General features: G+C 41.4%; 1 protein-coding gene across 2 annotated transcripts; it reads left to right on the top strand.

Moving 5' to 3' along the window:
• Window positions 1-28,135: 28,135 nt before the first annotated feature.
• CRMP1 (collapsin response mediator protein 1) lies at window positions 28,136-69,753 on the top strand (the record flags this gene model as incomplete). 2 transcript variants are annotated; one of them, XM_079534451.1, is made up of 14 exons in its annotated part: window positions 28,136-28,507; window positions 40,464-40,552; window positions 45,178-45,362; window positions 46,792-46,956; window positions 51,346-51,407; window positions 53,058-53,138; window positions 55,476-55,544; window positions 57,376-57,496; window positions 59,000-59,156; window positions 62,739-62,880; window positions 64,324-64,494; window positions 65,720-65,899; window positions 67,822-67,987; window positions 69,662-69,753. In XM_079534451.1, 14 exons carry the CDS (start codon window positions 28,136-28,138, stop codon window positions 69,751-69,753), a joined length of 2,052 nt encoding a protein of 683 aa, XP_079390577.1. The 2 variants fall into 2 exon arrangements, with proteins under 2 accessions (XP_079390577.1, XP_079390578.1); XM_079534452.1 differs by lacking the exon at window positions 28,136-28,507 and adding an exon at window positions 30,113-30,151.
• Between the last annotated feature and the right edge of the window lie 2,336 nt (window positions 69,754-72,089).

Here is a 72,089-nt window from a genome sequence, read left to right as displayed (position 1 = left end):
CCCTCTTTAATAAAACCTTTTCTGAAGTCAATTAAAATAACAGGCTTAGAACACAGGAGGGTGCAAAGAGGTGGAAAGAGCTGATGTACAATCATATTAGCTGGAGAGATTAAACGTTCACTTTCAAAGGGAATTCAATGGTGATGGACTTCCCAGAAAAACCCTTCTAATTTCTCTTATGCTAGGAGCATAGAAAAAATTTTTCCTTGAAGGTTTGTCTGGGTGTTGGAAAACGTAGGGTCTAAGACTTTCTGATGATTAACTCATCACATGTGAAACCACCATCAAGAAAAACTACACAACATTTAGACCTCTGTGACGGTGTGACATACTCAGCATTTTTATAAAGCAGGTCATTTAAATATAGCTGTTGGGCTAAGGAAGGCAAGTTTTAAAAATCTTAGCTAAAAGCTTTAGTATATCAAAGAGAAATAAGTCAGAGTGTTACAAGTGTGAAGTTACACATATGGCGTGATGGTTTTTGGGTTGTTGTCAATTATGCAAGCTGACTGAAATTAAGCAGAACTCTTTTAATACTGGGAAAGCAGGTGGATGAAGCCAATATAACTAGTTTTGTTTTCCCTATTACTCCCTGCCCCCAGTCTTACACAGGTATCCTTGAAATTGATTGCTGGAAAATGGCTGAGGACTAACAAAGATACATTTTTCACTGGACCTATGAAGATCTATCCTTTTTATCCTGTCTAGAGATATCAACAGAAGCAATTTTCTTTTTTTTTTTTTTAAAGCCAAATACGTAAGGTGCATTAATTGTTAGTTAAATCACCAGTCGTGATAAATCAAACAAAGCAAAAAAGCAACTAACTAACCAAAAACCTGAAAAATCCCAGCTGTCCTCTGGATGACAGTGTTATTCAGTTCAGGAATCTCTTAAGCTACTGCCTTCTTTATGAGCTACAAGGGCAAAAATGCTTCTCCATTTTGTGTCAAGACTACCGTGATGGAAGATCCTTACAGTGGATTTAGTTCATCCCTGTCAATTCCTCCACTGATATTGGTAGGTTTTTTTTATGGTGTATGGCTTTGTGGCAATGCATTTTGAAGTTCAATTTCCTCCTTCCTGAAAATAGAAAAATAATCCTGTTGCCTCTGGGAGAAAGAACTGGCCCAGAGAAGAATTATATTAGCATGACATATATAAAAATAAAAAATAAAAAAGGAACTTGCTCGAGAGAGAACAAGGAACATTTATTTACTGTCTCACAGAGACAGATTTACATGTCTATATGGAAGGTTGCTGTGTGACTTATATGCTACTTAAGTCTCCCTTGAAGCTCTGATCTGAATGAGAATTTCTTGCCTCCCCTGGATGTGAGGCAGTTAAAACCAGACAGAGTTGCCCACGCCTTTCTGATCTAAAACCATGTGTGCGTGCTCCAGCAGTTTGTGCAGTAGTAATGAAGGAAATGCAGGCTAAAACTAAGCACGTGCTTATCATTCTGAATGATGTTGTAATGACGCTCCAGCAAAGGAAAAAATATTACTGCTGTTCCTCACTATTTCCATCTACAGTATATTACTATCATGTGACGGTGATCCTAGTTGTGTAGCATTCACCAGGCCTGCATCCGGAGCTATGCCTCCTCTTGTCTTATGAGAAACTGTCAAGAAGCATTTAAAATTTTATTTTGACATGTTATGAACTTGCAGTAGACTTCTGCCAAGCTTGTCTCAGTTGAATGAAAATTAGCAACCTCCTAAGGAAAAAAAAAAGAATACAGGAAAAGAAAAATGTTAATTCTGTCCATGATATTCCGTAAGTTGGCTTGCTAATCCTGAATTTGCTTTTTGAAATTGTATATAACTGAAAATTGAACTCTAATAAGATGGTATTAATTTAACCAACCATACTGTAAAATATACAATAGTCTTTGGACTTTACCAAGTAGTTTAATTCTTTGCTAAACATAAAATAGAGAAGAAACAAGTTTAAATGATGTTGTCTTAATCTGTTGTATCACACGCAGTAGTTTAGAATTTAAAGATAAATGTAGTTTGAAAAGATGATAAAAAGGAATAAATACAGCATGATGAGTAATTATGGCACATATGAATGTCATAGACCATTCATCTTTAAAGTCTGCTATTCAAGGCCATAAATACAGTAACTCAGCTATCAGCTCTTCTCTGCAATCAGGACTATGCAGGTCATAGAGAGGTTGCTATAGTAACCTTTCATTAACAGTGCCAAGATGCTGAAGGATCTGGCTAACTATTTAAATAAAACAATTGAGGGGAGTTTGCAACCAGCACCCTTATTAATACGGTGCTTAATTCCATCAGGAGAGCACTTAGTCTCATGTGGATTAGTCCTGAGCTTGAGGAGTAAGAGAAAGGCTGACACTTAAAGATAAATTTGGGTGAAATGGGTCAGTGATGGCACATGTGCTTCATCATCTGCGATTCTACCTTCAATAGACAGTCCCAGAACTGAACCCAGGTGTGAACGTACTTCCTGGGAGCATGTTTGGATATTTTGAACACAAAGAAAACTCTGTGAAGCTGAGTGAAGTCCATACAGTTAAATACAGTTGTGGAAGTACATGGTTTTGTGTTAGTGTGGACAGGGCAGCTAATCTTTCAAAAGAAAAGGATAGATCAGGGCATGGTTAGAGAACAGGTGAGATTTAATGCTGGTATGTCGTGGGGACCTTTATTGTTGACAAATGAGAATTAGTGTGCGGGAAGAAGCAGCAGATTCCTGAATTGGATTTGCCTGTGTGGTGAAGATTGGCTTGAGCCCAGATGAAGCTTTGCAGTGTTTGGGTACACAGAGGACCTATGTGCACTCTCTACAAGCAATAATCCTAATATGTAGCTTTTCCAATAGTGAGGAAGCTTACTGCAGGAGTTGCTTTCTTCTACAGACCTCCTAATTCATGGGAGCTTGTGAGAACTTTGATGCTTTTCCCCTATATTGTTTCATTTTAAATATGGCCTCCTGGTTCAAAAGTGAAAGAGAGGCAGGAATGGAGAGGCACAATAGTTGTGAATGCTCCGTTTCCATTGGAAACCAATCTAAAAATACTTTGTAGCTGCAGCTCAGCTGTGCTATCACTTCAAGCTCCTGGCTAAGACTGTGAAAGCACTCGTGTCTACGCCAGAGAAATAAAAGAAAGAGTTAAAGTTGTAGTCTATCATGAGCCCGCAGTCCTACAAAGGAAAACCTTCATTGCTTGAGAAGGGTACCAGAGCTTTTCTTTTTTGTCTGGCCCTAGAAAGCCAGATCAGTTTTGTGACTTGCATTGTTGAGACTGAGAGCCTGAGCAGGGCAAGTTCCCATCCTTACAGCCTTCTGCAAAGGAAAGAGGGGAAGGAAGATTTTTGCTGCAGCAGTTCCATTTGCATTGCTTTCCTTCCCGTCTTCCCAGCATAAAGGTGGTTTTGTTCAAACTCAAGAGCCAGCTAAAGAGTTTGGCTGTGAAATGAGTTCTCCTCAGGAAAAGTGACAATGGGTAGAAGACACAGCTTGCAGCTGCAGAAACAAAGCTCTGCATGCCCCCTCCTCCAGGTCAGCCACTGAAGATGACTTTTGCATTAGCCAGCTGCAGACCAGATAATGAGGCAGTAGTTGCTGGATATGTACTCTTGACAGAAGTAGTTTTGTATTGCAGTTAGGTGAGAACTTAAATGGTGGGAAATTAGTGGGAAACAGGATATGGTTGATATTTGTTTTGATCACATTGTTATTTTTGTTCAAAATCTTTGGTGCTCTCAGGAAGGTGGGAGAGAAGGCAAAGCAGTTACTCCTTGCAGCCAGCACCAAGCCAGACGTTTCAAGATGTTCCTTATGTGAACAGACTGAATAACATTAGACCTACAGAAATAAAACCAGAAGTTCCTCCTGCACTTCCCCTTGTTGTGAAATATCAGTTGATAAAACAGTGTGCCACTGAAAATGTAGGTAACCAAGGATTTACAAGATCAGAGAAAAATCCACATTATTCTTCTTCGTGTCAGAGATGAGGTAGATACATTGAATACAGGGGAGTCTCTTGTGTCTATTATTCTTACAAAAATATAAGTCAGAAGCAGAGCACTGCTGAGCACATTTCAAGGGTTGATATATAGCAATAAGAAAGTTCTTATAACAAGGGTAGTTAGGTGCTAAAACCAGCTGGGTAACTAAACACCCAGATCTGTACTTGAGGCCCTTGGGCAATGATGGAGGAAATTGGGAAGGAATGTGTATATCCATCACCTCTGCTTCTACATAAGATAGAGGTTTACATGTTTTGAAGCAGAGAAAGAAAACCTGGTGTCTTCATAAGAAACATGAATGACTAAAACATAGCTGTGAAGTGGTCTGATGTCATTCTTTAAGAGCTGGGTGCCCTTTCTCAGGCTCAAGACTGTGCAGTTTATGTGATTATTGTCCATGTAATCCTCAGCAACTTCATGTGTTCCAGCAAAGGTACAGGATGCAATGTTTGGTTAATTAGAGCCTTCACATCCCTTTGCCTCAAATACTTCAGGGAACAAACTCTGATGTCTGACACTGCAAGTTAAAACGTTGGCTCGGGGTCTGAATGGACAGGAAGCGAGGTTATTCTCTTCCTTGTTGCTGCCTAGGCTCAGACATGAGGTGTGGAAGAGGCTTTGACGAGCTGAGCTGATCTCCATTGGAGCACACCAATTGACCTGGCTGTGTCCCAGTGATGCTTGTGAAGATATCACATGGAGATCTGCTTATACAGGGGTAAGGAAGGGTGGAAGAAAATTGGGTTTAAACAACTACTTTATTTAAAAATTAGCTCGTACTTTCCATGAAGGTTTACTTTTCCCTGTGATCTTGCCCAAATCCCTTAATTCATATCACTTAGAATAAAATGACTGCTGAGTGTAAAGAAGATTTGAATTGTCGTTTCTGTATTGCTAAATAATGATTACCTGGGGAGATACAAAATTTAAATTGGAAATGTATGACCTAGAGCTGATGATATATTAGATGTATTATCTCCAACCTGAGGCCTTCAGTCAAGAGAGAAGGTCATCTGTTAAAGATGTTACAGAGCTCTGCACCAGGTATTATATATTTTTTCTTTTCTGAGTTTAATTTTCTCCACAGAAACAGTGCGTAATTTTTCCAAGATATACATTGTGTTTTCTTGTTAGGCTTCCTCAATTATTTTATTTTGTGTTATGTTTCATGAATTAGAGAAAGGAAGGGATCTGTATTGTTCTGAAGAACTGACAATCACATGTTTTCTGGAAACCTGTGATTTTTCCTTTTAATTTATTTTTTATCTATTTCTGCTTTGTGTAATTACTTAATTGATATGTAACAACTCTGAACATAGATACATGAAGCCTCATTTCCCCTAATCCATGTTCCTGTGGTGAAAATGAAACATTTTTTCTTCCAGGTACACAATTACAATATGCCTTACATTGTGCTGAGTCAGATAACAGTGTAAAAGAAGTACTAATTAGTCCCAAGAAGTATTCCTGTGTGACAAAGGGCATTTTTCTTCAACTAGACCTGAAATTTTTCTCATTTAGAAAATGGAGGTGCAACAATTATTATTATTATTTGCAACAATAGTCTGTGATGTACTGAACCTGTACTGGACAAATGCTCTGGAGAAGGGAAAGGAGTGTGAATTACCTCAAATTCTTCTCCAAGTATTCCCAATGCAAACAAGATAATTGGAAGTAGTAGGAGACTCCCCTCTTGTCTCCTGAATGCTGAAGTGAAACCAGATTTCTAAGGAGGAAATGTACTTGAGAATCTCTGAGGTTTGGTGTTTCCTGGGGCTGGGTTCTGTAGAAGGTTGGGGTTAACAGCATGAGCCATCCGTCAATGAAATGCATAAAAAATAGCAGTATTGCTATTTAACTTAACTCTGTTTTTCTAGCTATTAATTATTCTTCTTTTATGTCTTCTCATGTTTAAGCTGTATAATTGTGCATAACAAAATGTTTCTTGTTACCTGCTGTGATCTTGAATAGTTCGTGGTATAAATATGCAATTTGGGACCATCGTATTCTCTTTGGAGCAAAATGAAGGTTCATTTACTGTTTTTGTGTCTTTGAAGGTGTGTGGTATGCAGGGTTTGGCTTGCATGGTCTTTTCTCAGGAAAACAACTTTGAATCCACTGAACAAATTAGAGAAGGCATAATGAAGACACAATAGATGTGTGACATATTATTATGAAATAGCTTGCTGAGGTACACGGTAACCTGAGCAAAGCAGCCCAGGGCCTCTGCAAACAGTAGTGACTTGTGCTTCCAGTTAATTGCTCCTGCAGATGTAGTCAGTGACATCAGTGTGTTTATTCTACGTCAGTGTTACTGCTACTACAAATTTCATTTGATAGTGTTCTTTTCTTAATGGATGGGTTAACCATATCTAAAAAGAAAAATCTGTTTTTACCATTATAATAGGGACTTTTTTACATGAGTTTTGTGAGTTTCCCTGGAAACAAGAAAACACTGAGATAAGGTCAGAAAAATGGTGGCATGCCAGCTATTGTTTTCAGTTTTTTGGTCCCAGCTTAGTACCGGATAAATGATATTGCTGGGGCTCCAGGTGTTAGCTGATACTGGCAGTAACTTCTGAACAAAGACAGGTGTGGTGTGTTTGTTTGGATTAGCAGAAAGTCAATGGAAATACTTGGCAGTGAACAGTTGCCATGTCAGAAAAACACAAAAAAAATTTTGTTTTTCTCCCCCACTCTGTCCTGTTTTCTGGAGCAGTTTTGTTGTGCCATTGTGTGTTTGTGCTTCACTGCTGTCTCAGGATTCCATCTCTTGTACAATCTGTACCAGCCAACAGAGTATGAGGCTGAAAACTTCTGGCTATATTCGCAGATAGCTTTGGAATATTTTCTCATTTTCCAAATGATGAAAATACTGCCCTTCTGAACATGAAGCAGACTGGTTTAACGTTAATACAAAGGTCAGTCCTAAAGGTTAACTGCTTTATAAATAACCACATTATTCCCTCCACTCACTGCAAGTTTGCAAGCTGCTTAGTATATGCACAGTCAGGGAAAGGCTGTAAATATAATGGTAAAGGCAGACAATGGAACTATTTCTCTTGCTTTTCTTAAGCTTACGCAACTGTTTGCAGTAGCTGGTTTGCAACAGAACTGTTGTGTCCTAGCACTTTAGGCTTAATCATCTGTCTCCTGACTACATCCCATTCCAACTTTCTTGAACAGATCTGTGGGAGGAGGGTTTGCAAGACCAAGACCAAGACCATTCACTGAACATCACAAATTCTTTAGCAGCTGCTAAAGCCACCACCTTAGGTCTGAACTTGCTAATCCAGTAATGCCAGTTGAAGTCTTGTCTGAAAGCAGGTAGTAACCATACGTTTTGGCCATAAGACGCCCACCCCTCAAATCTCATTCGGGTTGTTCCACCTGTTTCTCCCCTTGCAAATGCCTGAACTTCCCACTTCTAGGGGTCTTCCAGTGAATCTTTCTGATCCTTCTGTGCATTGGCACAGAAAAGTGTCCTTTCTGCCAGCTCCTATCTGCTTAAAAAAGCCGAGGTTATCTGCATCCACAGCCTCCTCTCTGTGGACGGATCCAGAGGTTCTCTGATTATGAATAACATTCTTGCTCCATGAGCTTTGCAGATCTGTTGAAGGTGACAAGATGATCCAGGAAATTATTGCCAATAGTTATCTACAGGAGCTCCTTGTAAAATTAGTCTAATGCATTAACAAGCTGTATGAGAGGAGGGTGTACTTTATGTAAATGGAATTGGAAAGTCTTTGAAAGTGATAGTTTGAAGTGGGTGGAGAAAGGTGATGGAGTGTGATAGACATACAGATTTTTTTCCTATTTGCAGAATAAATAGTGTTCATTAACTGGACTTGGTATAGCACTGCATATATTAAATGAGCATAGGATTGTTCCTATTACTTGGAAAATGCCTACTATGTGATTAAACCTAACAGGTCATGCTCCGGATGTTATTACAGATGCAAATTTAGAAAGTTTTAGAGGTGTACTCTTGCAGATAAATGCACTGTTTTTGGTGAGCTTGGTATCATATTTTTGTCCTGTTTTAGTGTCAGTATTTTATTTTGTGGTAAAAATGGAAGTAAATATAAAAAGAAATGTGGAAACTTTACCTATAGAATAGCTTGTGTATTCTGAAAAGTGTTGTACTCAGTAGTAGTGCTGGGGAAATTCTATTTCACATATGCCACTCAGATTAGGTGCCCCTGAGAGATGTGGTAGAATTGCCTGTCTGTCAGCTGCTCATTTACATCCCAAATCCAATTTGACCTTTCAGCTTTGTGCTTGATGGTCATGCTAACTTGTTGGCCAGAAAAGTTTCTGCTTGTTTCTTTGATGCTATTGTTGACATGATCTTTAATGCTGCAGGCATGAGCTGTACACTTAGCTCCTAGTGCATCATCTCAAATTTAACCATATTAGAATATTTATAGAAGTCAATGGTCTCATTTACATGCCAGCTGGAGATCGGAATTGCATATTGGAGTTGCCTTCTTGGTCTAGAATTGGGATTTGCATAGATATCCACATGTATTTGATAGCTGAATAAAGCACTATAATGATTACAATAGTAAATCAATTTTGTTGTCCTCAAGTATGAGTGCCTGTGATATTAGCCTGAGCACTGGGCACCTGCTGTTGATTTGAGTCCTCTCCCCTTCCTTATACCTTGTCCTAGATTTAATACAGAGATTTTCTTAACATCCCAGTCTGGATAGAGTCCTGTGTGCTGTGTCCTGTGAAGATGTATAAAGTCCCCGAGCTATGGCTGTTTCAGAGGTATGGCTTGTGGGTGAATGACAAAATGGAAGAGGTTAAAGGAAAAGGAGAAACAAGAAACAGCAGTAAGAAAAGATGGAGTGGACATTCAAATTAACAATGGTACTTGAAAGAATATGTTGAAATATAACTAATGTGAGTTAACTCAAAATCTTTTCTTACTAGAAGCAAAACTGCAGTTGAATTAATTGGTACTAGTGAATCTGGGAAAAAGAGAGAGAGAGAAAAGCCTAAGGAAAATGATTCAGTCTGTGATTCCAAGAACCAGGCTAAGAACATGTAGCAATTACAGGTCTTTGGAAAATTGAAAGCTGAGATTTCAGTGGGTCTCCTTTAATAGAAAATAGATGCATGTGAGCCTTTGATGAACAAGCACACAAGGTTATGTAGCAGTCACAGCATATTCTATCTAATTTGGGACACAGAGCCTGATGCATCACTGTTATGTAAGCCTGCTGACCTGATATAGGGCTTTGTGATTATAGGAGTTTGAGAAAAATAAATCTTTTTCAACTTACCTTACATGCTCACATGAAATTAGTGATAAATAAATATATATCTTATACAATATATGCATATATATATGTGTGTGTATATATATATATGTATATATATATATATTAGTTCTTTGGCTACACAGATATGGTATTTTCCCTACATAAAACAGCATTCTCAGAACAGCTTGTTTTTGGAAATAAAATGGGGAGGGAATGAATACCTGGGATAGAAAGGAAGAATGAAGAGGCTGTGAAGATGATGAAAGCGCAGGCTGCTGGGCAATAGGACAATCTGTGTACTTAAGCATCTGGACCCTGGGATGTCCTGTAGGCCAGTCATGTGGCCTGTTATTTAAGTGGATTGGAATGGAAAAAGATCATTCCATTTTGCAGAGGATTTTGATAGATTTGTTTAATTTGGCTTTATTCTGATTTGAAACAAACAAACAAAAAAGTGTTTATTTTTAAAATTCTTTTGTTAATGACACCTAGAACTGAAGGCGTCGGAAACTTTGGGGTCCCCAGCTAAAGGCTCTCTGGATCCTCTGGCTGATGAGGATGCCAAGGAGTTGCACATTTCCAGAGCTTCCACACTTGTCTTTCTTGTCTTTCTGCCTGGTGGGCTAACAGAGAGGTGGCAGCTTCAGAATTTGTGAGCAGGGATACTCCACTCTGAGTTTCTTGGCAACCTGCCTAATGAGATCTGTAGAGGAGCCAGCAGCTTAGGAGTTCTGCAATCTCTGAGGCGATCCTGGAGCAATAACTTCTTTCAAACTCCCACTCTCTGTCAACCTGCCAGAAATGCCGTTGAAGACCAGGGAAGGGGACCTGGCAGGAAATCAGGCGTGAATCCTGCAGCCTCATCAAAATCAAATGCTCTGTGAACATTTTTTCTGACCACTTTTAGTAATCCCATGTGGAAACCCTAACATGTCAGCACCTGGCTGTTGAGATCCTATGTCTACTTGCTTTAGATATAGTGCATCTAAAGTTCAGGGAGGAGAAAGAGGATGAAGAGATACATACATCATCCTAGTGGCTCTGCTAGTTGCGGACCATCTCTGCATTGGTCTGTGATTTACTGGTTAAGTCCATGCGTGTCCTGTTTGTGGGTCAGGCAGCAGCTCACTGCTGTGCTTACCCTCACGTAGCTCTGTAGCTGTGATGCAGCTCTTCACGTAGCATCAGGCTATCCATAATCAAATGGCCTACAAATTCCTATTGCTCTCATGGTTTTTGAGGACATGTTTATTCTAGAAAGCCTAGAGGCTGATAAGATGGCACTGCAAAGGCAGATGAAACACATATTGATGCTCTGCTTTTTTATGTGCTTGCTTTATCACTGACATTGAGGTCCGTATCTGTGTAAAGGTACTGGAATAATAGAATCATTAAGGTTGGAAAAGACCTCTAAGAACATCTAGTCCAACCATCTGCCCATCACCACCATACCCAGTAAACCATCTCATCCAAACTGTGTGGATGGGAGAACTGTCTGGGCATCTATGTGTCCTGAGCATACCCTTAAATTTCAGTAGGCATCCCCCATGTAATATATAGAACCCTAAAATTTGCTGTAATTTGAACTTAACATCTACAGCTTCAAAATGGAGTTTCAGCAGTCAGAGGCCCTGGAAGGTGGACATGTTTTTTCTAGCCACAAAGAAGGAGGATGGTAGACAACAAGCTTGATGGTCCCTTTAGGGTGATTTAGGACTAATGATGCAATGCAGAACTGCCCAAATGACAGAGAAAATCTGGGGCACTGTGTTCATCTTGTCTGATTTCCAAATTTTTCAGTGCTCAAGGGGATGAAATTGCAATGAAACATGACTTCCTACTATGTAGGTCATAAGTTGAATTCTCCACCACAGGAGTAAAGTTTGACCAGAGAAACTTGTTTTGCCTCTGTGAATATTGACAGGAAAAACAAATGCTTTTCTTCCATTAATAATTTTCAAGCAGTTAGATTTGGGATAGAATTACTTTGGTTTTTACTATTGGTATTGTGTTAAAATATGCTGCAGTGACAATAGGTTGCAGTTACTGAACTCTGCCCAGAGCAAAATTCTCTGTTGGTCCTCAGGCTTTTCCAGTAATGAGGGGACTGTCCAGCTGTGCTGTGGGGTGTCTGTGGGTGCTGTCCCTGCAGTGCTGCCTCATCATGGCTGTCACCCACTGTCCCTGTCAGACAGGATTGGGCAGGCTGACACTCAAATCTCCTGTAGGTTGGTTGGGCATCAGGGTGAGGACGCAGCCACAGAAAGTCGATGATTTGCTATTGACTAGCACATGGATTTGTAGTAACATTGTTCTGATTTTTACTTAAAAAAATAAAATCCTCAGCCTCAAGTGCTACATAATTGGTTCTGGATGAGAATACATAATTCTCCCTCATGTGGCTGGAGGGATAGTGGAATAATAAAATACCTTGATGAAATGCGAATTTGCTTGCCCATTTTTCTTATGCTGGCAACAGCAAGAAAAATCTGCTGATGAGTTACTTGTATGACTGTGCATTTAAGGGGGAGATATTTCTTTGTTACTGCTACAGCACTGCTGCAGCAATTAAAAAAGTGTTTAAGGAGACTGCAATAACTCTGAAAGTGTCTTTGGTGACTAAACATAGTTTTCTAAATAAGCAGTTCCGCTGATGATTTTTCCCAGTCTCCTGTGAGTCATAAAACCTTGTCTCATACCGAGTAATCCATTCTTAATGACCTTGAATTTTAAAGAAAATGTGTGTCTTCTCCTAATTCAAATAATTTAAATTAATGATTTTCTGCAGAACATTTGTGGTGCTTCCCAGATCATCAAACTTCCTGAAGGACAGTGGGCAGCCCCATATTTGTAGGCACATGTGTAGACACATTGACAATGTGCACAAAGGTTGCTGTGGCTTAGATGAATGTGACCCTTCTGAATTGCCTTTATCCATGCAAATGGGTAATCTTCTCCAACCCTGGAGACATCCAAGGTCAGGCTAGACGAGGCACTGAGCGATGTAATCTGGCTGTAGGGGATCCTGTTCATTGCAGGGGAGTTGGACTAGATGACCTTTAAATGTCCCTTCCAACTCAAATGGTTCTATGATTCTATGAAATGTGAATTTCCAGGTCTGCCTGGAAAGATCATCTGGTAAAATGACAGCAATTTCAAAACCGAAAAGCACCAGTGGCCTTTAATCCAAGGAATCTTGTATTTTCCTGCTCACAATAGGCATTCTCTTCACCCAGCAGGTCTTTCAGATTTTCATGGTTGCACTTGCCTCCTTGTTTTCACTAGCATTCCCTACTGACATGCACAGAGTTTACTGCTGCCCTGGCAGGTGGTGGAGTCACAGTTCCCTGGAGACGTTCACAAAACGTGGAGAGGTGGCAGTGAGGGACTTGGTTTCATGGACAATGGTGGTGATGGGTTGATGGTTGGATTAGATGATTTTAGTGTTCTTTTCCAACCTTGATGATTTTACAATTCTCTCATTGTCTGTTGATTCAGTTTGCAATGCCTTGCTGCAATGAATCAAAGCCAGCAAATGAGACATGTTTTCAGAGGCCTCATAACTGTTATTTACTGCAAGTACATCATTTCCATTTTGCAAAACTTGCACTGCACATTACCAGCAGAACCTAATGATTAGGATTGTGATGTTAAAGATACTCTCTGAGAAACAATAAGGAAAAGATTGTCCCTTCAGCCTCAGTGTTTGGAAATAATGGAGCTGAATGTTCTTTTGCATATTGACTTTAGGGCTGCAGGAAAGTGATGTTGTATGTTCACTACTGGAAAAAACACATATGTTCTGTTTGTAACTAGACGTATGATGGTGCTAATACACTCCCGTACGTGGTGCCATGCTGTGTATTTGGAGGTGCCATGCTCTTCTTGTCTCTACAATGAGAGGTTAACTCATTTGTACTAGCCTTCAACTCCATTATAACTGTCTTAATAAAAGATCAAAAGAGATGTAAATAGCACTAAGTTCTTCTTCTTAGCAGAAAAAGACCCGATACTTAACAAGAACCAGTAGATTTTCAGGGCTAGCAAAAGCTCTGGTGGGAGTGATGCTTTTGTACAGCAAAATCGAACGGGGTCTTCTGGAAGATGCTTTGAATACACAGGTGTTTTCATTGTTTCTTATTTTAAATTGGAATAGGGACATTCTTTAACCAGGACTGGTACTGGGCAAACTCTTTATCATAAAAAAAAAAAATCCACCTGGATTTTTTTTTCATGAACACACACACACATGTTTCTCAGCAAACCGTGATCAGACTTCAAGGTTTCTTAGCTTGTCATTTACAATTTTTGGACTGCTTCATATCAGCATGTTTCACTGTAAGTTTTTTGGCAAGCTAGCTTGCTTTGGCTGCTTTTTCAAGACTATGGGTTAGATACTGATCTCATAATTTCCGTTCATAATGTCTGTTACTGCTGCCTGCCTGCCTGCAAATTTCTGCAATATTTGACAAGCAGGAGGTTACACATCAGGATTCTTCTGTATGCATTTGCATATCAGAATTGAGTGCCTTGCACCAGAACAAGAAGTATTTACAAAAATGTTATTTTAGAAGATATTTTGAAAGCAAAGACATTCTTTCAATATATTAAATATTATACCACTAGTAGAAGAAAGAAACTTCCAGGATGGCGCTCAGCACAGCAGTGAATTCAACTGTCCGTGCACAACTGGAACTTCTGTTCCCTCAAACCCAACTAAGACTCCTAAATTGTTCTTCTCCAAATTGTGAAAATGAATGTGTTACATTTTCCATTAAATAGCACTACTCATGTGTTATATATTAAGCATAATGTAGATTCAACTGTTAATGAAATTAATTTATCTTGTGTACGGTTTAGTTAAAACGAAATTTGTTCATCACTGCATGAATTCATTTTCCCAGAGTTACTACATTAGTTTGGAAAGAAAGAGTGGCATAAAGTCAGAGCAACAATACTGAATCAAATCTATAAATGCAAAACTTCTTAGTATGTCATACATTTATTAAGCAAAAAATTTAGATTACCATGATTTCATTTTCTAACAGAAAATAATATAATTTATTCATAATTTTTAATAGTCATGGCTGGTTAGTTGGTTGTTTTTTCCTCTGGGATGCAGTTGGCAAAGCTTTTCCTTTGCTCTGATATACAGCCAAGCTCTGTTGACCTTAGCCTGTAATTGGGATCAATACATCTTCACTCCAGGTTTAATGAGATACACACCTCCTGAACTCCATCAATTAGAAACTACCTTTATAAACAGCAAGTCATAAATAAGAAGATGCCACTGAGTTCTATTTGATTTTTTTTTTTCCAAATATAAAATCTAATGTTTTTACAGAGATCAGAATGTGTTTGTTGAAACAATATTTACCATAAAGCTGAGGGATCCCATGTGTATTGTGGCAAAAGGCAGTTTTACAACACTTCCTTTCCTGTAATCACTCTTTTTCAGCAATTTTTCTATAGGCAGGCAATCAAACTTTTTCTAAATAAAAGAAGTTTACACAATAAAATTAGATTGTAATTTAAGATGTGCATAGAATATTTCATGGTAGATTGTTTCCTAATAACATGTGTATACCACAGACCTTTAATTTTCTTTAATAGAAAATATAAAAATGACTGCCCCTTGTATTTGATAGACCAAATATCTTTAAATACATTAACAAATATTGAAGAACAACACAAGCCTTCTTGCTGACATTTTCTTTCCTTTGTTCTGCTGTAGCTCTGGAATGGAGGTAAAAGCCAATAGTGCCTCAGTGATGTCAAAGTGGAGAAAACAGGTGATGTTTGATAATGGTCAAAACAGAGCAGAGTAATTCTTTAATATTTTGCAGCATAAATTCTTTCCAGTTCTTAAACTGTACTCAGTTCTTTGATACTAGGTGTTAGTTATTATTAGGAATTGTTTCCAGTAGGCATTGTCTGAGATTAGTCAGAAGGCAGAGTGAAGCAGTTGGAATTCAGTGGTGGTCCACTGCCTAAGCCCACCCCACATAACATGGAAAGTTTTTACAGAGGCGTCAGCAGTTTTCACACTCTCTGTCAGAGAACACGAGGAAAAGAATGTCCTCCTTTTTCCAACTTTAGCTTCCTAGTGGAAAGAAGTGTTTAGCTGGAAATTTTGTGTGTGCGTATTCACTAACTGAAAAAAGAACAGGCATTCCCTGAAGATGGTGTAGAGATTTTAAGAATGTGCCTTTGGTATTGTAGTTTCTTTCTTTCTTTTTTTTTTCTTAACTTCCATCCCTGCTGTTGTTTGTCTTAATAGTATCTGTATTAGTTTGTCTCTGACCACAGACTAGAGTGGATGCAGAGCTCTGCTCTCTGGGGTAGAGGCGTCAGATAGGACAACTCTTTTTAGAAGTAGTTGAAACTGGGGAGCACTGGTTGTGTTCCGCTGCTGTGAGCAGAGATAGATCACTAGTCTGTGCAGAGCAGTCAGCGCTGTTTCTATCATTGCATTCATTAAATCATTGCTCTTTGAACAAGATGAGTTGTTGAGGGCACATCAATGGCTTTAGGTAGCATTACTAGTGCTCTCACACTCAGCTTCCTTAAAAATGTTAGTTTAGGCACTGTGGGGTAAGGGCCCTTGCCCTCTGAGAAGAGCACAAAGGACCTAGGCTTGTTCACCCCTGAGAAGAGCTGGCATTGGAGAGACTTCACAACAACTTGCAAGGAATTGCTGGGCTCAGTTGGCATGAGGTGAATCAAGGGAGATTCAGACTGAATATAGGAAAAGCCTTTCCTCCCTGGGGACAATTCATCTGTGGGACAGGTTGCCCAGAGAAGAGAGGTCTGTGAATTCTCCATTCTTAGAGGTTTTAAAGATTTGAATAAATATAGGTCTGAGGAACCTGGTCTGGCTTCATAATGGTTGATATTAATGACCTTCTGAAATCCTTACTATGGTCCTGTAGTTTTGGGAATCTCAGCACATGATGAACAAGGATAGATGAGGATGGTCAGGAAAAGCCAGAACAAATGAATGCAGACAGCACACAGGTTGTGAAAGACTGAAGAACATAACTGAGCATATGAAAATGCCCTAATCTTTGTTATGTTGGATATGATTCAAACCTGGATTAGAGAGTATGGTACAGTCTTGTCATTTAATTTTGTAAGATTCCCTTTAAGGCTCCAAGGTCATGAAGAAATCAGTTTACATTGGCAGTTCTTTGTGCTGGTGACGGAAATTGATTTTGCTCCTCTTGTGAAGGAGCATGAGCCGAGCCTTTGCATTGCTGCTCATGCATGTGCTTTAGCCCTAACAAAGAACAGGATGCCAGCAGGTTTCTGAGCATGAGAGATACCCTTGCTGAAATTCTAAGTCTCGCTGTTAATAAAGACTTGGCTGGTTGTTAATTGCTGTGGTACCCTGTTGGTGACTGTACCTCCGTGCTTAAGCACTGTAAATGCTTAGTTGGTATTTTTCTTTGGCAAAGTGACATAACGAAGACCTTTGTTTGCCTCAAGCACTTCACAAAGCAGACATCTTTCCTAACAAGAGTAATTACAACAGATCTGTATTCATTTATGTTGCCATGCTACTTAGGTAAGTGGTACGAACAAAAAGAATGGGAGATGGATGAGTATTGTGTCAGGAAAATAAGACTGCAAGAAGCACAAGGGTCATAAAAGACATAGAGTAAAGAATAAAAGGAGGGATAAATAACACCACATGGGAAGGAACAAGGACAAAGATGAGGGAAAGAAGGTGAAAAAGCAAATGAAGACTATGAGAAAAATTAGAAATTTAATTGATAGCTAAATTTTTCAAGAAAAAAAGCGTGTAAAAATGGGTTCAAGTATTATGCCAATAACTGTTTTAAGACTGTAAATGCTTCTAAGAGTTACAGTGCCTGTTTTAGTGAGAACTATTGGTGATAGGTGGATGGTTGGACTGGATGATCTTGTAGGTCTTTTCCAACCTTGATGTTTCTGTGATTCTGTGACAAATATCCTCTATCTATGACTACAGAAAATTGGAGAACTTATTTCAAAGTTCAATGACAAAAGATGTGGCCACTAAAATGCAAAAAAAAAAAAAAAAATTCCCTTTGAAATAGTTGGTAAACAGTGGAAATGATCAGTGTTTCACGTGCAAGCAAATGAAAGGCTAAAAGTACAAATTCTCTATCTTCTAAATTAAGATGAAGTTTTAGAAGGTCATGGGATCTCATCACATTGATCCTGTCCAGAACTTACGCATGCTGATGGGATCACATAGAAGAGCCTTTGTGTGAGTGGAAGGGGAGAGACAGGAATATCTTTCAGACTGTCCCAGAATACAAGACCGTATTTCTCTTTTTAATATTCTTTCTGTAATATTCATTATAAAAAGGGATGTGGCTGACATCCTGTGAAATTATTAATATCTGTGGATAGCAAGAACTATAAATATGTTCTGCTGCACACTGTCCTGATTGCAGTTCATACTAAAATATGGTGATCCCCAGAGACAGTATTTTCACAGGACATGAAATGGCTTTAGGATGTGAGGAAACAGCCTCAGGTTGTGCTGGGGGAGGTTTAGATTAGATGAGAGGAAGAATTTCTTCACAGAAAATGGTTAGGCATTGAGACAGGCTGCCAGAGAGGTGGTAGAGTCACCATCGTGAAGGTATGAGACGTGTGGGCGTGGTGCTTAGGGACATAGTTTAGTGGTGGGCTTGGTAGAGTGAAGTGATTGTTGAACTTGATCTCATGGGTCTTTTCCAAATTAAATAATTCTGTGATTCTGTAGCCTGGTACCAGCACTCTATGAGCCTTCCCTTTTTGAAGAAAAGAATGACCTGCAAAGGACTCTGTTTGTTGGCAATACAGAATAGGGCTCTATTTCATCATGAATAGAAAAGAAACTCCCCAGACTCTTTTGTTTGGATCCACCTACAGGAAAAAAAAAAAAGAAAAAAAAAGAGAAGATAACATTATAGCAAGATAGCATCATAAAAAGGCTGCAGAAAGCTTCTTGTGTTGTATTAAATAAGAGAAAAGACTGAATATTTGTCACCTTTTTATTCAAGATGGAAATCTGAACCAGTGAGTATGGAAGGACACTAAATGCCTCTTATCAATAGCAATCACTGTTGTGCTCTTGCACAGCTGGCACTCTCCTGACTCAGTTATTGTCTCTTGCACACCTCACTGGTTTTGTTTCCCACAATATCCCATATAGCTGCTTCTCCAAAAATGATGGCCTCCCCATTCTGCCTCACTGCATGATTTTTTGTTCTGTTTTTCTTGCTGGTTAAAACTTTCCTATCCTAAAGTATAAACCAGGAGGGCTCTTTTCTTTCCCTCTTTCTGATTTTTCTCTTCCGGGGAGAATGTCAGTGAATAGGATATGTTTCAGTGATGACAGTTAATTTCCATTGCTAGCCAGTTTTATAATAATTACTTCAATGTATCAGTGTTTTAGAATCTTGTATGTAGGTTTCATTTCCCATGCTCTTAATATACTAAGATGAGTGTTTCTCCAATAGACACTAATTTTTAGATAACAAATACAGGCAATGCATCATTCACAATATTTAACAGTAATAATGGTAGCCTCGTTAGAAAATGCAAATCCAGGCTTTTTATATCAGAGAGATGATCCAAATGATGAACTTGAAATTGCTCTGAAAAAGAGGCATATAGATAGGGCTTACTTGGAAGGTTGGACTTGATGGCTGTCATCCCTGGAATGCACTTTATTTGAGAGTCTACCTCCAAGAGGATTATGAAATGGTTTTGGGAAGAGGGTAGGAAGTGTTCGTTCTCATATTGATAAATGGATGAGTGGAACTTGTTTACAAGAAGGAGCAGCAAAAAGGAGAAGTACAAGATGTGACTTTCATCATAAAAGTTAATCATGGGAAAACATCTCAATTCAATTCTCACAGTGTGTTCCGTTAATGCTGCAATTGTGTTATGTATGCATGGAAGCACACAAAGCACTCTACTTTCCAAATGCTTTATTTTTTCCTTGAACAAGTGATGAACAATGCTTTAAATTGTGGAAATCCAGATTCTAATCTTATGCTTTTCTCTCTGTGTTTTCTCCTTTCACTTATCCAGGGAGTAAACTTTTGGTTACAAAGACACAATTACTGCTCTGAAGGAATGATGAAAGGTGTTTTGACGTGGAGGTTACCACAACTGCTTCATTATGGGAAAAAACTGAGAAGCTGCATTGACTTACCATCTACTGTGTTTTAGCCACATCCTGTAGTGGAACTTGACCATGAGAGCCAGTCTGATACGTGGTTTGTTTTTTTGTTGTTTTGTTTTCTTAAGATCTCGGAAGTCCCATTTTAAGAAATTATCATATTAAGCACATACCTCGGTCTTCATGGGTCTGCTGATGTGGGCATGTAATGCCTGCAGCCTCTTATGGCTTTGAGCATTCCAGAAAAAGGCTTTGGTTTAAGTTAGGATGTTCAGTATTTCTGAGGACATGTTAGATGAAGCTACAAATTGTCCAGGAAATGAGATAGAACTACATTTTTACAATGTATGAATTGAGGATGCACTTCACGGACACAAGAGAAGCATTTGGAACTTCAAAGCACTGTGTCCTAATGCTCTAGATTGATTGGTATTCAACCACATGAATAGGCCACATTGAACTTAACTTTCAGATAAGGTATTCACATACATGCATTCTTTTTCTGAAGTAGGTGTTTCTGCACCCATTGGTTGATAATATTACATGTTATGCAAAAATATTTTGCAACTACAGTATATTTTATGCACTCATATCTCCTGCTATTCATAACTAAGTACCTATTTGTGAAGGCAGGCAGACATGAACACTGGCACAGGACTTGTGCTTAAGTGGTCATAAGTGGTCATATAGATATGTACATTCCTTCTTTAACTACAAGCTTGCACAGCGCTGCTGAAGTCTGTGGCAACTCATGTTGTCCGAGTGGAAACAGCCATAGATACTGATCTCCCAAACCATCCCTGTCACCGTAATGGACTTTCAGTGTTGACAGCTGTTTTTTGTGTTTCTTTTTTTTTTTCTTCTTGAGTTTGCTGCTAGAATGTGCTGATCTTTACAAAGCTCAGTCTCCCAGTAATAACAGATATTCTCTGAAAGGAGGCAGAAGGATAAAAAAAACAGTGGAATCCAAAATCACATTAATGTAATGTGTATTTCCATCTTATGACTAGTAACAAGATGGCACGTTGGCATGTTAACACTTGAAGTTTAACTGCAAGTTTTTAAAATGAAGCAATGACGTATGCGTAGGTTTCTCTCCCTTTGCATACTATCCACGTAGTAGATTTTAGTAGATAGATAGTAGATAGTAGATAGTAGATAACCAAGTAGTAGGTTTTAATTGCCTGAGTGCATCATTTTCACAGCACTCAGGCAATTAAAACCTACTACTTGCTATTGAATTAATTGTTGAACTAAAACATCATGCTTCTTTCCTAGCATTTATGCATAATCTCCCACCATGAATTATAAATGTTGATAATGAACCTGTCCATTTTGTATCATCTTAGGCTTTCTATTATTAGATTTCATTTCAAAATGATTTGTATAAGATATATAAAGCACGCTTCATTCTTTGTGGTTTGTACCATGATTTTCTTTCAATTCTGCCACAGCCTAGTATGAAAACCATCAGACCAATATTGGAAGACCCTGTTTATTAATTGAATTGATAGACCATGTGGCTGAGGATCAGGAACTAAAATTCCAGTCTTACCTTAAATTGCTAACAGAAAATTTTTAAATGTGAGATTATCAACTGAAACAGAGATCCTGGCTATTATTTTTTGGATACCTTATGGTGAAAAGTGTTGTCTGACTGCTACAGAGTCTGTTCAGTTTTCTTTTGCTAAGCAGAAGTTAACTTGTTAGATGTGCTGTCTATGGCAAACAGGCTGGGCACTGCTTTACGTACGTCATTGTTTTGTGTTAAACTTCCTCAGAATGCAAAATGAGGTACTTTGTTCTGATTGCTTTATATGCACAATATCGCTTTGACCAAATTCCTCAGTCAGAATTGAGGTGCTGCTAAATTCTAAGTAAAAATAACCTTCTTTTGTCGCCCTAAATAGACAAAGTGGGCTGCGTTACATGATGATTTCTTTGACGGTTCACTTATTTCCATATACTATAATGTATAGAGCATCACAAGATACTGAAAATATAGCTTAATGTATTTCCAAAGCTCCTTGTGCAATCTTTAAAGCCTGAATTCTATTCTTCGTACTACTATGGATGGCATATGCTTGGAAGTACCATGATTGACTCCTGCACAATAATCACATTACATTCAGAATAATGCAATTGCTGGGAAATATTTCACATACACTGGAGGGTTCTCAAGTTAAACCTCCATACTAAGGTATGGATGATGTTTAACCTTGTGGGCTTTTAAAAAGTGTAAACCTTGACCTGTATTTCTAACTTGCAGAGGAAGGATTTTAGTATTTCGATTTTCTATGGTTGTGGGTGGAGGGAGGGAGATGTACATGCTGGGTTTTGCTACTAATCCTTTGGAAATCCTTTAGTGCCTTAAGGAGGCAGAGGGGAAACAGACCTTAGGATTACGGAAATTTGTTCAAACCTCTTTCCTGCTTCAGCAGAGTTCCTTTAAAATGTATTGTGCCTTTGGCTCCAAACATATTTGCATTAGAAATCAGTAGCAATAGGATTATGGAAAGGAATTTTTGTCCCCACAAAACTGTTAGAAAAGAAAGTATACTGTTTATTATGTAGGGTGTCAATTAAAAATATAGCTGACTTAAGTTTTATCACTGTCTTCCATGCCTAAACCATTATTTGCTAATGAGGATAATTGCAAGTTGGAGATAGAATTAGAAAAGAAGAGTAAGTTTAAATGTACTGGATGAGATACTTGTACCACAAATCTCCATTGGTCTCCCTGGGACCAAGATTTCATGCAATCTACTTGGCTTAAGAAATGCTCAAATCTGATAGGTATACAGCAATATAATACAGCTCTGTTTAACATTTTCTAAATACGTTGGGGGGGGGGGGGGGAAGAGAGATGAGTAGTTGTGAAGACCTTCTTTGATTTGAAGTCGTTGGGATCAGTGGTATAAATCTCTGTTCGATGTTATTTTTGTCTGTAAGAGACTCTTGTTATTGGAATATGAATATGCAAATATAAATTCCAATGTGAGAGGGTACTGTGCAGTGTGAACTAATGGATGCTGAATATCTGCATTTCTCTGCTCTCAGAATAGTGGTTGTGTCTTTTTTTAAATGAGGGAAAAAGTAGTTCGCTGGTTAAAACCACTCCTGTGCAAAAAGTCTTTGAGAGGTCGTTCATTTTCTCACTGGTGTTCCTAAGCAGATCTTAGGAGAAGTTGATCAGCATTTGGCTTGGAGATGGGGAGGGAATTTTATCTTCTAGGAATTAAAAAATAGTTTGTTGGCACAGAGCTACCAAAAGAAAAAAAGTAAAAAAGAAAAAAAAAAGCGGATATGAAACTCAGAGGAGTGGTTGTCTATTTCTCTCCCTGTGATGACAAACAAGTTTTAAAAAATATGTGAATAGTTAGAAAATATTATTACACAGCTCACAGTATATAAGGCAAGATGCAGCATGGAACAGATTTTTATGGCTTGTTTACAGATTAGGTTTCTGTCTTTTGTTTGGAATTTGGAGAGAGAAAACATGTAAATTTAATAAGGAGTAAAAACTCTCTACTCACACTGACTGAAACAAAGATATTTCCCCACCTCCTGGGCATTAATGAGAAATCTGGGATAAATAATGTATGCAGATGTATTTTGAGCTCTACAGCTTTGCAGCTATTCAGCTCTTCTGCACAGCCACTAGTGTTGTAGTTAACATGAATCATTGGGGATGCAAGTTGGGGTCCATTTCAAGAGGTGCCAAAGAATTCACAAAAAGGCTGGGGTTTATGGTTTGATACTTATTAAACAGATGTACCAGCTAGATGTTTTTGGAGGGAAAGGGTTGTAAATAAATGCAAAAATTTTAAACTCTTACCCATGATTACCCTGTAATTGGGTGTCAAAGTGGAGAAGCTAACCAAGAAGTTTCAGTAACAAGACAGAGACCACTCTTGATTTTGATTTGTTCATGGATAACTTTTCAATAAAGATTTCCACTTTAAGGCATTTATCATGGATGTGAATTGTACATATGTATTAATTTTCAATGTAACTAGGGTGAATACAGAATTGTAATGAAGTCACAAAGTCTACTTGATGATTATCACAGATTTGTAACTCTCACAAATTATGTAAGATATGTTGACATTTTATCTTGTTAACAAGATGTATTTTTCTATGTTAGTTAAATGTATAATTTGTACAATTTTGTATATTAAATGTATTCATATTTTAAATTAAAAACTTTATAATTTTAATTATTTTTAACTCCAAAATGGTGGTGGAGCTTTTAAATATAGTTGTAAACACAACTGTATCCCTTCATAGCAACCAAGAAAGTCTCCATTTTGAGGAAGGGTCATCAACTATTGGCTATTTGATCGGCTACCAGGATAAGGATACTGCTCAGTCTTTAGTTCTTGCTCCTCTTCGTAGAAAAGCTGCCATTCAGCTTCTGATGACTTTGCAGAATTAGCATGAGTTAATCGAACAGTACTGGCTGTCTTTTTATTGTAGTTTCTCAGGAAGTAGGAAACATGAGCCTTTACTGGCTTGTGGAATTTCGGGTCCAGTTCTGACATATCAAGGGGCTGTGCAAATTTCCAATGTATAGGACAGGAACTGGGAACAGGAGAAGGATACAACAGCCAGAAATCCAGTAGTTGTGTAGAGCACAGAAGGAATCTCAGTGATTCAGCTTTATCCTCTGGAAGAAAGAAATCTCAGATCTCTTTCACTCTCACTACTCATGCTTTTTTTTTTTTTTTTTTTTTTTTTTTTTTGTCTGATGATTGTGCTGTAAAATATGCAAAGCAAAAAAGCAAAAGCAGGTGGAAAATGTACATTGTGTGTTCTCTGAGCTCCTGTATTTGAGAAGCCATTTTCCAGCTCTTGGCATTCATACTGTTGAAAGAAGAGTTCCAGCTACCATTGGCAAGTTGGTAAAATCACATATTTTTCATTGGAATTTTGTTGAAAGTTTTTGTTGAGGGAAGCAAGCACGTCTCTAGGTTTTCTCTCATCTAGCCTGTTTGGAATATAATTAATTTGTCACTGGTGTTATGTCAGTATAAAGCTTAAAGGTCCTATAGGAAGAGGGTGCAATTTCAATTAAGCTCTGTCCTGTTTTCACCAAGTTATGCCAAGATGAGTGTCTGCAGAATATTCCAAAACTACGTAGTTCTCCAAAGCTGCGTATGTATTTTTAGGTAAATTCGTGAGGTGACGGCATCAGGCTGTAACTGGGTCTTCTGGAGCAGCTGAAACAACAATTTTCATCTCTTAGTGAACAGAACAGCATGCATCTGTTCACTTAGAGCACGGGTAGTAAGCAAAGGCCTGTACTATGAAAGAAAATGCAAAAACGAACAAAGACATATGATTTTATGTTTGTTCTTAACTTGAAAGTTTTACAGTTTTCTGAAATGTTCATTTGATGTGTTCTTTGAGTCTTTCAGTCTCCTTACGCATTAAGATGAATGTTCTAGCTTAATACTAAACAAAAAAAAAAAAGCATTTTTCTTTGTTGTTTCAAAAAACTGGGCAGTACTAGGAACCTGAACAATGTTACCACCTAGAAACCATGTAAACAGAGAGTCTGTCTTGACTTTGTGAGCATGAAACAAAAGATGCTCTTTGACTCTGAATCGTTAAGCAAACCAATGCATCACGTACAACATACTGGACCTACTGTGGGACCATCAGGAATATATTTTACTGAGGTTCAAAATTCATCTTTTGATTGGAAAGAAAAGTCTTACGAAATGAGTATTTTTTCCAGTATTTAGGGTGATGTGTGACCTTCATGTCTTCCTGAATGTACCACCTACATTAATGTGGTAGCCCGTTTTACTGAGTTAGCTATGAAATCCTGCACAGGAATATGTGTTTAGGAATGCCAGTGGTGATGCAGCAATTACTTAAATCAGTGTGTTAATAACCAGGGATCAGTGAACCTTTGACTAATTCTCTAATTCCACTCATGCAGACAGCACAGTTTTCCATGGCATTTGAGACGGGAGTTACTACTGTTATAGGAAATGCAGAAAAGGAAGATGTTTCTCTTTGACTTGTTAGAGCAGTGCTCAGGTATGTTACATACAGCTTTTTACATGGCTTTGGTCCACTGGTAGTTGTTGATGAGAAAGCTGGTATACTTTGATGATGCATGTTGGGATGACAGCAGCCATTTGGATGGTGCAGTATTTAATGCATCTTCAGCCTGAGACCAGCAGTAGTTCATAAACTGGTTCCTTGGTTACATTTATGACGTGGTTGAGTTTAGGGAGCTGTTTAAAATATATTAGCTGGATTATGACATGAATAATAATAAAGCATTAATATTTAGCCTGTTAGCTAGCAATTGAGCTCAAGTGTTGTGCAGTAAAACTAGGAATTGGAAAAGTCAGGGAGTCTGACTAAAAAATCCAATTTTAACCCCTTTCAAAAAGATTAAGTTTACTTTTCACCTCATGGCTTTTCAAGTGGCTGCTAACATTGGAAAAACAATTTGATTCTGACTGTTGTTTTTATTTTTATATTTCCCCAAATTCACACTTTTCTTAAGGAATGGCTTGGAATAAAGTTTGTGACACTGTCACTATTCAGTATTTGCACGTTTCCAGTTATCCACTGGGGAAAGCTATTAAACGTAACAGATGCTGCTTCTGAATGAAGATGTTCTGGGTCAAATGCTGCTCTCAGCTATGTCAGTGGAAATACGAGTATTATAAAGCCCGTGTAATGAATGATTTTACAGTGGTATAACTGAGTAAGACTTTGTCCTGTTGATGTGCTTACACTATGGAAAGCATTAAGTTTTTTTTATCTGCCTGTAGCTGTCTATGTCAGTCTACATCTGCTATATAGAGCATCCAAAGGAGGGCTACAAAGATGGTAAAGGCTATGAAGAACAGCTGAGGCCCCTGGTTTATTCATCCCAGAGCAGAGGAGCTGAAAGGAGGCTTCATGGCAGCTGCAGCTCCTCACAGGGAGTGGTGGGGCAGCGCTGAGCTCTGCTTTCTGTGACAAGCAACAGGGCCCAAGGGAACAGCATGGAGCTGTGTCAGGGGAGGGGCAGCTGGGGTTAGGGAAAGGGTCTGCACCAGACAGCAGTGAGCATGGAACGGGCTGCCCAGGGCAGTGAGCATGGCCCATGCTGCCGATGTGTTTAGACAATGCTTTCAGTCATAGGGTTTGGGTGATGCTGTTGGATGATCCTTGTGTGTCCTTTCCAACTCAGGATATCCTGTGATATCCTGTGATCCTGTGAATTCCAAGGGACTTCTGCCTTTAATCTCCTGCTTCTTCTAATCAATCTACAACTTGCAATTCTTCTTCTGCTGGGACAATCAGGTGTGCCTGTGGCTCAGAGATAGCATTGTGTGGCTGGGCTTTGTGTTCAGATGGCATAACCACACTGTACATGAGCTGTAAGCAGGTCTTGTGATTGATCCAGTACTTTGAATTTGCTTAGTCATTTAATCAGTGTCAGAGCAATTTGTTCTAATATTTCAGAGCAATAGAGTGCGATCCTTATGTAACTGCTGGTGCACTCAAGGCACGACAGGATTGTCTGAGGTCGGCTATGTGGGTGGGAGATGAGTATCCAAGGTTTTGTGCTCTTAGTGGACGACCCCCGTTTTGTAAGACAGGTAGAGGTGTAGAGCCGCACTTTCTGAAGTGGGCAGAGAAGAAAGCATTCTCAAATCCTCCCGCTTTAAATAGTAATAATAATAGAGAATCGGGGTTTGTTAGCTGGCACCGCGCCGACAGAACGAAGCGCTGCAGTCGGGTCCCGTCGGTCGCCTCCCGCAGCGCAGCCTTCAGCCGGCGCGGGCTGCGCGGTGCTGAAGGGACAGCTCCGCGGGGCGCGCCGAGCTGCGGGGGCTGCGCGGGGCGGATCCGCGGGCAGCTCCCACCGCGATCACTTCCGTGTCAGCGCTGCCGCCTCCGCGCCGCGGGATCGCGCAGCGGTCGGGGGCTGCGGGGCGGAGCGGGGCCGCCCTCCCCCTCCCCCCACACCCCCAGCACCAGCTGCTGCGGCACGGAGACGGCAGCGGCACCCCCTGCCCCGCCCCGGGAGGAAGGAAGGAAGGGAGGGAAGGAGGCGGGGAGTGCGAGTGTGCGAAGTGGGAGAAACTCCCCCCGGCTCGCTCGGGGGACTGGGGGGAGTGAGGGCTTTTTTTTTGCTTTTTTTTTTTCTCCCCCTCCGAAGCCACGTAGCAGCAGGTGACTGGAGCCCGCCCGGTCCCGGCCGTGGCTGGGTGTGCATGCGGCGCGCTCCCTCCTCCCCTCCCCTCCCGCCCCCCGGCTCATTCTTTATACCGGGGGAGCGTGTGCACTGCGGTCCTTGCTCTGGGAATTGCTGCTGCGCTTCCGATTCGTCAGGGACTTTCCAATCACCTGCCTCTGCCACCCTCTCCTCTGCTCTCTTTGTACTTTATTTTCACGTGCTCTTTACTAACACGGCTATTTCTAAATCCCGCTTGGATTTATTTCGTCCTCTTTCTTTTTCATAATCTTTTTTTTTTTTTTCTTTTTCTGCTGGGGGCGGATGGCGGAGGGGAGCCCGCCGCCTGCATCTCCCTAAGGGCAGCATCCCGGCAGCCAACCCCGCGCCGCCGCAGCCGTCCATTCATTTTTATGGTCACGGGCAGCCTATCCCGGTAGCAGAAGGTGCAGAGAAGTGGGGTAGCAGAGAGCGAGCGAGGGAGAGACCCGCGCGGCAAGAATGGCCGAGAGAAAGAGGAACTGGAATAAAGAAGACGACCTGCCCGTGTATCTGGCCCGGCCGGGGACCACGGCGCAGACACCGCGGCAGAAATACGGGGGGATGTTCGCCTCGGTGGAGGGGGCCTACGAGAACAAAACCATCGACTTCGACGCCTACAGCGTGGGGAAGAAGGGATCGCGCACCCCGCGGAGCGGCAGCCGGCACGATATGCTGGACGGGGGGGACAACTACAGCGAGACCGCCAGCGACATCAGCGAGGTGTCGGGCTCCGTCATCAGCTCCCCAGGGGAACGGGAGGACAAGACTCCGGGCGTGGAGATCCGCTTCCCGCTGGGGAAGGAGCTGCTGCAGGGTCCCGACAATGGGCAGGTAAGCGGGGACACGGGGGACGGGATATGGAATGTTTTTGGGAGGTCGAGGAGGCTCTGCCCTCCCATCCTGGCACGGGGATGCTGTGGGAACGGCCCGCCCGGCCTGGGTACTGTCTCACTCGTGAGCTTCCTGGGGGTGTTTTGCGGGGGGACGCGACAGAAATCGTTTTTCCTTTGTAAGTGATGGCGATGAGTTTTTTCCTTCGTGCCGGTAGAATGCCGGCCGGGCGGGGGCGGAGCCGCAAGGTCGCCCCTGTCGCCCCCCCTCCCTCCCCCCTCCTCGCCCGGGACGGAGCGACCTGGCCCCGCCACGCGTGGGATTGCTTCCTCCGGAGCCTCCGATGCCCTCACTGTGCCCCGGGTGGGGTGGCGAGGGGGGCGGCAGCTGTGGGCAGGATGGAGAGGGCTCACCACCTGGGTTCGTTTTGTAGACTTAAGGAAAAAGTGAGGCCAGGGCGGGGAGCTGCGCCTCCATCTATTCAGATCGTAGCAACTGAGCCGGAGGCAGAGCCAGGCCGGCTCCGGGGCTGTCATTGATTTCCCTTTAGGAAGAACCGCGGCCTTCAGCCGTGTCTCCGCACCGCCGCTTGGCACCGCTCACGGCCACCCGCCTGCGGCCGGGCTGGGAGCTCCGCTCCTCGCGTGAATAGGGGTCCGATCTACCCGGTGCTCGGCAGCCCGGAGGGGACACGGCTCCGCGCCCACCCCGCGCACTGCGGCGACCTTGGTGTCTGTGCAGAGCTGCACTGCGGTGTTTCCCACCCCACCCGCACCCCTGTGTCGGAGCAGCGGGGAGGGCGCACTCTGACCATCCCCCATCGCTTGGGACACCCGCGATGCCTCGGAGCACATCGCGTGTTGCTCTGGCAGGTCCCCAAAGTTCTAAGGCTGTGGGGGCGAGGATAAGCTGGCAGCACAGCGGACCCTGTGTAGTCTCTAGAGCGCTGAGCAGGGATGATCTGGAGAGGGGATGCGTAGGGGAAGCGACCTGGCTGGGAGATGCCACGTGCCTGTGTGCGTGTCGCAGCGCCGTGTGCGCAGTGTCCTCCCCTCGTTTGCACGGCGGGGATTAACTCGGAGGCAGCTCCGCGGTGCCTTTCACCCTCCCCGGATCCCACCCCGCACTCCCGACGCACGGGAGCCCCGCTGTGTCCGCAGCCCGCGATAGGGCGGCGGCGGGGCCGGGGCCGTGGGCGGTGTTTGCCAGCGCCGGTGTGGGAGGGAGTGGCTGGGTTGATGGGCAGGGAAAGGGGGGCCGAGGAAGGGGGATGTAGGGGTGGGGGACAGGAGGGAAGGAACCGCTTCCTGGGTTGAGCCGAGCGAATCCCGCTCCGACCTGCAGCCGGGAGGGCGCTGCTGCCGCCGGGAGAGGCAGCGCCCGCCAACCCCCCCGGGAGCCGCGTCCCTGTTTTATTGCAGCTGGAAAAAAAGGTGCCGGCTCCGCCTGGCGCTCCCCTTCCTCCGGGCGAGGAAACTTTGCCTCCATTACACAGCTCCGCCGGGTCCCCCCGCCCCGCCCCAGCATCCGAATTATCCTTATTCCCGTTATCCCCACCGTTATTTTTCTCTCGCTGTTTGGGGCGCGTTCCGGGCGGGAGCCGACATGTCGTACCAGGGCAAGAAGAGCATCCCCCACATCACGGTAAGCGCAGCCCGGCGGTGTACCAGCGCCTTTGTTAGCGGGCAGGGAACGGCGCTCAGCGGCCGCGCAGAGTCCGCGGGGGGCGGCGGGGAGCGGGGCTCGGGGGTTGCCGGCTGCGGGGCCACTGCCTCCTTCCACAGCTCTGCGCTGGGTTCGTTTTCGTTTCATTCATTTGATTTCGTTACTATACCGCATCCGTCTGGTTTGATGGCGGGCGATTTCGCTATTATTTTTTCCCCGTACCTCGCCTTATAGCTCGGGCCCGACGGCGGTGGTTTGGGGTCGGGGGGCCGCCGGGCTCGGCAGAACAAAAGAGGGAGGGGACGCTGCAGCACGACGTGCCCCTGGCAGCGGGCAGGGGCGGGGGCCGGGCTGGGCCGGGGGTGCGGAGGGGCGGGGGGTAGGGGGGAGCGTGGAAAATGAGAGCGCCATGATGCCAGCGCCCACACCTCCGCGCTGGGAATGCATCAGGCGTGTCGAGATCAGGAGTCAAAGGGTTAATCGTCACCATCCTCCTCCTATGTGCATCCAGCGGGACCACAATGGAAGAGCTCTTTCCACGGCAGAAAGAAAGGATCTGGGTCCTTTATTCAGTATATTGTTCCCCATAGACCTATAAAGGCGAGGCGGAGCTGGCGGGGAGGGGGCTTCTGTAGGCGATCTCTCCCTAGTGGGGCCATGCAGAGATGATGTGGGGTCTATCCCTGAGCTGGGCCCTGCTTTGCTCTCAGGAGTCGGGGTGGGGGTGATGGAGAAGGGGTTGGGGCGCTGAGTGAGAGCTTCTGGAGCTGGGGATTGGGCTGTGGGTGGGTGTGGTGGCTACAGAGCCAACGCTGCTGTTCAGGACTGGGGGGGGGGATGGCTTTCAGGAGGGCTTCTTGCTTTGGGAGAAGGCAAAATGTACTCTGAAGGCATCGCTTGAACCAATGTGATGTGGCTGTGAGCACCTGAGCACCTTTATCTCTTGTAATTGGAAAAAAAATCCTTTAGCTCAAATATTTGGACACGAAGGGAACAGCCCTTTTCTGAAAGCAGGGCTGAGTGATACCAATGGGTGTAACAGCTGCAGTTCTCCCCTACCAATGGACACCAGTCAGGATGAGAGCATGGCTGCTGTGTGGGCTCAATGGGGGACAGCTCCTCGTGCTTCAGTTCTGAGAATAGGTGTGACCCATGCTGGCTGCCCAACTGCTGCTTCCCTTGCACTGGGAGCCCCCCATGCCTGCTGGGTGGGTGCTGGCTGCTCTGTGTGGGGCTTAGCCCTGGTGTGCAGCAGGTGCCCACCTGTGGCTGCTTGAGGTGCTCTCCAGTTCAGAGTAGAAGACTGCAGAGGAATTACAAGTGCTTGCGTGGGATCAACAGTTCATCCAATGAACTGTTCCTTCACTTCCTCAAATTTCTTTCTATGTGAGGGGAGTACTGGGAAAAATGAAAGCCCAAAGCCCTTTCCCTTTGAAATGGGATGTGTGGAAGCTTCTACAAATGAATATTCATTAATGCTAGTGTTGAGTTTTATGACCAAATCAAAAGCATAAATTAACATCAGGGAAATTGGCAAGTATTGGGCTTCAACTGCCTTTATTTATTTCCATCTTTTGCACTTCTAGGCCAATCTCCTCTCCAGCATAAGCAAATCAGCACTCTCAGTTACACCTCACACACACCTCCTGCCCCTGAAGCATCCACCAGCTCTAACTGTGCATATCCCCATTCCATATTCCTCATCCTGCACTGAGGAAATGCACTGCAGGTTCAAACCTTCTGGGCTCTGAGGAAATGTGACAGCATTGTAAAGTTATGCAACAACAACAGCAATATTGAAATCATGCAAAAAATGTCTTTTGTTACTGTGCTTAATTCCTGTGGCAAATCTGTATGGGGATGGGAGCCGTCCCATAGCATCCCACACCAGCCCCATGCCCACCCTGCAGTCAGGATTTGGCAAGACCACTCTGGGAGTTTGCTGAGGGTCAAGTCTGCAGCACTGGAAATCTTCATGCAGGAGGAAGAAGGGGATGGTTTCATCACTGTTCAGGGCTCTCCCTCTATATCCCATACAATGCTCTGATGCAGTTGTTGGACTGGAGACACTGTAGCTGCTGTGAGGAGCTCAGTCTTTGAGGCCCCATAGAGGTTCTGGAGTGATGTAAAATAGAGATATGCTGAACTAGTGAGTGCTTTGGTGATGCCCTCAGCAGGGTGCTGAGTTCTAGAGGGTCTCGCTGCCCTGGCTGAGGAGTGTTGGATGAGGAGGGGACAAGGATCTGTAATGCGTGGTGACTATGGATGCATTTGCAGGAGTGCATTTGTCCTTACGTGCAGCACAGTCATCCAGCACAGCCATTGCTGAGGTGTTTTTCTGCATGAAGTGGCAATCTTTTGTGCTTGGGTTGTGCTCTCAGAGCAGATTTTCCAGGGTGCATCCCCCTGCCTCTTGCTGTAACGTCACCATTGTTCTCCTGTGCAGGATGCTGCATGGAATCAATGGGGATTGTGACACTGAAATAGCCATTGCAAATCATTTTGGCTTGTGTGTTTTGTTAGTGTTTCAAGCAAGTTCTCAGCCCAGATGAACTCAGCGTTCTAAGTAAAAAAGCATATGGCTTGTAAGATGTCTGTAGCAGGACTTGTTCCAGTAGCAACTGCAACCATTAAAACAGAATCAGCATGAGCTCAGTGAGGAGGAGGTGTGAAGGCAACTCCACGGAGCAAATGGAGAAGAGCAGTCAACGTAGCCAGTGTATGGGAACACGTGGGAGAAGCAAAGGGTGTCTGAAACCCCTGGGGATGAAGTAGCGTTCCTGGGAGGGGTCTGAGAGTTGGTACTTCCATGGGGGAAGGAGCTGCTGGCCCTGAGCTGATGGACTGTATGATGTGGGGGACAGCTCACAAGCGAGGTTTTGCAAGGGAAGGATCTCACCACACTTAGGAAGGAAAGAGAAGAACTGGTATGAGATGAGAAGAAGTAGCAGATGCAGAAGAGTGAAGAGAGGGTGGAGAAATTCAGAGGAGTGGGCACAGAGATTAATTTTAGTTGTACTCATTTGGATTGATTGACATGGAGAGAGATGAGAAGGAAGTAGGATTCAGTTGAAGACAGCAGAATATTTTGAGTCTTAAGCCCTGGTCTGGATGTGGGTCTGTTCCACATCTCCCCTTTTTTTCCCACCCACTTCTACGTGGAGATACAGATGGATGTGTGACTTGCCAAAAGGGTTTGAAAAGCTGCTGAGTGCTGGGCATTGGGAACATTTCCCACATTGTTATCCTGTTATTGGTGCAAGATTTAGACTGATTTGGGCAGCACTTTTTTTTGTACTGCTTTAAATCACCTGGGTGTGGGATTTCTCTCTGATCCTCTCTTACTCTGTAATATTATATACATCTATTTTCTATCAGTAGCTTTTTAATAGGCTTGGCTACTCTCAGTTTGCCTGTCTGCCATGAACATTTGTGAATTCTTGTTGCCTGTTGTACTGGGCTTGAATTTGGCAGCTCCAGGGATGCTTTTGCTCACTGGTAAAAACCAATCTGAAACCACCATTTCTACGACTTTGTGATGTCTTGTTCTTTCCTTTTTTTTCTCCAGAAGAGTAAACCCTTGTTTCAGTCACTTCCATCTGCTTCAATCACTTCCATCTGCCTTCAATTACATTCACAGTAGGTCTTTTGGTGACCTATCTTTCCATCTCCTTCTCTGGAGGTTAAAATCTTTGGCAGAGGGATAGAAAATGTGAGCTGGGGTGGTGGTTCCTAGAAGTGCCACTGCCAGTTTGTCAGCCAGCATCCTCTGTGCCCATCAGGGCTGTCGGTGTTGGAACTGCCCTGGGGTTTGGGTGTTGGAAGGAGAACAGTTGCTGTCTGGGAAGACAAGTAATGTTGAAAATGGTTGTTGAGGAAGTCACAGTTGCTGAGAGCCACCACTGGCAGTGAGCCACTTCCCTGACATGAGGGTCCTGTTCTCTGCTTCTTCCATTAGAAGTTTATTGGTGCAGTAGAAAGGAGAAGCCTCATTTTCTGTACAATCAGCATAAAGGAGTTCAGCAGCAAAATAATTTGTAGTTTTCTAATCTTTATGCATGTAGAGATGGCAGCCTTGTACCTTGGGATGGATTTGCTTTGGAATTACTTTTCCTTGTCTTTTACTGTGCTTATAATCAGATGAAATTTCAACTTGTAGTACATGTCCAGTTCTTGCTTATGTTCCTGCTGAATTATAAATGTCCCCACTGTTAGCAGTAAAATCTGCACTATGATCTCCTAAGTGTAGTAGTGAGGGCGCAACAAAGATGGTGATCCTAGTCCACCTTGCACAAGGCTCAGAAGAAGCTGTGGAAGGACTGTTGGTGGAGCAGCAGGCACTGTGACCTGCTATGACTTACACATCTGCATGCAAACAACATGCATGTGCACCCACTGCATTGAGCTAGTCAAGATATATTCTCCTGTCTCTCTTGCATCCACATCCTCTGCCAGAGAAGGGCTTCCTTATGGTCTCAGCCAGCTGTCAGCTACTTGTAGTGCCTCTAACTGGTGCCAAGGCTGATATGCCCAGGTAACCTGATGCAGGTTTCTGACTAAAACACAGATAAAGCCGCTCTTTAGTTCAGTGGCACGCGGCAGGAAACTGCTGAATTGTTGTTATTTATACCCAAGTTCAGCCTTGCCCATGTCTGGCTTGCTGGGATTTTGAGATCAGCTCTAATTGACGTAACCAGTGTGTAACCTGAGAGCTGGGTTTTACAACACACAGTGTGATAAGTTTACCCCTGCAGCCCATATTTAGGTGAAACTCCTGCTGATGCCAATGAACATTGCCATCAGTGAGATGTTGTTGTGCTTCTGCTCCAAAAGCAAAGCGAAGATGACATTTACAGTGAAGAAATCCCTGTGGAGTTTGTAGCTGTAGGAGTAGCCCTTTTAGACTGAGTGATTAAGGATGAGAATTGCTAGATGAATAAAAAGCAAGGTCTCCAAAGGGGAAACAAAGGAACATCAGATCTTTTAAATGAATAAAGATGAATGAGTACGTTGGCTACAGACCAAGATACAACATTACTACAATCACCATAATCCTTTCTAAATGAATTTCCATATACTGGAGTACATTTGTTAAGAAAAGGGCCTTAAAAGCAGGATTCTCCTTTAGTAACGTAGCAGATGTGATACCTTAAGGGTATGATATTTACAAGTGATTCCCCAAGTAAATTCAGGGATCACTACAGCTAAAAGTTACTGCCTATGGAGTGCAACCTACACATAAAATTCAAAAGAAAGGGTGGAATCGTACTGATTAAAAGCACATATTCTATAAGCAGAAAGCACTCATGAAATCCCATTTATAGAGCTTTGATCCTTATGAAGGGATTTTAAGCAATCATTCCTTGTGGGAAGGATATCTTTCTTCCTTTGGCATTAAGTTAAAAATGTTCCTTATTTGTAAGTATTTGCAAAACCCAAGGTAACTGAACCATATTGTATTGCAGTGGTTTCCCAGTCTAACTGGCTCTGAACATAGGTAGGCAACCAAGGATATCTAAAAAGGAAATATAATGTAAATCTCTCATTTACTATGGAAAATAAGAAATGCACAGAAGCACGGAAGGGCTCTCCCTCCATGGTCTGCCAGTGAGAGTTTTGCTTTTAGGGTACTGCTCCCTTACAAATATTCATAGCCAAGGAGAACACAAGCATCATCCTGGCTTTTGAACTTTAAAATAGGGATGCTGTGTCTTTTTTTTTTTTTTTGCTCCCAGTGGTCCTTTTAAAGACTTAGTAATAATGGATTCTATCTTTCAAATGCTGAAAAGTAAAGATGAATGCCCTGGTTGTGTGTGAGATAACATAGCCCACTGCCTTCTTATGTCTGTTATGTTATGTTGTCTGTCTTTTAAACCACATACTTATGGGCAGAGAACTGAAAATACAGGTGAATTCAGAATTGTTCTTTAACTGCTGTTTAGCATAAAATCATTTGTCATCTTCAGGGCCCTTCACTATTCCGAATTTTAGAGAATACACCCTTTGTTGCTGTGGAGATCTGAGGACAGTGGTATATTCTAGTAAGTCCTTGGAGTTGTGCGAAGGATGAAATCACTGCAGAGTGTTTTCTTCTCCTTTAGGCCTGGAAATACTGGGGCTAAAAGTGTTGCAAAACCTTTGCAGTTGGCAATAGCTGCAGTGCAGCAATCGTGAAACTCTAAATCTAAGCACAAAGCAGTACTCAGAACTATTTGCTGAGTACATCACGGGAATTTCATTGTAGTTAAATTGTAGAGCAAACTGTAAATGATTAAAAAGACATTATTTCTTGATTTAGAGTTGGTTGTGTAATAGATAGACATTCTATTCTTGAAAGAAAAACAAAAATAGAATAGAATATATCAGGATTGCAGTCTGGACAGATGCTGGTATTTGATTAAAACACTACTCCTGAACTCTCTTCGACTCTTTTTGTGTAGTTAGAATACATAATGTCAGATTCTTTCTTGCTTTTTCCTTCCCCAACCTCCATCTTGTACTGTAGGTGTGGTTTTCTCTGAGAGGTGCATGCAAGCGCAGTACAGTGCGTATTGGTACTGCAGAGAGGTGTGTTTTCTACAGCTTGCTGCATTGTGCTATGGCATGCTGCATTAGGATCAAATAATATTTATTTTTTATATCATTTCATGCCAGTTTTATTCCTTCTGTTGCTGCGATTTTCAGATGTTCTAGAAGACTGAGGATGTAAAAAATGTATTTGAATTTTGTTTTATGTAGTTAATTTTAAATATGTGTAGCTCTGAGCGCAGTAGGTAAATGAAAAAAGGGATAGTTTAAATTTCTTTGCAGTTGTTCTTTCAAATCTAACATTTGGATCATTTTGATCTGAAGATAGTGGTAAATGATTTACTAACCCAAGGGATTTGACTTCCCCGGCAGTTGTGCAGGGCAGTGATGCAGAATTCAGGCCCCCCAGTAGCTTCATACACATTGTGTGGGTCACTGCATGTTGGTTCACACCCCTGCTTGGCTCTGCTGGCCCCTTATCATGGGGAACACTTGAAAATATGAACATACTTCAGAAAGAACTGAGCCAAGCTGATTTTAAAAAACCCAAACATCAAACCAGGCGATTTGTACAAACTGTCACCAGCCCACAGATGTTTCGTGTTGCTCGTGCTGTAGTGCAGACAATAGCTGTAACACAGCAAAAGCCTGGTGTCTGGGCTCCTCCTCCCACAGCAAGCGATGCTGAGGCTGTGGCATCTCCTTCTGCTGCCGTGAAAACTGCTGTCATGTGACAGACTGAGCTCAGTGGCTTTGCTGCCAGATGAAGCAGGAGAAGCCAGCCTGCGATCAGTGAAATGTCAGCAATAAAGCAGTGCATGGGGTTTGAAGGCGGAGTGCTGTGAGTGAGAGGAGCCGAGCTGCAAGCAGCTGGAGCATTTGCAAAATGGAGCTGCAAGGATGCACATGGCCCTGCTGCAGCTGTTTCACCCAGCCACAAACCCAGAAGCAAACAGCTTTGCTGCAGCAATAGGTGGAGGAGAAACACCTCAGCTCAATGCCTCTATAAATGCTGAGCAATTGTATGCATTCACAGTGGTGCTTCCCTCCCCTCCCATGTCACTGAGAGCAGGGATTTTTGTCTTGAAGCTTGGCACCCAGTGAATCGCTCCATTTCAGTGTTCATTGTAATTCCCCCTCTTGCTGCACAGCGTTCCTGCTGTCAGGCCCATAAAGGCTTGTACTGTGGTTGCTGGGCTGAGCAATGAGCACGCTGTTGTTTGCATTGTGAGAGCACCCGGAGGTCAGCCCGTGGCTGGGGGCACATCTGAGAACTGGGCAAACAAAACGTCCTGCCGGAGGGGATTTACGGCTGGGAGTGGGGAACGTGGCCCAGCACTAGGTGGTGGAGGCCTGCGTTTGGGGCACTCTTCCCACCCTTCTTTCCCCATGGTGCAGCTTTCCTCTGGCCTGCAGTGCTGTCAGGGAGAAGAGGACTTTGATCACAAGTTTTCTGGGGCATTTGGCACTGTGTAAAGAAAATTGCAAGGTCTGACTTGAGATTTTGGTGCCTGTCAGCACCCTCTGTGTCAGAGTACCTTTCATAGAATCATTAAGGTTGGAAAGGCCACTAACATCATCTAGTCCAGCCATCAACCCATCACTATCATCATTGGCTTGTCCTTCTGACTTGTAGCAATCTGTAGCTCTTCCTACGGATGCACTTACAACTTGAGCAGTTGGGAAAGATTCCAGCAAATCCCTTTTCATCAGGACGTGCTGATTCACTCGGATCAAAATGTATGTTGGGAATATTTTCACATCCGTTGGTCCTGATGAGAGCTGGGCAAGGCTCCACGGACATCTGCATGGTAGCTCATGTCCCCAGTAGCTTGGGAGATCTGGGGAGCAATGGGAAGCATCAGAATCTGTGGAGTTTTGGCAACCTCATCTCCCTTGGCTTCCTGTTCCTGGCTGGGGACATTAGCCACCACCCAGCTCAGGTGCAAGACCTGCTTCCTTTTGCAGCAGCGTTGGAGGGTTTGTTTTTTCTTTTGGGCAGAATGGTGTCAGGAATTTTAACATTGAAAGGCTCTGTGAAGTGTGGTTCTCTTTCTTGGGCAGTTTCTTAGACCCTCTGAAATGCTGAAGAAGGAGTGATTTAGATCTAAATAGTCAATAATCCTTTATAAACTATAAATGAGTCTTCATTTAATGGATGAGTCACATAATTGAGTGCTTTCTTGAGACTGGGTTTGTATCCTTTTATTTTCAGTTCTTCTGATGCCTCCTTTTGACCCATATATTTTTATATAAAATGTATAAAATGTATAAAATCCTTTTTTTGTGTTTATAGTTGTTCTACTGCAGTTGTACTTTGTTTTACTTTAGGTCTATCTTATTTTCCTCGCCTGTTACATTTACTCCTATTTATTATGCATCTTTTTCTGTTTTGAAAGGAAAAAGTATAGAACATCTCTATGAGCGTGCAGATTTTTGACTCATTAGCAGTTGTACATGCAGTGTTTCCAGTAGAATTCCCTGTCCATATCAATGAGCTCTTGCCTCTTTGTGCTAAGACAGTGTTAACGTGTAGGAAGGCAGTTCTCCATGGGTCAGTGGACAGTGTATAAATCATCATGGTGAAGAGGTACTACTGCCAGCACATGGCAAAATAATTTATGACTTTTCAGGCTGCTGATTTGTAAGCACTGTAATTATGAGTGACAGCAGAGAGACTGGGAAGAGAACTTGGAGCCCAGTCTGGCAAGTTCCAGAGTGAGAACTTGCATTTGTCTGCATCTTTTAAGGCAAGGATTCCAACACCCAAGGCAGGTCCCAGGGATGTACTGCAATGCGGATCTGGGCCTTGACCTCCCCCTGCCTGAGAAGAGACTCACATTCTCTGTGTACATCTCCTGTGGTCATGCACTGTATTTAAAATGTCTTTATAAATGATAGGTAGTTCTCCCTTCATGCTTCTCTAGATTCATAGGGAGGGCTACATAGCTTTCAGACCTGCAAAATTTTGAATACAAGCTCAGTGTTCAACATTGGGCCTATATCAGAGAAGTCACTTTGAAGAAAGGTTATTGTTACACCCCTAGTTCTGGCTGAGCATTTTTTATCTGTAAATTTTTAGGAGCTCTCAGTTGTTGTCTTAGTTTCATAGATGAGAAAGCATATTGAATTGTTCAGTTGTTTTCTGAACTGGGAACTTGAGACATGCATGGTTTATGTGTGTGAGTCATCCTGTAATTAAGCCAAGAACTGAGTCAGGAGTGAGGAGCATGAAGCATGGACAAAATATAGATTCTGAGTTATTGTTCGGTGAGCCAAGGAAATAATTTATAATAAATGGCCTGTTTAAATATATGAATGGGGTGAGAAGGTTCTCGCTGCTTCAGAGTTTTTCAGCATTCACAGTCACTTGGCGGAAGTCTTTCAAAAGCATTATGCACTGAAGTTGCAAACTTCTCCAGTTTCTGAGTAGGGTGCTGGTGTTTCCAGCATGACTCCTTCAGAAGGGGAATTAAAACTCTGCTTCTTCTGAATATACTGTGGTATACTGACTCCTGTGTGTGCTTTAAGGATGGGACCACTGTGATATCCCAAAAAGCAGTAATAAGCACTCAGTGAAACTATGGTTTTCTATTCTACCATCTATGTACTCACCCGAGTCTGTGGCATAGATCTGTATATAGGGTGAGTGCTTTGATGTTAATGACTTTGCATATACTATAAGCCTATTTGATATAATCACTATGTTGTTATGTTTATTTACTTGAACAAAACCACATTTCTTCCTCTTCTTCCCTCCCAGAGTGACCGACTACTTATTAAAGGTGGAAGAATTATCAATGATGACCACTCCTTCTATGCGGACCTATACCTGGAAGATGGACTTATAAAGTTGGTTTTTTAAATATTGAACTTTTTTTGCATGCCTGTTAGCATAGCCTAATGTGATTTCTTGCAACTAACATCTTGGTTACTCCTGATACGGAGTCACTGTAGAGGAACGCTAAATAATGAAATTCTGCCATTTAATCTTTTGCTGGTATTAGATAGGTGGAAAATTCTGTAGCTGTAAAGGGAAAATGTTTGATCTTTGAACAGTTCATTTCTAGCTTTGGCCAAAATAGCCAAACGAGGGCAGGCAGGTACAGTCTCTTGAAGCAAGAAGAAAAAATATATGATGAGTATTTTTTGAGTCCATATATAGCTGGAGGATTATTACAACTTCACCTTCACCCCAAATGCAAATGCAGCCATGCTGTACAGGATCGTGTAACACAGAAATACATCCTTGACCTGTTACACAAATCTAAGGTGGGGGGGGTTGGACTTAAGGTATTTTCCACCCTGAGCAATTCTATGATTCTATGATTCTGTTGTGTGTTCTGTTTGTACAGTGGTGTTATATATTGCTCAAATGTCCCTTGCTCAAATTTTCTTGCTTAGAAAGCAAGGTCTTTAGTTTCATGCCATTAGAAAATCCTACTGATTTACTGACTATATACCACGGGAACTGGGAAGGTATTCCTTAGATGAATAAAAAATACACATTACTGAAAGTTCAGTAAGGAATAACAGAGATGTAATGTAACTCTACTGGTCATACTTAGACCGTGGTGATGAGAGTTTGTAGTTTTGATGAATTATGTGTGTGTGTAAGCACTATAATGTAAATCAGGATATCACAATTTTTTCTCAACTACTAAACATTTTCTTTCATAATCTAACAAATTTGGTCTCCAGAGGCCCCAGTTTAATGCACAGAAACATAATTACAGTTATATGGTAAATAATTAATTGCATCCTTGTTTTCAGATTTCCTTTTCTTAACAAGATATCATCAGATTAAAAGTCTGCTTCTTTATATATCTATGCCTATATACATTATTCATGACGTAGGTTATTGCAACTGAAAAAAACTAAACTTATTTTTGATCTCTTGAATTTTAAAATGCCTTCATCTTTGTCAAAGGAGGGGAGCTTGCTGTTGAACAACCTGAGTTGTAACTGGTGTTCTGAGTTTATACGACTTGAGATTTTTCTGTGCTCTGAAAAACTCGGTAGTTAATATGTAAGTGCAGCCTGGTGTGAGTTGGGCTTGGTTCCTATCTGTGTTCTGATGGTAAATTCTGCAGTTTGGAAAGTGCTGTGTTTTCTGGGTTTGACCTTTATTTTCTCCAGCTGAAACTGCCCCCTGTGTCTAGGTATTTAACATAGTTGTTAAGTGTTGCTCAGGGTCCTTTGGAGGTGAATCTTGAACCTCAGTCAGCCACATTTTAATTGATACTCTAACTCTTCAGCTGTAGATCCAGCTGATAATACAGAATTCTTTCCACAAAATGGAATGGACTCTACCTAGAATAGGCAATAGTGATGGCTTTGCCAGGATATGAAGATCAGGGATCATTTTCCTGTTCTGCAGTGGAAACTGATTAGAAAATAGAGGTTGAGTTTCTCTTGCAGATTAATGAAATGAAGTAGGGTCCACTAAGACCTACTGCAGATATCTGCAGATTGTTCTGCAGAGAGGAATGCACATGTAGCGAACACATTGAATACATTTGAAGATTATCTATAGTTTGGAAGATGGTAAAGGCTTTTTCCTACCTATCTGGGCTCAAACTGGCTCACTATGTACAAGGAAGCATGAGATTTTTTTCCAGCTGAAACTCAAGCTGTGCGTGATGAAATGGGATTTGAGAAGCTGCTCTTTGGTATCTAAATAGTAAGTAAGATATTCAGTAATTTAAATTGCTATCAGTACATAAATAATACATTTTGCCTGCATCTTTCCTGTCTTTGTTATCCATGTGAAGAAACGAACCCTGGTCTTGGTGCCAAGCAGTAGGTCACAATGTCTGCTGCTTGCTGTCCTCCACTCCAGCCCTGCCAATGGAAGGTGTGGGTTCACTCCTGGTGTAGGGAACCAACAAGTGTGCAGGATGGGTGACAGGGGACTGGAGCTGGGCGAGCAACAAGCCAAGGTAGAGGGAGCCTGAGATGTCTAAAAGATATTTGGTTGTTAGTGACTGATATAACTTAATTGAGTGCTGAGGGAGTTTTCCAGCTTTCTCAAGTTAAGCTTACAAAGAGTCAAAGTCTGATGTGATACAGCTTTTATTCCTCTAATCAGCTTGCATATGACAGGATGTGCCAGCTTGCTCAATTTAGAACTGTAGAATGCATCAACTTCCCATAGACCAATTTTTCTAGTTTGCTGAGTTGCTGGTGCATCAGAAAAGTGGCTCAATCATTTATATTGTGCCTAGGATAGTTACCTATGCCACTGTATTTTTTCTCTCACAGGTAACTGAAGCCCGTTCTTATTAGCATACATTAACAAGTGAGAAATTCAGGAATCTCATCACATTATCTCTTTATGTTTGAATCAGTAAGAGTAAAAATAACCTTGAATGCCTTCTCTCAGCAGCCTTAATCTTTATGCCAGGCAAGAGATGGGGCAGGATCCTGACAGGTAGTAGAACAGCGTCATCCACAAAGACCATTTGGTCCTGTATCACTTCAGCATGGATGACACCAGTGACTGCCAAATAAGCTGTTGTTGAGTATTAAGCAATGAGTCATCAAAAAACTTCAGTAATCACTTAGCACTCTTTTACTTCGTTTGGATGTGTGTCTTCTTAAATAGGGAACTGGTAGATACTGATTGTGGAAGAGCATGAAAGTGAATTGCTTTTATATTTTTTGGACAGGTTTTCTTTAGCAATATTATGTGGTGTGGTAGCAGTTAAAATTTTGGGAATGGATTCAACTAACAGAAATCAGTGCAGCACATTATTATCCATGGGTCTACCTAACTTTCTCTATGCTCACAATCTGCTTGTGGGCTGGAGTGCCGTATGGTATGCCTTTGCAATTCAAATTTTAACAGCAGAGAATCTTCTTGCACCGTGTTTGTGCCATTTGATGTGCTGGGTTGCTTTTGCATATCACTTCCATGTTTGTCATGGCACCATTAGCATTCCCCACCACTGTAAACAGGTTATGACATGCTCCCAGTGCCATATGTGTTAATGAATATTAGACATCAGATACAGAGCTGTGTGTCTTCAAGCTGTGATATTATCAAGTCTCACAAGCTAAGCACTTTTGGATTTGTTCAGCACTGGGGTGAGGCTGCAGCTCGGGCTGCTCAGGGGTGTTTGCTCACGGAATGGCTGTGCTTCCCTGCAGCAAAACCCCACCGTGCTGGGAGAACCAATCTGCTGGAGGTGGCATTTTTGCATAGGGTATGAAGCAAATTCTTGACCTCTTGGGGCTATTTATTAACTCCGGTGGTTTGGCCAAATTCCAGTTTGAATAATTACCCTTGTTTTTTCACTGATTTTAATTAATGGTTTTATTCATCTTCTGTTCTAACTTGTTGTGATTGGCTGTTAATCGGACACTGTGTTTTGCTCCATAAGTGGGAGTTGCATTTTAATATGGGAGAAACAGATGCAGCAGCTCAGATGTCTGGGGTGTTTGTTTAGCTGTGGGTTAGTGTTATTTTATCCCAGACAAAAGGAAATTAAGGCAGGGACTGACTGTGTATCAGACATATGAGATCAACTAAATGAACTTAAAGTGCGTTATGATTGTCTCTAAGCCCAGACCGATGAAGGGGTAGCAGCGCAGAGACACAGCTCCCACACTTTTCCTCTTTGACAGCACAAAACAGACTATAAAAATGTGATGTGGCTTTAAAATCTAAAGGTCGGTTTACTCAGTTATGTCTGTGAACACTCAAAGTATTTTGATTGTAGGTATCTGGAGTTCACTTGATATCAGCATGGGGGACAGATTAATATTTTTAGTAGTGAAAACAATCCTGTTTTGAAGATCTGCAAGGGGAAAGATAGCAAGAGCATTTGAAATTGTTTCTACTCAGTTGTGTGGAATGTGCCACTAAGCTTTAACTGCAGGAGGGGGATGAAGATTATGTGACATGGCAGGCTAGATTTGTTTGAGTCTCAAGTATGTATTTCTATATCTTAGCATATTTATATTTCCTTTTAAGGATAAATTCACACTGCTTGATTACAAAGTAATTTTAGCTCCTTTCTGCTGTCCATTTTGCCTTTGCCATTTATTTGCAATTCTCTCATACTTGATCTATGTTTTTCTGTGTTCTGATAGAAATTAATTTAAAATACTGGAACTCCTAAGAGAATGTTAACTCTAGATATTTGTAATTGTTTAAAGATAGGATGCTTAAGTCTCATTTTCAGTCATATTAAAAAAAGAAGTTTTTAACTTTGGCACATTATGACTTTTTTATTGGCCACAAGAGCAATGCAAAGCAATTAGAGCATGTGGCCCAGCTGACAAACTCGTGGATGCTTTGTTCTGCCAGTGCTGTGCAGAACAGCCAGAGCAGGTGGTTGTGTTTGTCCCTTTTAGGTCTCAGTTCTTTCTGCCTTTGGTATGGTCCCTAGTTTTCTCTTCCCTGTGCACGCCAGATAAGTTCTTCGCTTTACTGTTTAAGTAAAGTAATATTGCCTTTCCTTGCTGCATAGGCAAATAGGAGAGAATCTGATTGTTCCTGGAGGAGTCAAGACCATAGAGGCTAATGGGCGCATGGTTATCCCTGGGGGAATAGATGTCAACACTTACCTACAAAAGCCCTACCAAGGAATGACTACTGTTGATGACTTCTATCAAGGCACAAAAGCAGCAGTAGCAGGAGGCACCACCATGATCAGTGAGTATTGGCAGAATCACCTCTTCCCATCCCAAGTCAAAGCCCAGGCATTTGTAGGTGGAGACAGCTACAGGAGGCTCTGTATCTGTGATACTGTAATCTGTGATATTCTGACATCTTCTCTGATTAATACTCAAATTTCTGGATGCTGTTTTGGAGATACCAGGGTTTGCCTGAAAGTGAACCTACCCTCAGAAAAAAACAGCAGCACAGGAGTTACTTCTTGGATTTCCCTTTGACAAGCATGAGGAGTAGTATACTTACTTTTGGGATTCTTAAAAAGCAGTGTAGTTACTGCTATAATTATATGACACAGACCATCTGGCAAAGATCTGTTGGTCCTACTTAGTGGCATTTCAGAGACTTTGGAATAACAAGATGCTTATTTATGAACTTGGGTTTGGTGTGAAGAATGGAGGAAGTTCTCAGTAGAGGTGTCCTGGAAGCCTTGGTGGATGGGAGAAGTGTTACTAGTTGTTACACTGTGTACTATAGGGCAGGACAAGATTCATCTTCATCTCTCTCCTACAAGCAGTGTAGAGCTGCCCAATGGCTCCCTGAGTTGGGATGTGGCTACATTTGCTGAGCAGTGTTGCCTATTATCTATGTTCAGAAGCAAATATCAAGAACAAATAAGCTGAAAAAATGTCTGGCAACAAGCAAGAAGTATGCTGCTGTTCATTACTTTTGTTAGAAATTTTTTCAATGTATGTTCTTCAGTTGAAGCTTCCTGTAAAGCATTTTGTTTGCATATGCCATCAATAAGCCCATCTTACTTTGTTTCCATAATGACATGTGATGTAGGTTAGCAAAATGATAACGGTACTTGCGTAAGTTATGTTGTATGACTTGGTGGCATTATCACATGCTGAAAACCTTAAGACAGCCAAGATGTGTAATTCCAGCACGCACAGTCTGCCATGTGGTATGGCCAAGTGTTTGTGCTCTGCAGCCTCTCTGTTCAAACATTTGGCCATATTCCCAATTCTGGCAGTTGAGAAAGCAATCAGCATCTTCACTGATATATTAGTAAGGCAGAGTGAGCCAATTCAGAGGCTAGGAGGCACTGGTTAATAATAATACTTGAAATACATAGAAATGGATGCATGAGATAATAAATAGATCTTCTCTTAGAAAACAGTTAATGGAAAGTTAAATATCTCCTAAACCATGAGATATTCAGGTCTCTTGCTGCGCAGCTGTTGTTGCTGTACCAGGCAACTTGCTGGACTCACCTTTAGCATACACTGTCCACAAAGCCTGTTGTGCCTGAGACAGCAGGATCTGGCTAACATCCTGAAGTTACTTCAGGGCACAGAAACTTCCCTGAAGGCTTCTGTTTTGGCTGAGATGGGAGAAGGCTAATTACAAGGACAGGAAATCCAAATAGTGTGTAGTCTGAGTAAGAGACACTAATTCTCTTTTTCAGTTGACCACGTGCTTCCAGAGCCTGGATCAAGTTTACTGACATCCTTTGAGAAGTGGCACGAGGCAGCTGACACCAAATCTTGTTGCGATTACTCTCTCCACGTGGACATCACTAGCTGGTATGATGGGATTCGAGAAGAGCTGGAAGTACTGGTGCAAGACAAAGGTTAGTGAGTGAAAATAAGCACCATTTTTGTGTTTTTTAAATGTCGTATGGAGGTCAGATTTGGTAGTAGTTTAAAGAATACATGATGCAGAAAAGAAATGCACAGGTGCTGGGTATGCTTCCCAAAGTTGTACATTACTTTGAACTTTTGTATTTTCTTGCTGCTTTGTAAGTGGACTTCAAGGCTTGTGCATTAGAGCCCATTTGACCACCTCAAATTAAGCCCAAATATGAAGGGCCATCTCATCATGTATCTGAGAAAGTCTCATCACAGGCTGTTGCAAGTTTCTCAGCAGTTTCTTAAGATAATTTGCTTGTCAGAAAATTATTATAGAAAATGCCTATATTTTTTAAATAGGCTCAAGTTATTAGAGAAAAGAGAGCCTAAAGTTAGGTACCTAATAATGGAAAAGTGCCCTGATTTTCACAAGTTCTTGGTCTCCTGTGGCTCTCCCTAAAGTTACTGTGGCTCTCCCTAAAGTTACTAGAAGATGTTTTGTATCAGGACTCTGAAAAACTAGGTCAGTTATTTAGGAGTCTGTTTAAGAACTCAGAGGCTTGATTCAGTTCAATTAACAAGTCTGCTATCATGTGACATACTGTAGGTTACCCTACCTGACCTCCAGCTACCATTCAGGAATAGGACAGATAAAATGTCTAATAAATCCTCTTCCACACCTGTTGCTTCAGCATAAGAGAGGCATATATGGCAGGGCATCTTGGTAGCACCGCATACCTGCATGCCTTCAGAAAACAAATTGTGGTCTAGTTCCTTTCTGACAGCCTGGGTTTTCTGCCCAGAAACATATTTTTTCAAGTATTTTTCATTTGATATATTCTTCCTATATTTATTAGTGGGAATATTTTCTGAAACAGTACTAAATACCATGAAAATCAGAATGACTCTTTTCTTGGAAAGTCTTAAGTAGTACATTAATGCATCATTCTTTAAGAGGTATAGTGTTAGTGATGACTTAGATTTGAAAAATTCTCTTTAGGTCACAATATACTATCAAAGTAGAAACATGAAGCAAAATCCCATATTTTCAGTGAGTAGTTGTTCACTGAGTTACTGTGGAGGAATTTATCTTCTACTGCAGCATGTTAGCAGCACACTTACTGTATAATGGAAAAAAAACCCAGAACATTTCAGTTAGCAAGATGGCACATAATTTAGACAAACTGCTGCTGGTCTTCAGTTGGATATTTTTTTACAAGGTGATGATGTCTGGTAATAGTGATGGTGCTGTTCCTCTGTTATCAGTGCTAACATGGACACAGTGAAGTGCGTTAGCTGAATATCAGACAAGAGTGCTGTGCTTTGTTTCAAAGGTTAGATGTTATTTTCCAGAGCTTCTGAGTCACACGTGGCTCAGCACTTCCAAACGTGCCAGGGGCTTACATTGAAAGCCCAGTACTCAGTTGGGTTAACAGTTTTCTCCAGCTATAGAAATGTGAGTTTTCACTCTTCAGGGAAGGCAGGGAGCTATTCATCCATTTCTGACCCTTGGTGGCATCTTTGGTTGCAGCAGCACTAAGAGGTCACTTTTGTTCTTCTGAATGCTGCAGTGTCTCAGTCAATAAGAATTACTTTTGTGTGTGGGGAGACACAAGTTATGGATGAATATGAAAGCACAAGCAGAATAGGAAATAATTCAGTGTGGCAAGGACTTTCAAATTAATGGGTAATATCTGCTGATAATTGGAAACATCTGAGCCAGCTGGTGCAAATAGACTTGATTTGAATGGAGTGACACTGGTTTTCATCATCTGAGAATCTGGATTGAATTTAACCTCAGCTGATTGTTTGGTAGGAGAGTTAGGCAAGGAGCAGGCCTCTGTTAATCATATTTCTGTTTGTGCCTACTAAAATATTGGTATGAGTAATGGGAGCTCAGAGAGCTGCTGCTGCTGTACTTTGTCATGAGGTGTAATTGAATAATTAATCAGTTTTAAATCAACACAAAGCTAATTTAGAGAGACATAGGATTTTGATGGGCCTGGAGATTTTGTAGAACCAAATGTCAATTACAGAGCTTTTAGCTTTTTAACAACTAGTTTGTGATTGTGATTCTTCAGTGTATATAAAGGCACAACAGCCTGAACTGTGTTGATAGAGGCCTTGATGATTCCTTTAACTATTGTACTTTGTTAAAAAAATTGTTAGAAATTTGGAAAGGATTCTGTTGAGTACCCTGGTACAAGAATGAGAACTTACCCCTGATTTGAAAAAGGTTATAGCATGTAACAAATGTTAAACGTGAATTAAAATATGCAATGGACCAGGTCTTTTGAAAAGCCACGTATTGCCTGTGAGGTGATTGAGGCACCAGACCCAAGTAATTAGTCAAAGAATCTAGAGTTGAATATCTGTATATGTAATCTGGTGCTATTTTACCTTGGTATCTTGTCAAGGTAGTTCCTTTGCAAAATAGGATGGCTTGAACCATCTCTGTATTGGCTGTGAAGGCTAACTGTGAAGTGCCCTTCCATTTTATGGTGCCTGATGTAGTTTTGCTTCTATATCTGTAATTTCTCCTTCTGCGTTATGGAAGCAGTCAGTAAGGAAGCAGGATCACGTCCCATAGCTGTCTCTTCTGAGATGCCTTTTACTCCCATGGACTTAATAGCTAACATTAATTTGAGTGGGAGCAAAACTCACAGTCAAGTTGCCAAAATTAGAACGGGGCCTAAAAGAAAAGGGAAGAGATCTTGTGATGCTTGGGTAATGCTTGTCTTCCAACTGTAATGCCTTGACAGGACAAGAGGAAATGGTTTTAAATTAAGGGAGGGGGAGATTTAGATTAGATATCAGGGGGAAGTTTTTCACAGAGAGGATGGTGAGATGCTGGCAGGGTAGATGGGACTGCAGGTATGAGTCTGTAATTGTTGGCACCAAGTAAAGCAGTCTTTGACTGTTTTTTAACAGGGATATAAGTGCGCTGAAAACATGTAATATGAACAGTCTGAGGGATTACAGCTGCTTAAGTCTATGTGTGTTTTTTTGGGATCCTGAAAAATAGAAAATAAGGTAAGATCACTGGCTGAGGTGGCTCCGTGGCTCAGGCTGGATTTGCTCAGCTTGGAAGGCAGTGAGGAGGGACTAGTTCCCCCATCATATTTCTTCCTGAGCTGCCTGGCCTTAGCAGAAAGACGTTAATGCCAGTGATCATTTCAAGGTTTTATCCTCCACGTATCCCAGAGTATTTTAGTCTTGTAGTTGTATTGAATTGAATTGAATAAACAAATTCTCTGCATGAGCACGAACCAAACCTTCTGCTTGAGATATGTCTGCATGTCTAGATGCATGAAGAGTTTGTAACCAGGGAGCATTATTCATTCAACACAGCCAACATACATAACATGCACAACTCTCCTTTTTCCTCTTGCCACAGGAAGCTCAGTTTTCCCAACAGCTATTTTGAAATGCAGCTTACACGGCTTAACTTAGAATTGACTTCTCTTTTGGGCTGGAGAAGTGTGAGATCAGTCCCTGTGCCAAGCTGGGGATATTGTCAGTAGACTAAAAAGAAAGGCAAGTTTATAGACTAATATAAATTCAAATCATAGAAAATATAAACAGAAGAGGTCTGGAATTCCCATTCTATATTAGAACATGAAGCTGTATAATTCCTCTGAAGAAATTTTTGAAACATAGTGGAATACAGTTGATACATGGCCACCAACACTCAACACTAGTATTTCTTACTGATTTCTAAAATTTGGAGCTGTCATCTTTCATGGTTCTGTATCACTGCCAGCATAAATCCTTCCAGCTTTGGAAGGTGGAGGGAGAGGTATGGCAAGGTGCCCTTATATCTGATTTCAGGCTTTAATTCTGTGTCTGCCATCAGCTCAGCTGGGTGCTTTGGACAGCAGGATCAAGAAAAAGCAAGTCAGCTTGCTGGTTCAGACACAATTTCTGCAGCTTTTCAGCGTTTTGAAGAAGCATAACTGGAAGTTTATCTGTGTTTAAAAGCACAGTTCCGGGTCAAACTGAAATGTTTTCATGATTTGTTAAAGAAACCTAAAAAGTGATGTATAGAACTTTGTACCCTGCAAGTTTTTTAACATTTTATGAACTTTATATGCTTGTTTAAGCCACTGTCACTTGTCTGTAATTTGGCTCCTAGCAATCTTATCTGCAGTAAAGGCTGTGTTGCTCCAGGGCTGAACGTGGCAATCCACAGAGTCCAGCAAATTCCCTCTGAAAAGAAGGGGTTTAGGCTCCTAGTCACAGCAGCTGTAATACAGCTGTGTAGCCTGCTTTATTTATGGCATTATTTGGTAATACTGAAGACATGATCTGCTTTTCCTGTTTGATTTTATTCAAATACAGTTTAGGAATCCACTAAACATGGCAGTGTCTTTCATTTTGTCTTGGAACAGGTGTTAACTCTTTTCAAGTCTACATGGCCTACAAGGATCTCTACCAAATGTCTGACAGCCAGGTACTGCTCTGAATGTTTTTCATTGCTGTGATCTGTCCTTTCTTCTGTGATCTCTCTGCCAGCAGCTGAGGAGTTGTTAAGTTGAATCCTAGATCAACATTCCCACTGATCTGAGTGTCACTGGGGGGGGGTTTGCACCCGAGGGCTATTTTTCTCTGAAGGATCAGTGCTGTTAACATCTGCATGTGTTCTTTGGACTGTATGGCATTCAACTTCTGCAGGGATCATCTAATGTCCCCAACGATGCAGCTGCTCAGCACTGCTCAGGAGTTTGCCCTCCGCTTTACTTTGCTGTTGCCATTCAAGAACTCTGTGTCAGAAAAGGAGAAAATGATGAAGCACATGAGGCAGTGACAGTTTTGAGATTTGAAGAGTTCCTCTGTTGCTGCAAAAGGTTTAATAGTGTTGCTGACGGAGTAGGTGGCCTTTTCTCATTAGGGCTGGAGATAACAATGAGCTTGTTTGTCCAGTGCTCATTACAGATTCCACACTCTTCAGCTTTCCCATTCATGAGTATCAGGTCATTGTAAATGGACAATGACATCTGTGAGTAATGATAATGTGTGCTTATTCAGTTGAGAAAATGTTTTATTTGTACTTATTCCCAGAGCTGTAGCTCTCAGTCTCTTAAATAACTGTTGCTACACCTCCAGTACATGTGGTTTTAATTGCAATTTTAGACAAAATAACATGCCTTCTCTTGGAAGCAGTGCATGCCAAATTCAACTCACTGTTGAAATTATCAGAAGTAATACAGCAAAATATTAAATGTGGCTGAACTAATGCCTTTACTCTGTTTAAGGCAAAAGTAGGCAGTGAAGAAACCGTATCTTCAGGATTTGATCTGTATTTGAAAAATGGATTCCCATGCTGCTGAAGTCTGGCTTATAAAAGGATCATATTAGCTCAATAACTGTTAGAAAGAGAACTAGAATTTCACTAGTGTGGTAATTCAGTTATCTCAGAAATCCTCACTTAAATACAGTAGGATCAACAATTTTCATTTTGTGAGGATGGGTTTATAATCTTAGTAATAAACAAAAGAATGCTCTAGAGAAAATGCGGGTTCTTTTAATTGTAGTACAGAAGGTACTGGTGAAAACTTGACACCATTTGCTCTAAAGGGTGATGCAAACTGCCTGCACTTCAGAAGGGATGTGTTTTGGCTGTACTAGAGGTGTCTGTAGTTTACTGATTATTCCCATTCCATCTGAGTGCATCTTATTGGATCCTTTTTTTTTTTTTTTTTTTGTTTAGGTAGGCAGGAGACCTTTGTTATTTATCTACTGTGTTTGATAAAACTTGGGAAAAGAGATTATTCACAATGTGGAAGGCATGGGGAATAGAAGGAGCTTGTGGAACCACCATGTCTGAGGGAGATGTGGCATCACTTGGGACTTGACCCTGTATTAGTGCAGAAAGGCACAGGCTTGTCCTGGGCAGGCATGGTGTATGAGAGGTGGGCCAGGTGATGCCTAGCAGTGTAACTCTGGGAATATGTCAAAAGTGGATTGTGGAAAAAGGAGATAATATGCCATTCACATAGAGAATTACCAACATAGAAGGAGCAGAATGGAAATGAACAGAGTTGCCTAAGTGTTAATATGTTTTCCTTATTAATCAGCGTTTCCTTCTTTGTACTACCTGCAGCTTTATGAAGCCTTTACCTTTCTAAAAAGTCTTGGGGCTGTCATCCTGGTGCATGCTGAAAATGGAGACTTGATAGCTCAGGTGAGTGAACTGTGATTTTTGCTTCACTTTGTGAGATGTCCCAAGAACTGTAATCAATAGCGAACCTTCCACTGATCTTTCCAAGGGAGGATTCACTTGTAGAACAGAATGGAGAGTTCTGAGTGGGTACTGTTATGATCACATATATCTGTGGCAGATGAATATTTTAAGGCTGTTATAGGGATATCTCAATCCTCAGATCCCTTGTCTGTGTGCAGAGCACATCAGAGGTCTGTGAACCTCTGAGTGAGCTGATTGGTTTATTAGCTGGCTTACCTAAGGACTAAACTACAGAGCTGACAGGAAAATTAGAGTAGCTAAGAACAAGCTGTCTTTGAGCTCTACATTAGGGAAGACATATTGTTGCATGCTTAAATGAGATACAGATATTTGAATTTTTGTGGAGTGTGTAAGCACTCTTGCCCTTAAGGGTTTATTTTGTTGTTTTTCCCTTAGTGGGATTTCTGTCCTTTCTCTAGCTGGTAAGAATTTACTCCTTTGAGAGCCTTCTTTCCCTAGATCAAGTTTGACCAAGCAACCATTGATCTCAAAAGAGAGTAGTGAGGAGTCAGCAGGCACATGCAGCACAGTAGTGTCCTTCTCCCACTGAAACCAGGTGAAAACCATATGGAGAAATTCAGGAGAGGAAAAACTGCTGATTTTTCATGAAGATTAGAATGATTTAAAACTATCAGAATATATCATTCATAGTGTTAGCATGACACAAAACGTCCAGTAGAATGAAAATCAATACATAAGTCAATATTACTGTAGGAATGACAAAATGAAACAAATCAAATGGCATCTGTGATGTTTTGATTTGTGTCCTATTAAAATCAGTGTACACTTGTGGAACTGCATTTTTGATAGAAATCTGTTTCAGTTACATTTTTCATTGCTCAGCTTTAATATACAACAATGGAATATGAGCATACAAGAAAGAATTATTAGAAAAAGACGTAGTTGTAAAGAAATGTGAATTATGTTACACAGGAAAATATTTTCCCAGCATTGCCATGTTTTAGGAAATCAATCAGTTCCTTTTATTTAGAAGGATCATTTGAATGGCAAAAACAAAGCTGGATATTCTGCTGGACTATTCTGTGTGAAAATTCAAATTTGATCTTATCAAATATTTGATGTTGTTAGCTCTATCAAATCCTCTTATGTTAGTAATTATATCACGTGATCTGATTTTATGACTTCCTTCAGGATATAAATGTAAGTGTATAAATAGGATATAAATCGTAAGTGTTGACATCCTGTGCTGTCTTGCTATTTTTTGATTTATGGATGCAAGTTTATTTTTTTTATTGTATTTTAATTATCTGAAGTGTTTAACTTGCAGTGTTCAGAGCTGTTGCAGTAATGATTTAGAACATCCATTTCTAAGAGTACCTATGAAAAATTATGATTTTCTAACCCAAATAATCTTCATTACACAGTCAGATTAATGCATTACTGTTAAATGGCTGTTCAGTCTTGACTTGCAGTGAAGGCAAAAGTATGTGTGGATGTTAACTTACTGAGATTTTGCTGGAGTAATTGGTAATGTGTGAGCTTTGCAGTCTGGGAGGCCTGGGATCAAATATTTACTAGATGACATAGTAAAATATGTTAAGTAACTCCATCCTGGTCTCTCAGGGACATTCTTCTGTATTGGAGACATTGCACTTGTTGAAGTCTGCTCCTTAGAGACCTGAGGACATGGCAGGCTGGGCTTTGACGTGCATCAGCTGCTGTGTTCCCACTTTGGGCCCATTGGTAGACCAGTACCAAACTCAGGTTGGAAGTGGTTGAATTAGCAATTGCTGTGACAAAGGAGCTTTATTCCAACACCATTGCTCGGTCTTACATTGAAAGTTCAGTGAAGCTTCTTTTCTATTTAAAAAAAATTGATCACTTTGCTGTGAAGCTTGATAGCATAATTTTTTGGTGACAATTTTTTTTGGTCCCTAGTAGGGCTTTTTGCTTCCATAAAAAGATAATGTTAGTTATTCACTCTAGGAAAAAAGCCATACAGAAATGTAATGCTGAAAGTTTAATGAACATAACACTTTGTAGGTTGCAGAAACAGAGTGAAGAAAGAATTGCAGGATGGGAATATCCATAATTACTACTTAAAATGTTGGTTGAAACCTGTTGTTCAGTCTGGTGTTTGGTCAAATAGGACTCCTAGGCCAGTGGAGACTTCAGCAGGCTTACAGAGCTACATTTGTACACACAGGAAAAGGGTGATCAGAAAACATGGCTGTTAATCTTCTGGGAAGTGGTTCAAGAGTCTCATCCTGGAGTGGTTGTTGTATTTAGTTGTTGTATTTATCTGTTTTGTTCCAGGAACAAAAGCGCATCCTAGAGATGGGAATCACGGGACCGGAGGGACATGCCCTGAGCAGGCCTGAGGAGGTAAGAGGTTTTGCTCATCTTGTTCATGGAAAGACTTTGTCTAGCATGCAGTACTGCAGCTTGGCCTCTGTACATGCAGATGATAGATGGGTGCATGGAGGGAGGCAGCATCCTGCTTGTCCTATGGCCACTTCCAGAATTATTCTGTTTCTTTCTGTTTCTGAACCCTGTGCTCTGACTCCAGGATTTGATGATTGCGTAGCAGGCTGAGCACCAACAGTACTGCTTATGGGTTAGACTTTTAGGTTACCAGATTGATTAAAATGCCTTGGATTAAAACCTCCTGTTAGATACATCTGTATGTATATTCCATGCGTATATGTGTGCCAACTTATGAATCTGTGTTTATGTCAGCAGAAACATTTGTAGTAGTACTGCAAACAGTAGAAATGCAAATATATGAGGATGGAAAGATGCTGCAAGGCAGCTCAATTTATGTGATTGTCTTGTAATAAAACTAGACATTGCAAGGATCATCTCAGGCATCTGGAAATGGTTTTCTTAATGAGAAGGAATGGATGGAGATGTGTCAGTGTCTCTTAATGTAGACAGTTCAGGCTGCTGATGGCATAATGGGGGCAGTGGTAAGTGACTGCTTTCCTTGAAGATTAAAGAGACAAGTCCCTGGAGATTTGAGGCTAAACTTGAAGAGATTGTTGTGGTTTGCAGATCTTTATATAACCTTTCCCCAAGGCAAGAGGAGTAAACTTAATTGGTCACATTCTATTGAACTGTTTATGTTTTTTTTTTTTCATTTTCCTGTTTAATTTCCACCTAAATTATTCTGAAATAATTGAGGCATTTCCTTTTAATGAGAGTAAGGGCCTAAGGAAAATCTACATTTGCAATTCTGGAATTTCTGACTCTGCCATCTGATGGCCTCAGACTCAGTCAGTGGTGCACAGAGGTCCTGTGTTCCTTCCTTAGACTTCTGTGGGTGTCTTTGGGGATTTGAGAGCAAATGTTGCCATAAAAGTCATTTAAGAATCTGAAGTTATAGTCTGATTTTAAGAAAAAAAATATTTTACAAAACTGTGAAGAAGTAAGGAGTATGGTTTTGGCAGGCTAAATTGTTCAGCTTTGTCTAGCACAGCTTTTGGAAAAAAATTACTGCACTGTTAAGTCAGTATGTTTGATTTCAACAGATTGTTAGGTACTAAAATGTTGATACTGTGAGTCTGTCTAGGAGATGTAAAACTGATGACTGGGTAGAGGAGCCTCAGAGTCACTGGCAAACAGTGCACCTCCACCTGAAGATGACTGCTTTGTGCCTGTGTCCCAAACAGCTCTATGGTAGGAGGTTGCGTTGATGCATACAGGGAGATGTTTCAAAGGCTTTTATGGATTGTGGGCTAAATTCAGTCCATAATGCTGATGTTGCTGTTGGAGAATACTTTATTTTCACTGTCCTTTTATCCTTACAAAAAGATTGCAGAGAGTAAGCTGCCAGGGAGAGTTCTGAGCTGAGGCACTGTTCCTTGTTTTGTTCTCCTTCCAACTGCAGAGTACAGGGAGAGGTCTGAAGACTTGAGAGGGAGGTAAGGAGGAGCCCTGTTAGCCACCTGCATGTGATCTTTCCTCAGGAGCAGGGAGCTGTATTTGCACCAGACCAACCGTGCCCTTTAACAAGTACAGCTAAATATAGTGGTTACTCCTAACAAGAGGTGTGTGATATTGGGGGAGCTCCTGCTTTCCTGCATATCCCGCTGTGAAAAAAACAATCAGTTCCTGAAGAGTTGTTGCTAAGCAATGAGAAATATGGCTCAGTCCTCCAGTTCATTTTTTTTCTTGTCTGCTTTTTCAGTTAAATTCTTCTTCCTTTTCCCCTCAGCTTGAAGCAGAAGCAGTTTTCCGTGCCATCACCATTGCCAGTAGAATAAACTGCCCAGTGTACATCACCAAGGTGATGAGTAAGAGTGCAGCTGATATCATTGCACTGGCCAGAAAGAGAGGTAAGAAAGTTCCTTTTCTGCCCTCAGACTTGGATTTTGTGTTGTATAGAAGCTCGGTGGAAAAAAATGTTACTGGCAGACTGATCAGTACACTTTGACACCAGTCACAGACACTTAAGTGTTTAGGACTGGTTAAATTGAAAAGAGATCCTTCTTAGATAATTTCTCCCCACGAACTCTTAAGCACCCCAATCCTCTTCAGGATTGCATTGTAACTCTTTGTTTTGGTTTCCTTTCACCTTAACTTACGCCTTTAAATTTTCACCTTCTTACAAGACCTAGCACGTTCCCTGTGTCTTTTATTTCAGGTTGTTACCTTGTGAGGGGTTAATTCTAGGTTGCAGTGGCTTGGGAAGTGGATGTGCTGTATGAGGTGTCTGATCCTTGCTTTCATCCTTGCTGTTGGAGGCTGACCACCAGTAACATGCATTGAGGATGTCTGTGGTCAGCCTTGCTTGGTTGGCCATGCTAAAAAACACCCAAAAGGGACAGAAGAGGATGCAGCCTCTTCTGAGGCTGCCTTTGCTGGCTGGAACCTTTGCATCACAGAAACAGCACCTGAAGTGCTGCCATACTGGGACACTCAGGTCTTCTTTGAAGGCAGTGGGACAAGGTGTAGCTCAGCATGGGGACAGTGGGGAGATTCACTCCTTTTTGTGTTGAAAAGTTTTGTTCTTTCACAGTTAATCATTGTTCTGTAATCCTCGTTTTCTGCTACAAATGGCACCATGTTAATGATTTCTCTTTTCTGCTGAATTGTCACTGTTTTTCCATGCTTTTCCTTCCTGTTCTTTTTGCTTTTCTTTTCTTGCTTGTTTTCCGGCTCTTCTGTTTTTCAGACTATTCCTACAGTGCCTCTGTTCTTCCTCCTGCCCTTGTTTACAGAGGTGATGAGAACAAAGGTTAAACCAAATAAGAGCAGACTCACACTTTTCCATCTTTTTCACAAAGTTACTTTTCCATTCATTTCACTTGAGAATGGAGAAGACAGGCAGGAGAATCAGCTCTGTTCTGCTGGTTGGTGTATGAGCAATGTGGGGAAGCCAAAGAGCTAAACATTATCTTGATATTTATGTTCCTGGAGACTTGGAGTTTGCTGGCGGAACCATATGCTGCGATCTGCTGGTGCTGTGCCTAACCTCAGAGTGATAGAAAGGCATCTGTCAGGAGCCCATCCTCCACCTACATTCACTCCAAAGCACAGCAACGGAGAGAACGTGGCTGTGATTAAAATAGTACAAATTAAAAGCAGGTCTGAACTGTCTCCTTCTGGATTAAAAAGAGAGCTTTGTAAATATCCTGATCAAAAGCATGTGTAGCTCAGAGAGCCTCCTGATTAATTTTTTATCGTGCAGACAAAACCAAGGCTGCTTTATTTTCTGGGGGCTACACTGACCATGTAGCAATGCATAAATTATACATGGCAGCATGCAGCAAGATCTGTAATGTGCTGGAAAGAGAGTGGATTGTAATCAGTTCCTGTATATCCTTGCTTTCCCCAAGGTCCCCTTGTTTTTGGAGAGCCGATCACCGCCAGCTTGGGGACAGATGGGACACATTACTGGAGCAAAAACTGGGCCAAGGCTGCAGCTTTTGTGACCTCACCGCCTCTGAGCCCTGATCCTACCACTCCAGATCACTTGAATTCACTTTTAGCATGGTAAGACCTTCATTTTTTTTAACTGACTGGTGCAAAAAATCAAATCAAATCAAGTGCAAATGCCACGTGGAATACAACATCCAGAGATCAACTCAGTTTCTTTAAAACCAGTGCCATGCATGACACAGCAGAGAAGGGAGGGTGGAAAACCATCTGTGAACGTGTGCTGGGGCTGTTGGACTGATAGACAGACCTGGACCCTCCAGTTTCTGGGTTGCATATTTGAGATAAGATGTCTGGTTATTCAGGAATTCTTTTTCTTTCTGCTTTTTAAGTGGTTCCTAGTTGTACAGCTAAACAAACAGTATAGCATGCCTTATGTTTTTATGAATTCCAGAGTCCTGAGGCTGGAAGTTAAGTGATATGTATAGAGAATGTATGTCAGGCATGAGAAAGTGACCAGAATGGTTTACAAAGAAGACTGTTGGGGATTCAGGTGGAGACAGGCTAGTGACTGAAAGCATCACGAGACAACAGGGCTGTGGATTTGCTGTCTTCAGGTTGGCAACGGGATAATTATCAGTAAGGAGGGGAAAGCAGTGTGGACAGTTTAGAGACAAGTGTCTTCTTCGTGTAGAAGATATCAGGAACGTCTTGCCGGCAACACAGACTGTAAATCCATCCCTGAAAGTGCTGCCTGTAGCCAACTGTGGGTCATCTTACATAAGTAGAGAAGTAGAGAAGAAGTTCAGCTGTAGATCCCCCAGGGTGGATTGCTGGTGTTGCTGGTGTTAGGAGTTCAGCCACTGAAACCCTTATTTCCCATGGTGGAAGCACTTTGGTGGTGACACTTGTCTCACCTTTTGCCTCCCCTTTCTGAGAATCTCTCTGCTTTACACAGCACAGTACAATTTTAACCCTAAATGTGGCCTATTGGTCTTCAGAAAACATTTCCTCCTTAGATTAGTTTTCAACATGACTAACTGGCTGCTTGGAGCAATGGCAATGGGGCCAGTGTTAGAAAAGCCCTGTGGTGTGTAACTCAGGTTGAGCAGAGCTTTGCTTCGGGTGGAGGGATTTTCCTTTCCTTGCATACATCTCTGCTTGCACGTTGCAGGTCAGACTGTGTGCTCAACAAATCTAGATTTCAGCTACTATAATGGTGCTGCATTCACTGCACTGTTAATGAATGTGTATTTGAGCTCTGAGTTGCACGCATTTCTGGTAGGAATGTGCAAGCATTTGTTCTGCTCTGAAGGCCTTGTGGCCTAATTTTCCATTATTGAGTTTTCTGTTCCGTAAAATAAGGACACGAAGGAAAAATGCCTTTTCTTGTCTGACTTGTCACTAACAGCAGTGTAAGGAGTGAAGCTCATTGTGTGAGGGTAAAGCTCTTAGCAAGCATACATGTACATGTGTATCAGAATGCTTGGTCCTTTTTTCTGTCAGATGCAGCAATACGTTTTCAGAAAAGAGAGTCCTCAAATAATATGTGGGTCAAAACAGATTGGCTGAAATAGCAAGAGAATTTTTAGACCTGGAATCCAAATAATGACATTTACCCTAATATCAGAAAGACAAATGGAAGAGGGAGAGTTTTCATTATGCTCCAAGCATGCAAAATGCCTTTTTTTTTTCTTACAGGCTTAGAGTCCTAGATCTTAAATGACAGCAGCTTAGCCTGCTTTTGGCTTTAATACTTTAAATCTATACTATGAAACTAAAAAAAGAGCTGTATGTATTATCCCTCTGCTCTGCATTTGTGGGGAATTTTATGCAAGGATGATGGTAATCATAACGTTTCATGTTTCTATTTCACTGTTCATCAGGAAATCAATATTTTACATCCATTAAAGAATACTCAACAATATTCATCTTCTGCAAGTAAGCACGCTGCTCATGCTGATTACCACAGAATCTGTTGACTTTTTACTAAAGAGTTGGAAGTATGAAAATTTAGGGTCTGTCTCATCGGGCTTGCAGATTTGGTTCTTTTTTCACCTGTGGCCCCATGCACCTCAGGTAGCTTTCATCTTCCATGGTGTACTAGTGCATTATTGCTGCCTTGAGAGGCCCATCTCTTCTCAAGCTGGAGACGTGAGATCTCAGCACTACATTGAAGATGTCATCTGCCCCCAAAACCTTGTTTACAGTGGAAAAAAAATGCCATGAGGTATTGTGTGGTGTTTAAAGAGGCAATGATGTTGGCTGTTAATTCCCACCACTTTTTTGAGATGTTTTCTGTGGTGATCCCTTCATCTCAGTTGTTCAGCTGATCAGATGCTCGCCCCACACTTGGCAGCGGTGTACACCTAAGCAGTAGGAGTGTAACAAGAAAGAAGAAGTGGCATACAATCTTATGTCTTTATTGCTGTATTAGAATAAATTAATGTTTTCCTGATGGATTTGACTTAATCCTATGGATTATTACTCTTTAATACATTCCTACGGATTAGTATTCATTAATATACTCATTAATAACTAGAAATAGCTAACACATTGCTATTTCACCATGAAAAACATAGGTTTGGCTTATAACAAAAATGAATGGCTGGATCTGAGCATGGTGAAGAACCAGAACAGAGGCCAAAGAGTCTTCTCCAACTGTCAGCAATCATTAGGGTTGGCAGCCCAGAAAATTGCAGAAAGTTGCTGATGTGTGACTTTTTTCTTCTGTACTTGGTTGCATGTTAGCTTGCAGATACCTAAAGTAGTGGACCAGAATTGTTCAGATGTTTCAGAGCTGGAATTTGTCAATTAGAAAGAATGACAGGCTGCTAGAATGTCACCCTTCTGCAGTGACAGGAGAAATTGCAGTTTGTTTCAACTTGCTTGACTGCTGTAAGCGTTCTGGCAGATACTGAAGAGCCTATTTTTTTTTCTTATATTTGCAAAATACTATATATTAATTACGCTCTTCCTTCTTATTCCCCAAAATAGTAGTGTTCCAGTTTTGATCTTTGCAACAATTTTTTTCTAAGGTGAAAAAATATATTCAAATACAATCATTTTTTTTGGTAGCTCTTTCTGTGTTTCACTCCCTGCGTTTCCCTGTGTAAGGCCTATAAGTTAGGTAAATCCAGAGTACATTTCACTTGCATTATCCCCTTTTTTGTTTAATTAAAAAACAGTGTGGTGAAAAATATTCCTCCTTTTTATTTTCATTGTCCTGTATTGGAAGGCCTGTTTGGAAGGTCAAGGAACACTTGTGTAAAAATTGTGATAGAGTGTATGTGCTGGGGAGAAATGCAGGAAACAAGCTTTTGTGCTGCAAAACATGCTGTTATTTCTGAACGTGGTTATGAATTTGAGTACGGCAGACATTTCATGGAAGCTCCTGATCATTTCCTTAATCTTAACAATAATCCTTTGTCTGGGTTTGTGTTTGTGCCTGATCTCTGTTGATCGCAGCCCTAGACCCAAGGAGGCTGGAATCTATGGGAACTCAGGGTGTTTCAGGGAGATGTGGAGATGTCAAAACTGCTGTTGGCTCTTCAGTGATCTGTAGCCAACATGGAAAGGCTGCTGATGTGACTTAGAGCCTGTACCTCCAGTGTGTCGGCTTGAAAGGTCCATTTGAGCTAGTCTGAGACAAAGGTAGCCTTGGTGATGGTCTAAACCTTCTGTGTGTTAACTCCACAGTGGGGACCTGCAGGTGACGGGAAGTGGACATTGCCCTTACAGCACTGCCCAGAAAGCCATTGGAAAGGACAACTTCACTATGATTCCTGAAGGGGTCAATGGAATTGAGGAGAGAATGACTGTTGTCTGGGACAAGGCTGTAGTAAGTAATTACTTTTATGACAAGAAATTGACTGTTGGCTGAATTTTGCAAGGCAGGAGACTCCTCATCAGTATTTCAGTGACTTTTTAATATATTAGTGAGAATTCCCAGAGGGAGCAACTATGAGATAAATTGTTTGTTTCAGAAATCTGCTCCAGTTTTATAAACTCAGGTCTGTGCATCACTTCTGACATGCAATGCCAGTGTTTTACTCGACCTGAGGTTTCACAGACTGCAGTGTGTAATTTCTTCAGTTGTGTCAGAGTGGATGCTTCTCATAGATGTACGATCACGTGGCGTGTAGAACAGTTCAATGATTGTGAAGTAGACCTCATGTAAATGAAATGAATGGATTGTTTGAATTTGGGAAGTGTCTCATTGCTTTTCAGAAATTACAACTGGATGGCAGCAGAGCCTGAGGCTAAACCATAAAGTGCTTTGAAGGAGAACGTTGCATGTAATTCATGCTGGCATATTTTGCTGTGGAGTGCCGGTGTATGTTAGCATTTTTTTGATGGTTCCGTGGATCCTAATAAGTAATGATATTCTCCCTCCATTGTCTGTCTTCACTTCCACACCCAGTCACACACACAGGCTTATTACTTTGCCCTGCACTGCACTCAGATGTGTATTACAGACTGTAAACTGCTGGTATTTACGATACTTTTGTGAGCATTTCACCCAGATGATGTTTCATAACCACTGTCTGCAGGGACCACTTTTGTGATTGCAAGCACAGAAGCAGCTTCAGATATCTTCATATATTAAAAAAACAAGCAAAATGCAACCAGACAGTGATATTTTCATTTTGTTACTCCTACAGTAGGAAAGAGCTGCCACAGGGGTTGCGAGATGACGCTTACAGGTGGCAATATTCATTCCTGGACTACTAAGTAGCTTATACATCTCATGATTTATCAGGCAGTAAATACATGTTTATTTGTTTGTTGCCAGGGAAGACCTCAAAATACTCTACTGCAAACTCAAAAGAAACTGCAGCGTGCAGCTGCTACTAAGCCATCACTAACAGTATAAAAGGTTCAATGGGTGGTGACATGTCTCCAGGCAAGAGCTTTGTAATTGCAGTTGTATTGCTTTGATTTGCAGGTTTGAGAATACATACAGGAGAATAGAGTTAATTTGCAAAAAGTATTTCTAAAGGAATTTGATCATATTTTATACTTGATCTTTTAGTTACTCTTGTAATACTTACATATATGTATCTCAGTTCTACATTCACTAAAATGCTTAATTGGAAATTACTAGGACTTGTGAAAAAGCACACAGGCAGCAGTGCTTAGGGAAAGGGATCTCAGATAGCTGAGAAACTTGATGGTATCCATGGCATCAGAATGTTGTTGGTTTTTCTTTTTTTTCCATTCAGCACTCTGAATACTCAGTCTCTATCTTATAAATGCTTTGCTGATGTCACATTGTTTTTAGGCCACAGGTAAGATGGATGAAAGCCAATTTGTAGCTGTCACCAGCACCAATGCTGCCAAAATCTTCAACCTGTATCCAAGAAAAGGCCGGATTGCTGTTGGATCAGATGCTGATGTTGTTATTTGGGACCCTGATAAGGTGAAGACTATAACAGCCAAAAGCCATAAATCGGTAAGCTGAGAAAGACAGCAAACAACAAAAAAGAAATGTCTCTGTCACTTTTCAAATGTTGATCCCATTTCATGTGAGGAAACACGTGAAATGTAGAGGAGTGGGGCAGCTGCCTACTCCTTATCTGAAATGTGTAGTTCTGAAAATGAAGGTAATGAATCTTGCATTGGAAGCACTGGGATCAGGAAGGATTTATTTTCTCTCTGCATATACAGTTGCACTATTTTTTCGTACTTGCACTTGATCTGTAAATCAGCGTGAAGTAGCAGGTCTGCAGCTGAGCTTAATAAAGCTGTGATTATAAGTTTGAAACCAACTCACTTTTTTTTGCTTACATGAAAAGCAGCTGGTGTTGTGAAATGCACGTTTAAATCAACAATACCTTCGTGTATTATAGATGATGAAATACTAACAGTTTCATGGCTCACTTAATTGCAAAGATTTGATATGTACTTTGCTGTCCTTAGCACAGAGAACAACAGTGACTCACCTTCACTTTGATTTTGGCTGGAGCAGATCTTCTGTGTTTATCTCAAATTTGTATCATTAGTGCTGTGGTCTTTTGTACTGGGAAATCCTTATATAAATTTAACTGTAAATGCAGTGAGGTGGTTTATATATAAAAAAGCATAAACCTTTGAAAACCTTTAAAAAGTAAATGCAGGTGATTCTGTTTTTATTTCTTTCTCTCTCAGTATTTTTGAAAAAATAATGATCACCTGCCCTTTGGCAGTCATTCCTGTTTAGCTTCAAGCTTTCCTGGTCCTTTCTGGGCTTTTTCAGACAGAAATACATGTGCTGGCTCTGAAATCTCAGTTCTTTCTGCAAGTCTGAAGCTTTCTCTGCTGGGCATCTGAAATTGCCGTACATAGTCATAGCACGTACATGGTGGGACCACGTCTTGTGGGTATCTGACAGCTGAGCCAGAATTTTCCTTCTTAGTGAGGTTATTGCATTTCTAGAGGTTCTAGATAAACAGGGAAAGTCCTCAAAAAATAGCAGATAAAGTCCTGATGGAAAGTAAGTAACATATCCAGGAGAGGTGGATCGGATGCACGCTTTTAAATTATTTAATTCAGAAATGCATTGCTTTTCCTTAAAACAGCATTTTTATATGCCTGTTAACGGCAGTTGCTTAAAAATGTGACTACAAATGTGGTTAATTAGTTACTAACTGAAGGAGGTGTTTTACCAAACTTGCAGTGAATGTACTGTTCATCCTCAGGCTGTTGAGTACAACATCTTTGAAGGAATGGAGTGCCATGGTGCCCCGCTAGTGGTCATAAGCCAAGGGAAGATAGTGTATGAAGATGGGAACCTGCACGTAAATAAAGGAATGGGCCGTTTCATCCCTCGCAAACCCTTCCCTGAATATCTTTACCAGCGCATCAAAATCAGGAATAAGGTAATGTCGGATATTATTTAATCTTCTTCCCAGCCACATCCTCTTGGAATCACATATTATATTGTGCTAGTATGAGCCCATATTAGATGGAGTATGTATGACTTGTTCAAAACATGACCAAAAAGCTGGCTCCTTTGCAACTGATACCACTTAACACTGTGCTCTTCACTGAGTGTGTAAAGGCCTATTGGAGTAACTGTCTTATGCCCAGCTGTGCCATCTTCTGAAGGAATAGTGATACAAGTTACTTCTAGATGGATGTCAGCAAAGAGATAATGATTCTCTGGGAGAAGAGTTAGCCAGAAGAAAATTAAGAATTTAAAATTTATATTAATCTTTGCATAATGTACAGCCACACTGCAGAGAAGAAAAGTCAGACATCCTCTTTATATTTGGCATCTGTAAACTGCTGCTGGTGCATTTGCTGAACTGAGTTTTAGCAGCACTTACAGCTCAGAAAGCTTTTCCCTTGTGTTTAAATAAAAGCTTGGGAAATAACTAAGATTAAGACTAGGGCTTGGCCTGTCTTGGCAACATTTAGGGGTTCTTTGGAATTTGATGCCAAATTTTGCCAGTGGGTGATAAAATTACTTTGAGAGAACAGGTAACAAGACAAAAATTACTAAAAGATTTATTTTCTTCAACTAAATGTGTGCCATTCCCTGCAAGGATAACCACTGCTGAAATTAAACCTACAAGCGGGTTGATGAGTCCTCCAGCATTTTTATGCAAATTGTGTCAAGCTATGAAAGACAGAAAGTGTGCTCTTCTAAGGAGAAAACACACCATAAAAATAAAATGTATTTACATAAGAGTTTTGCAAAATACCAAGTGGTTAATTTTCTTTTTTACGTTATTGAGTTAGATGATGTGGGCCTTTTCTTCACGTTTGCCTTTCAAGGGTTTAGCACATGGGAGTGCAGTGTAGACTGACGATGTTGTTTTATTTAAATAGTGAAAACTACACTTCCAAAACAAGTATAGTGTTTCATAGCAGAGATTTGCACAAAAGTAACTGGGCGAAGTGACTTGCATCTAGCAATGGGACTGGATTTGGGAAAGACCTTTGATTATAGATACATTGGGAAGGGTTTGTGGAGGAACCAAGTGAGGCACTGACATTTTTGCACTTCCAGCTCCCTCTGCTGCCTGTGGAGAGGAGGTGACAGCAATCCCATATCTGTGTTTCTTTTCTCACTATCAAATTTTATTAATAGAAAACATTTTGAAAAACTCGGTGATGGTCGTTATCAGCCACCATTAGCTTCTGTAGCTATATCACTGCACAAGAGAAGATAGATGAACACATCACAGAAGGGCCTGCAGAGCTCTAACTGGCACAGGGAAGACCTCCTGGAATAGGGATAGCAGTACAAATCCCTGCCTTTGTGGAGCCCTGGAAAGTAGATTCACTGCTGTGAGCAGCTGCTTCCTTCTGGGCATTAATGTTGGCTCAGCTTGCAAGGTTCTTCTGAGCCTGATGCTGAATTCCCCAAAACAAGGAAAAAGCATTGCTTTCTGTAAGAGCTAGAACAGACTCCTGTGAGCAGTGTGGCTTTCCTACATGGCATTTTAATTCCACTTTTAAACCACTGGGAAAATGATTCTGAAACAATGATCATATAAGCCTTAGATTTCTAATCCTTCGGATGAGCTTTGCATTCTGAAATCCAGTGGCTAGAGACTCTTCCTGAAAATTGGAGCTGTTTTCTTAAACATACATTTCCTACCAGATTTCTGTCTTTGTAAGGCCAGTGAAACTCTTATGATTCTCTTTTCTCATATTCCTCATAAGAACCATTGGCCAAGATACAGAGACCCAGTGTCCTGGGTGCCCAGTGGCCTCTGTGTGTCAGTACGAGTGTCATTAGGGAGCATTATCAGAGCATTCAGTGTGTGGTTTTATTCTGCTCCTGCTTTAGGTGGGAGGACTGCAAGGAGTCTCCAGAGGAATGTATGATGGGCCTGTGTATGAAATCCCTGCTACGCCAAAATATGCAACTCCTGCACCCTCCACTAAATCCTCCCCTGCCAAAAACCAGCCCCCACCAATCAGAAACCTCCATCAGTCTAATTTTAGCTTATCAGGTAAGTCAACCCAACTCATTAGAAATGCCTTTAAAGCCTTGAGTATGGATTATTGGTGATTAATTTAAATTACGAATAATTACCTCTTTAATCCAATATGAAAAAAAATACATATATGTAACAGGAACATATATAAAACATTCATATGCATTCTTTCCTTAGGAATATTTAACAAATTACCAAATATTCAGAATGTTTGTAATTTAAAATACTTTTCTGCTGCAGTCTGTATTATTTACCTGACACCATGCAGAGGTCTGTGGTTGATGTGAGTGTGGCCCGTTGGTGGTCAGTGGCATGTGGGCCTGGTGTGATTCACGTGGCTCAGACACCTCCAATGTCCTTCTTAGAGTACTGACAGAAGCTGTTAGATGTGGGAATCTCAGTTGTCCTTGCCCATGGTCTCCAAACCATGTGCAGTATCTATTAATATGCAGATTATACTTTTCCATGTCTCTTCACTCTTGGTGCCCAAAATATTTTCCATGGTGCATAAGAAATAGACTGGAAAATCATCCTTTGGGGTTGTTGGAAATAATTCTTGTCATTTGAAGATAATTACAGGCGTGTCAAATTGCTATCCTTCAAAAGTCTGCAGCCCAATTGGTAAATAAGTGGCTCTTTATGATGTTGTTAGGAAAGACACAGGATTTTCTCCCCCACTGGGAGAGATGGTGGCATTTTCATTCCTGACAAATCCTCTCTTTAGAAATTAAAACTTGTAGAAGAAAGCCTAAGGAGAGTAAGTATTTTAAAAGCCCTTCTAGTGAGTTGGAATGTATTTTTCCCTGTACACTTGGGCCCATGGTGAGCATACAGAAATATGTATATCTATATAAAGAAGAAAAAAAAGCAACCTTAAAAGTTTGACCTGTAACAATAAAAAGTAATGGGAGGATTTTGAAAAGCATGTGAAGCTGTGGTTTCTGAGTCTGCTGCTGGACCTGTGTATTATCATGGCACCTAGTGGTGCAAGTTTGATTCCAGTCAGGCACTTCACGTGTGACTGAGCCAGAGACTACAATAGCATTTAAAATGATCTGACAATTTTTTAGTGATCTTATTTTGCCTTTAAGAAGCTGAATGTGTTCACACAGTATTTAGCATAGCAGAAAGCTTGCTGTCACAAACTTAATCGTCCAGCATTTTAAAATGCAGTTTGCAGTGGGAATGAGTTTACATCAGATCAGTGCTCCCTTTCATGTGCACTAACATCAGATTTACTGTGCTGTTAACCCATGGACCCTGCAGGGACAGGTATTTGAAACGAGTAAGGCAGGTTTCAAAAGGCCATTCTGCACATTCATGATTTTCTTTCCTAATAAAAGAGCAATATTTTCTGTCAGGATCTGATCTGGTGAAGGGAATCCAGGTGGTCATCCCTGCCTGGATTCTTTCTCAGATCAGCGGAAGACAATTTCCAATGTAGGACGAGCATCTATGCTTGGTCTGATCCCAAACATTTATGCCTGCATTTCTTATTGAAGATGACTGGAGCTGGGCACGGGCACCTTTGAAGGTCTCTTTAGCACTTCAGGCAGGGGCCTGGCTCAGGAGAAACCAGCTGATGGTGATGTGAGGGAAGCACAGCTGGTATGTCATGTAAAACATCACCGCTGATGATTTGATTTTGCCCTTCTCATAGCCTTGTTTTCTGTGTTCCTCTTGTTGCAGGAGCTCAGATAGATGACAACAACCCCCGCCGCACTGGACATCGCATCGTGGCACCTCCTGGTGGTCGTTCTAATATTACCAGTCTTGGCTGAAAAATGGTGATGGACAGAAACACGAGGAGGAAGGATCATGTATCTGTGTTACTGAACCCACAGTTTTACTTGGTACTAATGGAAATAAAAAACGAAATGTCCTTTTTTGGGTTTTTTTGTTTTGTTTTGTTTTTTTGTTTTTGTTTTTTTTTTTTTGTAATTTGTATAGAAAGAGGTGATAATAGTGTGGTGTGTTTGCTTGGAACTACTTGCCTCACAATTGTGCTTTCATGCCATAGTCACCTTAAAGCATGGTGCTTCCATTGCCCCTTTAGTGACCACAGGCTTTAGCTTTGTCTCGTAACTGAATGATGGTTCCTTTGCACCCTTTCGCTGTATTAGAATAGTTAATGCATGTTACTGAGTTATTTATGCAAGTTGCATTCTGTGAGTGAGTCCCTATAGAACACGTTGCCAACAATTGACTAGACGCAATGCCAAGATTAATGTCTGTATTTGATAACCACCACTAAAAACACTTATGAAGAAAACGGCCATCTTGAAAGTATGCAGTAGAGTAGTATAGGCAGCTTCTGTTTTATCTTTAATTTATTATAAACCCAAGAAGCACTTCTCTCGGACACAGAAAATCATCAGGACAAATGACAAATGGTCTCCGTAGCACCTGTCTGTACCCACTCAGTACGTTCCAAGTCTGTGTCTTCATTGTTTCCATTTTAGACCGCGCCATACTTTATACAAACCAATGCCATTGCCACCCCTGCAGGGATTTCTCCTCCTGGGCAGTAGCGCTCTCCTTCTGCATGAGTTTTTTGGTACTTACAGATAATTCAAGTTGCCGTCGGATTTTTAAAGTTTTTTGTACAAAGTTTTTCCTTTGTAATCACATGCATTTTTACTTACTCTACCGTATCAAGATCTACTAGTCGTGGTTCTATTTCTGAATTCAAAGCTTGTGAAATAAAGGAAATTAATTGATGGATAAGCGTCTTCCTCTGCTTTCTGGTACTGTTGCTCAATGATGAAAAATTTTGGGTGGAGAAACTCATGAGAAATTGTCTTTTAGGTTGGCATCATGTGAAAGAAGGAAACACCTTAGATAGGAAGGGACATATAAGTATAAATTTCTGCATATGCATAGCATAGCATGATCTAATCTTTCTTAATTAAATCTGTCTTAATTAAATAAAAGTTTGCTGTAAAAAAATATACTTTACCATTTATCTTGCAGCTGTCTCAATTTTGGCCAAGGGAGACTTAAATTAGCTTTCTCCCAATATCTTTAGTAGTTGATTGCCATCATCTGTAGTAGAAAACCAATAAGAAACACTCCAGTTTCACCTAAGTTGCATATGGCTTGGCATTGATTTTCTTGGTATGCTCTGTGCTGATCTGAGCTTGGACAGATTGGACAAGCTTAGGCTTGCCATGAACAAGACGTGATCCAGAAAAGGTGAGAAAAATGGATTTACGTTTCCTCTTTCTATGAGAGCTATGGAAATGCCCTGTTTTTCTGGTTCTCTCACAGACTCTGTAGAAGAAACATTTTTTGTCACTTTTTAGTTGTCTGATTGTGTTGCAGATGTGGGAAGTGTGAGCTACAGTGGAGGATGGGTGCTATGAAAGTGAGCAGGTTGGCAAAGCACCACCCATTGGCTTTTTTGTCCACTCTGCCCTTTCCTACATTACCTAACTGCAACAGGAAAAGTACAGTGGCAGCACAGTGCCACTGGAATGATTTTATCTAGTTGTGATACTTGACCACTTATTTCTGGTCTATCCTTTCCATGCAGCAATAAGCTGTTGGCACTGGGTGTGTGGTGCATATCAGGTGCATGTGGGACATGAAAGTTTTGGAGTATAGCCTACCTGAAGCCTGTCACTGTATCCTGAAGCCAGCATGCTGTCACCTCCAGTATTACCAGAGAACAAATCATTACCCTACAAAACTTAATTTCACTCAGCTTGGTCTGAAGCCTGGCATCAGGGCTGGTCTGAATAGCCAGCTATTCTTTTTGCTTTGGCTTTAATCTGAACCTGTGAAGAAACACCACAATTCAGCCTAAGGTGATCTGAATTGATTCTGTTTCCAAAATAAAAGAAAAAAAAAAGGCCTTTCATCAACAGCAAATATAAATATTGTGGTTGTAAAAAATACTTGACTCTCCATGCCAAGGATTCAAATTTATGTTTCCTATTGCCTGGAGAATACTCTTTTCGCTGTGCTTGTGTGTTTGCTTGGTGGTCCATATATTTTTATATAAAGTGATGTCACCAGAGAAGCCTGAGGATAAACTGCTCTCGAATAGCCTACAGCCCAGCAGGTCAGCCATCTTGTCTAGCAATCTTGAAACACAGGTCTCCACCTCCACTGT

The sequence above is a fragment of the Tetrao urogallus genome, assembly GCF_951394365.1.
Source record: "Tetrao urogallus genome assembly, chromosome: 4".
Lineage (NCBI taxonomy): Eukaryota > Metazoa > Chordata > Aves > Galliformes > Phasianidae > Tetrao > Tetrao urogallus.
Note: the sequence above shows the minus strand (reverse complement) of the source record. Positions and strands in the feature narration are given on the sequence as shown.